This window comes from Pseudophryne corroboree (assembly GCF_028390025.1).
Source record: "Pseudophryne corroboree isolate aPseCor3 chromosome 2 unlocalized genomic scaffold, aPseCor3.hap2 SUPER_2_unloc_5, whole genome shotgun sequence".
Taxonomy (NCBI): domain Eukaryota; kingdom Metazoa; phylum Chordata; class Amphibia; order Anura; family Myobatrachidae; genus Pseudophryne; species Pseudophryne corroboree.
In genome coordinates, this window is record NW_026967492.1 from 3,526 (window position 1) to 75,614 (window position 72,089).

Below are 72,089 nucleotides of genomic sequence, written 5' to 3' on the forward strand. Positions count from 1 at the left end.
CCCTCTCCCTCTCATTCCAATCCCCCCTCTGTCTTTCCAACTGAATCCCCTCTCCCTCTCACTTCCAATCTCCCTCTATCTCTCCATATGAGCCCCCCTCTCACTTCCAATCCCCCCTCTGTCTTTCCATCTGAAGCCCCCTCTCCCTCTCACTTCCAATCTCCCTCTATCTCTCCATATGAGCCCCCCTCTCCCTCTCACTTCAATCCCCTCTGTCTTTCCATCTGAAGCCCCCTCTCCCTCTCACTTCCAATCTCCCTCTATCTCTCCATATGAGCCCCCCTCTCCCTCTCACTTCCAATCCCCCTCTGTCTTTCCATCTGAAGCCCCCTCTCCCTCTCACTTCCAATCTCCCTCTATCTCTCCATATGAGCCCCCCTCTCCCTCTCACTTCCAATCCCCATCTGTCTTTCCATCTGAAGCCCCCTCTCCCTCTCACTTCCAATCTCCCTCTATCTCTCCATATGAGCCCCCTCTCCCTCACTTCCAATCCCCTTCTGTCTTTCCATCTGAAGCCCCCTCTCCCTCTCACTTCCAATCTCCCTCTATCTCTCCATATGAGCCCCCCTCTCCCTCTCACTTCCAATCCCCATCTGTCTTTCCATCTGAAGCCCCCTCTCCCTCTCACTTCCAATCTCCCTCTATCTCTCCATATGAGCCCCCCTCTCCCTCTCACTTCCAATCCCCCTCTGTCTTTCCATCTGAAGCCCCCTCTCCCTCTCACTTCAACCCCTCTGTCTCTCCATCTGAAGCCCCCTCTCCCTCTCACTTCCAATCCCCCTCTGTCTCTCCATCTGAAGCCCCCTCTCCCTCTCAATTTCCAATCCCCTCTGTCTTTCCATCTGAAGCCCCCTCTCCCTCTCACTTCCAATCTCCCTCTATCTCTCCATATGAGCCCCCCTCTCCCTCTCACTTCCAATCCCCCTCTGTCTTTCCATCTGAAGCCCCTCTCCCTCTCACTTCCAATCTCCCTCTATCTCTCCATATGAGCCCCCCTCTCCCTCTCACTTCCAATCCCCCTCTGTCTTTCCATCTGAAGCCCCCTCTCCCTCTCACTTCCAATCTCCCTCTATCTCTCCATATGAGCCCCCCTCTCCCTCTCACTTCCAATCCCCCTCTGTCTTTCCATCTGAAGCCCCCTCTCCCTCTCACTTCCAATCTCCCTCTATCTCTCCATATGAGCCCCCCTCTCCCTCTCACTTCCAATCCCCCTCTGTCTTTCCATCTGAAGCCCCCTCTCCCTCTCACTTCCAATCTCCCTCTATCTCTCCATATGAGCCCCCCTCTCCCTCTCACTTCCAATCCCCCTCTGTCTTTCCATCTGAAGCCCCCTCTCCCTCTCACTTCCAATCTCCCTCTATCTCTCCATATGAGCCCCCCTCTCCCTCTCACTTCAATCCCCCTCTGTCTTTCCATCTGAAGCCCCCTCTCCCTCTCACTTCCAATCTCCCTCTATCTCTCCATATGAGCCCCCCTCTCCCTCTCACTTCCAATCCCCCTCTGTCTTTCCATCTGAAGCCCCCTCTCCCTCTCACTTCCAATCTCCCTCTATCTCTCCATATGAGCCCCCCTCTCCCTCTCACTTCCAATCCCCCTCTGTCTTTCCATCTGAAGCCCCCTCTCCCTCTCACTTCCAATCCCACTCTGTCTTTCCATCTGAAGCCCCCTCTCCCTCTCACTTCCAATCCCCCCTCTGTCTTTCAATCTGAAGCCCCCTCTCCCTCTCACTTCCAATCCCCCTCTGTCTTTCCATCTGAAGCCCCCTCTCCCTCTCACTTCCAATCCCCCTCTGTCTTTCCATCTGAAGCCCCCTCTCCCTCTCACTTCCAATCCCCCTCTGTCTCTCCATCTGAAGCCCCCTCTCCCTCTCACTTCCAATCCCCCTCTGTCTTTCCATCTGAAGCCTCCTCTCCCTCTCATTTCCAATCCCCCTCTGTCTTTCCATCTGAAGCCCCCTCTCCCTCTCACTTCAATCTCCCTCTATCTCTCCATATGAGCCCCCCCTCTCCCTCTCACTTCCAATCCCCCTCTGTCTTTCCATCTGAAGCCCCCCCTCCCTCTCACTTCCAATCTCCCTCTATCTCTCCATATGAGCCCCCCCTCTCCCTCTCACTTCCAATCCCCCTCTGTCTTTCCATCTGAAGCCCCCTCTCCCTCTCACTTCAATCTCCCTCTATCTCTCCATATGAGCCCCCCCTCTCCCTCTCACTTCCAATCCCCCTCTGTCTTTCCATCTGAAGCCCCCTCTCCCTCTCACTTCCAATCTCCCTCTATCTCTCCATATGAGCCCCCCTCTCCTCTCACTTCCAATCCCCTCTGTCTTTCCATCTGAAGCCCCCTCTCCCTTTCACTTCCAATCTCCCTCTATCTCTCCATATGAGCCCCCCTCTCCCTCTCACTTCCAATCCCCCTCTGTCTTTCCATCTGAAGCCCCCTCTCCCTCTCACTTCCAATCCCCCTCTGTCTCTCCATCTGAAGCCCCCTCTCCCTCTCACTTCCAATCCCCCTCTGTCTCTCCATCTGAAGCCCCCTCTCCCTCTCATTTCCAATCCCCCTCTGTCTTTCCATCTGAAGCCCCCTCTCCCTCTCACTTCCAATCTCCCTCTGTCTTTCCATCTGAAGCCCCCTCTCCCTCTCACTTCCAATCTCCCTCTATCTCTCCATATGAGCCCCCCCTCTCCCTCTCACTTCCAATCCCCCTCTGTCTTTCCATCTGAAGCCCCCTCTCCCTCTCACTTCCAATCTCCCTCTATCTCTCCATATGAGCCCCCCTCTCCCTCTCACTTCCAATCCCCCTCTGTCTTTCATCTGAAGCCCCCTCTCCCTCTCACTTCCAATCTCCCTCTATCTCTCCATATGAGCCCCCCTCTCCCTCTCACTTCCAATCCCCCTCTGTCTTTCCATCTGAAGCCCCCTCTCCCTCTCACTTCCAATCCCCCTCTGTCTTTCCATCTGAAGCCCCCTCTCCCTCTCACTTCCAATCCCCTTCTGTCTTTCCATCTGAAGCCCCCTCTCACTTCCAGTCTCTCCTCTATCTCTCCATATGAGCCCCCCTCTCCCCTCACTTCCAATCCCCCCTCTGTCTTTCCACCTGAAGCCCCCTCTCCCTCTCACTTCCAATCCCCCTCTGTCTTTCCATCTGAAGCCCCCTCTCCCTCTCACTTCCAATCTCCCTCTATCTCTCCATATGAGCCCCCCTCTCCCTCTCACTTCCAATCCCCCTCTGTCTTTCCATCTGAAGCCCCCTCTCCCTCTCACTTCCAATCCCCCTCTGTCTCTCCATCTGAAGCCCCCTCTCCCTCTCACTTCCAATCCCCCTCTGTCTTTCCATCTGAAGCCCCCTCTCCCTCTCATTTCCAATCCCCCCTCTATCTCTCCATATGAGCCCCCCTCTCCCTCTCACTTCCAATCCCCCTCTGTCTTTCCATCTGAAGCCCCCTCTCCCTCTCATTTCCAATCCCCCTCTGTCTCTCCATCTGAAGCCCCCTCTCCCTCTCACTTCCAATCCCCCTCTGTCTTTCCATCTGAAGCCCCCTCTCCCTCTCACTTCCAATCTCCCTCTATCTCTCCATATGAGCCCCCCTCTCACTTCCAATCCCCCTCTGTCTTTCCATCTGAAGCCCCCTCTCCCTCTCACTTCCAATCTCCCTCTATCTCTCCATATGAGCCCCCCTCTCCCTCTCACTTCCAATCCCCCTCTGTCTTTCCATCTGAAGCCCCCTCTCCCTCTCACTTCCATCTCCCTCTATCTCTCCATATGAGCCCCCTCTCCCTCTCACTTCCAATCCCCCTCTGTCTTTCCATCTGAAGCCCCCTCTCCCTCTCACTTCCAATCTCCCTCTATCTCTCCATATGAGCCCCCCTCTCCTCTCACTTCCAATCCCCCTCTGTCTTTCCATCTGAAGCCCCCTCTCCCTCTCACTTCCAATCTCCCTCTATCTCTCCATATGAGCCCCCTCTCCCTCTCACTTCCAATCCCCCTCTGTCTTTCATCTGAAGCCCCCTCTCTCCCTGCTCACTTTCAATCCCCCTCTGTCTCTCCATCTGAAGCCCCCCTCTCCCTCTCACTTCCAATCCCCCTCTGTCTCTCCATCTGAAGCCCCCTCTCCCTCTCATTTCCAATACCCCCTCTGTCTTTCCATCTGAAGCCCCCTCTCCCTCTCACTTCCAATCTCACTCTATCTCTCCATATGAGCCCCCCTCTCCCTCTCACTTCCAATCCCCCTCTGTCTTTCCATCTGAAGCCCCCTCTCCCTCTCACTTCCAATCTCCCTCTATCTCTCCATATGAGCCCCCCTCTCCCTCTCACTTCCAATCCCCCTCTGTCTCTCCATATGAAGCCCCCTCTCACTTCCAATCCCCCTCTGTCTTTCCATCTGAAGCCCCCTCTCACTTCCAATCCCCATGTTTCTGCTTCTGAAGCCCCCTCTCCCTCTCACTTCCAATCTCCCTCTGTCTTTCCATCTGAAAGCCCCCTCTCCCTCACACTTCCAATCTCCCTCTGTCTTTCATCTGAAGCCCCCTCTCCCTCTCACTTCCAATCCCCCTCTGTCTCTGCTACTGAACCCCCCTCTCCCTCTCACTTACTATCCCCCTCTGCCTCTCCATATGAACCCCCCTCTCCCTCACACTTCCAATCCCCCTCTGTCTTTCCATCTGAAGCCCCCTCTCCCTCACACTTCCAATCTCCCTCTGACTCTCCTTCTGAAGCCCCCTCTCACTTCCAATCTCCCTCTGTCTCTCCTTCTGAAGCCCCCTCTCCCTCTCACTTCCCAATCTCTCTCTGTCTCTCCATATGAAGCCCCTTCTCCCTCTCACTTCCAATCCCCCCTCTGTCTCTCCATCTGAACCCCACTCTACCTCACACTTCCAATCCCCCTCTGTCTTTCCATCTGAAGCCCCCTCTCCCTCTCACTTCCAATCCCCCTCTGTCTCTGCTTCTGAACCCCCCTCTCCCTCTCACTTACTATCCCCCATCTGCCTCTCCATATGAACCCCCCTCTCCCTCTCACTTCCAATCCCCCTCTGTCTCTGCTTCTGAAGCCCCCTCTCCAGGGCCGGTGCAAGGTCTCTCGGCACCCTAGGCAAAACTTCTGCCTACTGCCCCTTCCCCTTACCTGCCCTTCAGGAGAAAAGGCATACTGCTGCTGACCCCACCCCGTCTGTTGCATGCTGCTCCCTTCTCCCCATCTCCGCAGTCCGTGTGGTCTCCTGCTGCCCCCCCCCCCCAACCACCACTCCACTATTTTAAATATCTTCTGTTCTATTCCCACCACCATCTGTGTGCATGCAGCTGCTTATCTCCGCCCCCCCCAATCCCCCCAGTCCACCCCCCCCCCCCCCCCCGACTGCTGCTCTCCCCCCTCTTTTTTTTATTAAATGCAGAAAGTGCACTGTGCAGCCACCTTACCTGCAGGCTGCGATGCATAGTTGGGACTGAGTAGTCTGTGAAAGAGCCTGGAATGAAGAGCAGCGCCGCATGTTACCACCAGCCAGGACTCCAGGAGCTGTCAAAGTTACTGCCTGTGCTATGAGATGTAGGACCACACTAACTTTTTCATTCGGATGTAGCAAGCCGCCCCTTCACATCCCGGCGCCCCTAGGCAGCTGCCTAAAGCTGCCTAGTGGAAGCTCCGGCCCTGCCCCTCTCCCTCTCACTTCCAATCCCCCTGTCTTTCCATCTGAAGCCCCCTCTCCCTCTCACTTCCAATCCCCCTTTGTCTCTCCTTCTGAATACCCCTCTCCCTCTCACTTACTATCCCCCTCTGTCTTTCCATCTGAAGCCCCCTCTCCCTCTCACTTCCAATCCCCCTTTGTCTCTCCTTCTGAACCCCCCCTCTCCCTCTCACTTCCAATCCCCCTCTGTCTTTCCATCTGAAGCCCCCTCTCCCTCTCACTTCCAATCCCCCTCTGTCTTTCCATCTGAAGCCCCCTCTCCCTCTCACTTCCAATCCCCCCTCTGTCTTTCAATCTGAAGCCCCCTCTCCCTCTCACTTCCATCCCCCTCTGTCTTTCCATCTGAAGGCCCCTCTCCTCTTCACTTCCAATCCCCCTCTGTCTTTCCATCTGATACCCCCTCTCCCTCTCACTTCCAATCCCCCTCTGTCTCTCCATCTGAAGCCCCCTCTCCCTCTCACTTCCAATACCCCCTCTGTCTTTCATCTGAAGCCCCCTCTCCCTCTCATTTCCAATCCCCCTGTATCTCTCCATATGAGCCCCCCTCTCACTTCCAATCCCCCTCTGTCTTTCCATCTGAAGCCCCCTCTCCCTCTCATTTCCAATCCCCCTCTGTCTCTCCATCTGAAGCCCCCCTCTCCCTCTCACTTCCAATCCCCCTCTGTCTTTCCATCTGAAGCCCCCTCTCCCTCTCACTTCCAATCCCCCTCTGTCTTTCCATCTGAAGCCCCCTCTCCCTCTCATTTCCAATCCCCCTCTATCTCTCCATATGAGCCCCCCTCTCCCTCTCACTTCCAATCCCCCTCTGCCTTTCCATCTGAAGCCCCCTGCTCCCTCTCATTTCCAATCCCCTCTGTCTCTCCATCTGAAGCCCCCTCTCCCTCTCACTTCCAATCCCCCTCTGTCTCTCCATCTGAAGCCCCCTCTCCCTCTCATTTCCAATCCCCCTCTGTCTTTCCATCTGAAGCCCCCTCTCCCTCTCACTTCCAATCTCCCTCTATCTCTCCATATGAGCCCCCTCTCACTTCAATCCCCCTCTGTCTTTCCATCTGAAGCCCCCTCTCCCTCTCACTTCCATCTCCCTCTATCTCTCCATATGAGCCCCCCTCTCCTCTCACTTCCAATCCCCCTCTGTCTTTCCATCTGAAGCCCCCTCTCCCTCTCACTTCCAATCTCCTCTATCTCTCCATATGAGCCCCCCTCTCCCTCTCACTTCCAATCCCCCTCTGTCTTTCCATCTGAAGCCCCCTCTCCCTCTCACTTCAATCTCCCTCTATCTCTCCATATGAGCCCCCCTCTCCCTCTCACTTCCAATCCCCATCTGTCTTTCCATCTGAAGCCCCCTCTCCCTCTCACTTCCAATCTCCCTCTATCTCTCCATATGAGCCCCCCTCTCCCTCTCACTTCCAATCCCCCTCTGTCTTTCCATCTGAAGCCCCCTCTCCCTCTCCCTTCCAATCTCCCTCTATCTCTCCATATGAGCCCCCCTCTCCCTCTCACTTCCAATCCCCATCTGTCTTTCCATCTGAAGCCCCTCTCCCTCTCACTTCCAATCTCCCTCTATCTCTCCATATGAGCCCCCCTCTCCCTCTCACTTCCAATCCCCCTCTGTCTTTCCATCTAAAGCCCCCTCTCCCTCTCACTTTCAATCCCCCTCTGTCTCTCCATCTGAAGCCCCCTCTCCCTCTCACTTCCAATCCCCCTCTGTCTCTCCATCTGAAGCCCCCTCTCCTCTCATTTCCAATCCCCCTCTGTCTTTCCATCTGAAGCCCCCTCTCCCTCTCACTTCCAATCTCCCTCTATCTCTCCATATGAGCCCCCCTCTCCCTCTCACTTCCAATCCCCCTCTGTCTTTCCATCTGAAGCCCCCTCTCCCTCTCACTTCCAATCTCCCTCTATCTCTCCATATGAGCCCCCTCTCCCTCTCACTTCCAATCCCCCTCTGTCTTTCCATCTGAAGCCCCCTCTCCCTCTCACTTCCAATCTCCCTCTATCTCTCCATATGAGCCCCCCTCTCCCTCTCACTTCCAATCCCCCTCTGTCTTTCCATCTGAAGCCCCCTCTCCCTCTCACTTCCAATCTCCCTCTATCTCTCCATATGAGCCCCCCTCTCCCTCTCACTTCCAATCCCCCTCTGTTTTTCCATCTGAAGCCCCCTCTCCCTCTCACTTCCAATCTCCCTCTATCTCTCCAAATGAGCCCCCCTCTCCCTCTCACTTCCAATCCCCCTCTGTCTTTCCATCTGAAGCCCCCTCTCCCTCTCACTTCCAATCTCCCTCTATCTCTCCATATGAGCCCCCCTCTCCCTCTCACTTCCAATCCCCCTCTGTCTTTCCAAAAAAAAAAAAACAAAGAACCTAGGCGCTAATTTTTATGGGAAAATTAAATATATTTATATATATATATAAATATATACACATGCAAATATGCACATGTATATCCAGTTTAATCGTATCTCTTTAGTTCCCGTTCGCTGCTGCAAACAAACTTCTGTATGTTTGTAATTGTATATAAGAAATAGGAAAAAGATACAGCAGCGCCTGGGATCAACAGAGCATACAATATAGCACAATTAGTCAATTAATTACACATGCAAATATAAGTCACCGAGTGTCAAATCAATCCAACCCAATCAATAATGCACATAAAATGTTTTAATATAACACAATAGAATTGTATTTAAAATATACTGTGCACAGTATTAAATTGGAAAGATGCTTTGAAAAAGCCAAAAGAGAGAACATATAAAACATAAACATAAAAATGTGTCCACTATTGAACACAGTAGTATAGCATGTATAATATCACAGACCTGTCTCAGTTAGAAAATGTGATCATTAAGAAACACTGTTGCGCAATTTAACTTGAAACAATGACTATGAGAACAGTGTATAGTCCTCAACAATGTATAGTAATAAGTAAGTTCGGACAGATATCTCAGTTCATCAAGTCCATATATATAAATAATAATAATGAGTAATGTTCTTGTTAAATGATGTTCATGCAGAGGAAAAATAAATATGAATACTTGTTCTCTGAAACATATACGTGTGGCGTCCCACCGTATTGTTACCTGGTGAGTAATAAAAATGGAACCGATGGTCAGATTAACCACACCTCGTGTGGCTGCTGAATAGATAGAAAATATCGAGACCGCTGATCCCTGGTTAATTAACAAAGGGAAAGGTGCAAATACTGAACGCCAGACTGCGCTGGCCTGAGAGATCACCTTATGACGTTCTCACCGGAGATTCCGTCCCATAGATAGTGCTGATGATGGCCGCCAGACCGCGCTGGCCCGAAGGATCGCCTCACACCGCTCTCACCGGCGGACCCGTCCTGAGGCGAGGAGGAGTCAAGCTGGAATTAGACACCTCACGTCGACCCACCGGGTCAGATGGAAACGATGAGGCCGATGTGCTGCAGCGGAGATCGGCTTGCTGTGTCTCATAAGCACCGATCTGAGCTTACGTATCGGTTCAGACCTCTGGATGTCAGACAAGAGGTTTTGCATGTATCAGGTGTCCCAGGTGGGAACAATGAGGAGGAGTCCTAACGCGTTTCGTCACGCCCACGTGACTTTCTCAAAGGTATTTCCAATCCCCCTCTGTCTTTCCATCTGAAGCCCCCTCTCCCTCTCACTTCCAATCTCCCTCTATCTCTCCATATGAGCCCCCCTCTCCCTCTCACTTCCAATCCCCCTCTGTCTTTCCATCTGAAGCCCCCTCTCCCTTTCACTTCCAATCCCCCTCTGTCTCTCCATCTGAAGCCCCCTCTCCCTCTCACTTCCAATCCCCCTCTGTCTCTCCATCTGAAGCCCCCTCTCCCTCTCATTTCCAATCCCCCTCTGTCTTTCCATCTGAAGCCCCCTCTCCCTCTCACTTCCAATCTCCCTCTATCTCTCCATATGAGCCCCCCTCTCCCTCTCACTTCCAATCCCCCTCTGTCTTTCCATCTGAAGCCCCCTCTCCCTCTCACTTCCAATCTCCCTCTATCTCTCCATATGAGCCCCCCTCTCCCTCTCACTTCCAATCCCCCTCTGTCTTTCCATCTGAAGCCCCCTCTCCCTCTCACTTCCAATCCCACTCTGTCTTTCCATCTGAAGCCCCCTCTCCCTCTCACTTCCAATCCCCCCTCTGTCTTTCAATCTGAAGCCCCCTCTCCCTCTCACTTCCAATCCCCCTCTGTCTTTCCATCTGAAGCCCCCTCTCCCTCTCACTTCCAATCCCCCTCTGTCTTTCCATCTGAAGCCCCCTCTCCCTCTCACTTCCAATCCCCCTCTGTCTCTCCATCTGAAGCCCCCTCTCCCTCTCACTTCCAATCCCCCTCTGTCTTTCCATCTGAAGCCTCCTCTCCCTCTCATTTCCAATCCCCCTCTGTCTTTCCATCTGAAGCCCCCTCTCCCTCTCACTTCCAATCTCCCTCTATCTCTCCATATGAGCCCCCCTCTCCCTCTCACTTCCAATCCCCCTCTGTCTTTCCATCTGAAGCCCCCCCTCCCTCTCACTTCCAATCTCCCTCTATCTCTCCATATGAGCCCCCCTCTCCCTCTCACTTCCAATCCCCCTCTGTCTTTCCATCTGAAGCCCCCTCTCCCTCTCACTTCCAATCTCCCTCTATCTCTCCATATGAGCCCCCCTCTCCCTCTCACTTCCAATCCCCCTCTGTCTTTCCATCTGAAGCCCCCTCTCCCTCTCACTTCCAATCTCCCTCTATCTCTCCATATGAGCCCCCCTCTCCCTCTCACTTCCAATCCCCCTCTGTCTTTCCATCTGAAGCCCCCTCTCCCTTTCACTTCCAATCTCCCTCTATCTCTCCATATGAGCCCCCCTCTCCCTCTCACTTCCAATCCCCCTCTGTCTTTCCATCTGAAGCCCCCTCTCCCTCTCACTTCCAATCCCCCTCTGTCTCTCCATCTGAAGCCCCCTCTCCCTCTCACTTCCAATCCCCCTCTGTCTCTCCATCTGAAGCCCCCTCTCCCTCTCATTTCCAATCCCCCTCTGTCTTTCCATCTGAAGCCCCCTCTCCCTCTCACTTCCAATCTCCCTCTGTCTTTCCATCTGAAGCCCCCTCTCCCTCTCACTTCCAATCTCCCTCTATCTCTCCATATGAGCCCCCCTCTCCCTCTCACTTCCAATCCCCCTCTGTCTTTCCATCTGAAGCCCCCTCTCCCTCTCACTTCCAATCTCCCTCTATCTCTCCATATGAGCCCCCCTCTCCCTCTCACTTCCAATCCCCCTCTGTCTTTCCATCTGAAGCCCCCTCTCCCTCTCACTTCCAATCTCCCTCTATCTCTCCATATGAGCCCCCCTCTCCCTCTCACTTCCAATCCCCCTCTGTCTTTCCATCTGAAGCCCCCTCTCCCTCTCACTTCCAATCCCACTCTGTCTTTCCATCTGAAGCCCCCTCTCCCTCTCACTTCCAATCCCCCCTCTGTCTTTCAATCTGAAGCCCCCTCTCCCTCTCACTTCCAATCCCCCTCTGTCTTTCCATCTGAAGCCCCCTCTCCCTCTCACTTCCAATCCCCCTCTGTCTTTCCATCTGAAGCCCCCTCTCCCTCTCACTTCCAATCCCCCTCTGTCTCTCCATCTGAAGCCCCCTCTCCCTCTCACTTCCAATCCCCCTCTGTCTTTCCATCTGAAGCCTCCTCTCCCTCTCATTTCCAATCCCCCTCTGTCTTTCCATCTGAAGCCCCCTCTCCCTCTCACTTCCAATCTCCCTCTATCTCTCCATATGAGCCCCCCTCTCCCTCTCACTTCCAATCCCCCTCTGTCTTTCCATCTGAAGCCCCCCCTCCCTCTCACTTCCAATCTCCCTCTATCTCTCCATATGAGCCCCCCTCTCCCTCTCACTTCCAATCCCCCTCTGTCTTTCCATCTGAAGCCCCCTCTCCCTCTCACTTCCAATCTCCCTCTATCTCTCCATATGAGCCCCCCTCTCCCTCTCACTTCCAATCCCCCTCTGTCTTTCCATCTGAAGCCCCCTCTCCCTCTCACTTCCAATCTCCCTCTATCTCTCCATATGAGCCCCCCTCTCCCTCTCACTTCCAATCCCCCTCTGTCTTTCCATCTGAAGCCCCCTCTCCCTTTCACTTCCAATCTCCCTCTATCTCTCCATATGAGCCCCCCTCTCCCTCTCACTTCCAATCCCCCTCTGTCTTTCCATCTGAAGCCCCCTCTCCCTCTCACTTCCAATCCCCCTCTGTCTCTCCATCTGAAGCCCCCTCTCCCTCTCACTTCCAATCCCCCTCTGTCTCTCCATCTGAAGCCCCCTCTCCCTCTCATTTCCAATCCCCCTCTGTCTTTCCATCTGAAGCCCCCTCTCCCTCTCACTTCCAATCTCCCTCTGTCTTTCCATCTGAAGCCCCCTCTCCCTCTCACTTCCAATCTCCCTCTATCTCTCCATATGAGCCCCCCTCTCCCTCTCACTTCCAATCCCCCTCTGTCTTTCCATCTGAAGCCCCCTCTCCCTCTCACTTCCAATCTCCCTCTATCTCTCCATATGAGCCCCCCTCTCCCTCTCACTTCCAATCCCCCTCTGTCTTTCCATCTGAAGCCCCCTCTCCCTCTCACTTCCAATCTCCCTCTATCTCTCCATATGAGCCCCCCTCTCCCTCTCACTTCCAATCTCCCTCTGTCTTTCCATCTGAAGCCCCCTCTCCCTCTCACTTCCAATCCCCCTCTGTCTTTCCATCTGAAGCCCCCTCTCCCTCTCACTTCCAATCTCCCTCTATCTCTCCATATGAGCCCCCCTCTCCCTCTCACTTCCAATCCCCCTCTGTCTTTCCATCTGAAGCCCCCTCTCCCTCTCACTTCCAATCCCCCTCTGTCTTTCCATCTGAAGCCCCCTCTCCCTCTCACTTCCAATCCCCCTCTGTCTTTCCATCTGAAGCCCCCTCTCCCTCTCACTTCCAATCCCCCTCTGTCTTTCCATCTGAAGCCCCCTCTCCCTCTCACTTCCAATCTCCCTCTATCTCTCCATATGAGCCCCCCTCTCCCTCTCACTTCCAATCCCCCTATGTCTTTCCATCTGAACCCCCCTCTCCCTCTCACTTCCAATCCCCCTCTGTCTTTCCATCTGAAGCCCCCTCTCCCTCTCACTTCCAATCCCCCTCTGTCTTTCCATCTGAAGCCCCCTCTCCCTCTCACTTCCAATCTCCCTCTATCTCTCCATATGAGCCCCCCTCTCCCTCTCACTTCCAATCCCCCTCTGTCTTTCCATCTGAAGCCCCCTCTCCCTCTCACTTCCAATCTCCCTCTATCTCTCCATATGAGCCCCCCTCTCCCTCTCACTTCCAATCCCCCTCTGTCTTTCCATCTGAAGCCCCCTCTCCCTCTCACTTCCAATCCCCCTCTGTCTTTCCATCTGAAGCCCCCTCTCCCTCTCACTTCCAATCCCCCTCTGTCTTTCCATCTGAAGCCCCCTCTCCCTCTCACTTCCAATCTCCCTCTATCTCTCCATATGAGCCCCCCTCTCCCTCTCACTTCCAATCCCCCTGTCTTTCCATCTGAAGCCCCCTCTCCCTCTCACTTCCAATCCCCCTCTGTCTTTCCATCTGAAGCCCCCTCTCCCTCTCACTTCCAATCCCCCTTTGTCTCTCCATATGAGCCCCCCTCTCCCTCTCACTTCCAATCCCCCTCTGTCTTTCCATCTGAAGCCCCCTCTCCCTCTCACTTCCAGTCCCCCTCTGTCTTTCCATCTGAAGCCCCTCTCCCTTCCAATCCCCCTTTGTCTCTCCATATGAGCCCCCCTCTCCCTCTCACTTCCAATCCCCCTCTGTCTCTGCTTCTGAAACATCCTCTCACTTTCGTACACAAACACACTTCCACATTAATAATTGTGAGGGCACAGCTTCGGGGGATGACGCTGCTGAGCCAACATCCCAAAGCCAACAAAGTAAGTGTTTAGTAATGGTTTGGAATTTGGAAAGTAGGTGATGTGTGTGTTTTTGTGTGTTTTGTTTGAACCTATAAAAGGGGCAAAATCTGTGGCAAACAATGGCAGCCAGTCAGAAATTATACATGCTTCCCATTCACAAACCAAAACAAACATAGTGGGTGCAAGGGTAAATGTAACCATGGCCAAGGAAGTGATTTTGTCAAAAGGACATCGTGCAATTACCAGCATATGGGCCTAATGTTCAAAACTTAATAAAAATGGCTAAAGTTATACTGAATGTGATGTGTTTCCATTTATTTACAAACTAAAAATGCTTTTTTCTCACCTTTGTCTTATAGATGCTCCTGTGCAGAAAGATACCCTCATTCGGGATTGTTTGGGCAATATTGAGGGATATCTGAGGGGGGGTAGGGGGTAATTCCAAGTTGATCGCAGCCTCAAGTTTGTTAGCAATTGGGCAAAACCATGTGCACTGCAGGGGAGGCAGATATAACATGTGCAGAGAGAGTTAGATTTGGGTGTGGTGTATTCAATCTGCAATCTAATTTGCAGTGTAAAAATAAAGCAGCCAGTATTTACCCTGCACAGAAACAAAATAAAACACCCAAATCCAACTCTTTCTGCACATGTTATATCTGCCTCCCCTGCAGTGCACATGGTTTTGCCCAACTGCTAAACAAAATCCTGCTGCGATCAACTTGGAATTACCCCCGGGGTAATTGCAGGAAGTGATCGTTCTGCAGAATTTGTTTTGAATACCCCAAGTTATATATATATATATATATATATATATATATATATATATATGTGTATATATATATATATATATATATATATATATTAGTATGATCCCTTAGTGCGCTCTTAGTGTACACTACTGAAGTATTTATTTACTTTATGTCAGTTAGTTTCTAAATGAACTAACATAGATACTGTTATATTTCCAAATAAGGGGGCAAGCTTCAACACAGAGCGGATCCTTTGCCGACAGGGATCAAATGTAAATAAAACAAGAGAAAGTATCTCTGTGGAGCGCACTTATTTTATAAACTGATATAAATTAATTTTTGACGGATATTTTATAAAGAGAGGATGACCTTACACATATAAACACCCATATTAAAATCACATCTATCTTTCTCTAACGTCCTAGTGGATGCTGGGGACTCCGTAAGGACCATGGGGAATAGACGGGCTCCGCAGGAGACTGGGCACTCTAAGAAAGAATTAGTACTACTGGTGTGCACTGGCTCCTCCCTCTATGCCCCTCCTCCAGACCTCAGTTAGAATCTGTGCCCGGAAGGAGCTGGGTGCATTTTAGTGAGCTCTCCTGAGCTTGCTATTAAGAAAGTATTTTAGTTAGGTTTTTTATTTTCAGTGAGCTTCTGCTGGCAACAGACTCTCTGCTACGTGGGACTGAGGGGAGAGAAGCAGCCCTACTAACTGCGGCTAGGTTGCACTTCTTAGGCTACTGGACACCATTAGCTCCAGAGGGTTCAAACACAGGAACTTAACCTTGGTCGTCCGTTCCCGGAGCCGCGCCGCCGTCCCCCTCGCAGAGCCAGAAGACAGAAGCTGGCGGATGAAGCAAGAGTCAAAATCGGCGGTAGAAGACTCCTGTCTTCACATGAGGTAGCGCACAGCACTGCAGCTGTGCGCCATTGCGCCCACACTAACCCACACACTCCGGTCACTGTAGGGTGCAGGGGGGGGGGCGCCCTGGGCAGCAATTGAGTACCTCCTGGCAGAAGCAGCATATATACAGCTGGGCACTGTATATATGCATGAGCCCCCGCCATTTTTTACACCAAATCGTGGGACAGAAGCCTGCCGCTGAGGGGGCGGGGCTTCTTCATCAGCACTCACCAGCGCCATTTTCTTTCCACAGCTCCGCTGAGAGGAAGCTCCCCAGGCTCTCCCCTGCAGACTCACGGTAGAAAGAGGGTAAAAAGAGAGGGGGGGGCACATAAATTTAGCGCAATAATCATATATATAATCATATATACAGCAGCTACTGGGTAAACACTAAGTTACTGTGTGATTCCTGGGTCATATAGCGCTGGGGTGTGTGCTGGCATACTCTCTCTCTGTCTCTCCAAAAGGCCTTGTGGGGGTCCTGTCCTCATATAGAGCATCCCCTGTGTGTGTGGTGTGTCGGTACACTTGTGTCGACATGTTTGACGAGGAGGGCTATGTGGAGGCAGAGCAGGTGCAGATGAATGAGGTGTCCCCGCCGACGGCGCCGACACCTGATTGGATGGATATGTGGAAGGTGTTAAACGATAATGTAAACTCCTTGCATAAAAGGTTGGCTAAAGCTGAAGCCTTGGGACAGTCGGGGTCTCAGCCCATGCCTGATCCTACAGCGCAGAGGCCCTCAGGGTCTCAGAAGCGCCCACTATCCCATATTGTTGACACAGATATCGACACGGATTCTGACTCCAGTGTCGATGGCGATGATGCAAAATTGCAGCCTAAAATGGCTAAAGCCATCCGCTACATGATTGTAGCTATGAAGGATGTATTGCACATATCAGAGGTAAACCCTGTCCCTGACAAGAGGGTTTATATGTTTGGGGAGAAAAAGCAAGAAGTGACTTTTCCCCCTTCACATGAGTTAAATGAGTTATGTGAAAAAGCTGGGATTCTCCTGAGTGCTGATTTCCAAAAGGTTACTTATGGCGTACCCCTTCCCGCCAACGGACAGGATGCGCTGGGAATCCTCCCCTAGGGTAGACAAAGCTCTGACACGCTTATCTAAGAAGGTGGCCCTGCCGTCACAGGATACGGCCTCCCTAAAGGATCCTGCGGATAGGAAGCAGGAAGGTATCCTGAAGTCTGTTTATACACATTCAGGTACTCTACTGAGGCCGGCAATTGCGTCGGCCTGGATGTGTAGTGCTGTAGCAGCATGTACAGATACACTGTCTGAGGAGATAGATACCCTGGACAGGGAGACTATTTTACTGACCCTGGGGCATATAAAAGACGCTGTCCTATATATGAGGGATGTCCAGAGGGACATTTGCCTACTGGGCTCTAGAATAAATGCAATGTCGATTTCTGCCAGAAGGGTCCTGTGGACTCGCCAATGGACAGGCGATGCCGACTCTAAAAAGCACATGGAGGTTTTACCTTACAAGGGTGAGGAATTGTTTGGGGACGGTCTCTCGGACCTAGTTTCCACAGCTACGGCTGGGATGTCAAATTTTTTGCCATATATTCCCTCACAGCCTAAGAAAGCGCCGTATTACCAAATGCAGTCCTTTCGATCACAAAAAGGAAAGAAAGTCAGAGGTACTTCCTTTCTTGCCAGAGGCAGGGGTAGAGGAAAGAAGCTGCACCATACAGCTAGTTCCCAGGAACAGAAGTCCTCCCCGGCTGCCACTAAATCCACCGCATGACGCTGGGGCTCCACAGGTGGAGCCGGGAGCGGTGGGGGCGCGTCTCCGAAAATTCAACCACCAGTGGGTTCGCTCACAGGTGGATCCCTGGGCTATACAGATTGTGTCTCAGGGATACAAGCTGGAATTCGAAGTGATGCCCCCTCACCATTACCTAAAATCAGCCCTGCCTGCTTCCCCCATAGAAAGGGAAGTAGTGTTAGCGGCAATTCACAAATTATATCTCCAGCAGGTGGTGGTACAGGTTCCCCTCCCTCAACAGGGAAGGGGTTACTATTCAACAATGTTTGTGGTTCCGAAACCGGACGGTTCTCGGTCAGACCCATATTGAATTTAAAATCCCTGAACATTTACCTGAAAAGGTTCAAGTTCAAGATGGAATCGCTCAGAACGGTCATTGCAAGCCTGGAAGAGGGGGATTTTATGGTGTCTCTGGACATAAAGGATGCTTACCTGCATGTCTCCATTCATCCACCTCATCAGGAGTACCTAAGATTTGTGGTACAGGACTGTCATTACCAATTCCAGACGTTGCCGTTTGGTCTCTCCACGGCACCGAGAATATTTACCAAGGTAATGGCGGAAATGATGGTGCGCCTTCGAAAGCAGGGTGTCACAGTTATCCCATACTTGGACGATCTCCTCATGAAGGCGAGGTCCAGAGAGCAGTTGCTGATCAGCGTAGCACACTCTCAGGAAGTGTTGCAACAGCACGGCTGGATTTTGAATATTCCAAAGTCGCAGCTGATCCCTACGACTCGTCTGCCCTACCTGGGCATGATTCTGGACACGGACCAGAAAAAGGTGTTTCTCCCGGCGGAGAAGGCTCAGGAGCTCGTGACTCTGGTCAGAGAACTCTTAAAACCAAAACAGGTGTCGGTGCATCACTGCACGCGAGTCCTGGGAAAGATGGTGGCGTCATACGAAGCCATTCCCTTCGGCAGGTTCCATGCGAGGACCTTTCAGTGGGATCTGTTGGACAAGTGGTCCGGATCGCATCTTCAGATGCATCGGCTGATCACCCTATCCCCCAGGGCCAGGGTGTCTCTTCTGTGGTGGCTGCAGAGTGCTCACCTTCTCGAGGGCCACAGGTTCGGCATACAGGACTCGGTCCTGGTGACCACGGATGCAAGCCTCCGAGGATGGGGAGCAGTCACTCTTGGAAGAAACTTCCAAGGGCTATGGTCAAGTCAGGAGGCTTGTCTGCACATCAATATCCTGGAACTAAGGGCCATATACAACGCCCTGAGTCAAGCGGAGCCTCTGCTTCGCAACCAACCGGTGCTGATTCAGTCAGACAACATCACTGCAGTGGCTCATGTAAACCGCCAGGGCGGCACAAGAAGCAGGGTAGTGATGGTGGAAGCCACCAGGATTCTTCGTTGGGCGGAGAATCGCGTGCAAGCACTGTCAGCAGTGTTCATTCCGGGAGTGGACAACTGGGAAGCAGACTTCCTCAGCAGGCACGACCTCCACCCGGGAGAGTGGGGACTTCATCAAGAAGTCTTTACACAGATTACAAATCGATGGGAACTGCCACAGGTGGACATGATGGCATCCCGCTTCAACAAAAAGCTACAAAGGTATTGCGCCAGGTCAAGAGACCCTCAGGCGATAGCTGTGGACGCACTAGTAACACCGTGGGTGTTCCAGTCGGTCTATGTGTTTCCTCCTCTTCCTCTCATACCCAAGGTGCTGAGAATCGTAAGAAAAAGAGGAGTGAGAACAATACTCATTGTTCCGGATTGGCCAAGAAGGACTTGGTACCCGGAACTGCAAGAAATGCTCACAGAGGACCCATGGCCTCTGCCTCTCAGACAGGATCTGTTGCAGCAGGGGCCCTGTCTGTTCCAAGACTTACCGCGGCTGCGTTTGACGGCATGGCGGTTGAACGCCGGATCCTAGCGGAGAAATGCATTCCGGATGAAGTTATTCCTACGCTGACAAAAAACAAAGAAAAGTGGTGCGCTAATGTGTATTCATATACCTTTAAATTCAAAAGGTTTAGGTGTCTGCTTATACTCAAAACTGAAATAAATAACCATAGAATCTGCTTTATAAATAAAACAATTAATCTTTACTTCAATTAATAAACAATATATTACACAAAAAAATTATAAAATCAAGGAATTAGTTTGTATACCACACACTCAAATGGGGAGCATCAAATAACCTCTAGTGCTGTATGATTAGTAGCAACAATGTATCTCTTTAGACACTAAACAGACCATATGCAATCTGCTAAATAATGTGTCAAGGTTGTAACAATTCACTGACAGTTCTGCAAGGAAAAAAGTCTCTCCTATCCTCCTGCTCCTGGCGTCCCAGTGCAGAGGGATGCTGCTATACAATAATTACCCGAGCTTACGGGAATGTCTAATAGTGCAGTCACCCGGGGAGATGTATGTTCCTGTGATTGTCAGTATAATTATCCACCGCCCGCACTATAGTGCAAACTCAGTTCTGGCAGGCGGGTATAAGATTGATTGCTCCCAATTACCGCTTTCCGATGTGGCCGCTGGACTTGGCACAGTCTCGGTCCTGGCTTGCGGGTAAGCGGAGCTCCAATTTGCGCTTGCACCGAGGCCGTTGCAGATGGTGCTCGTGTGATGCTTCCGTCAGTGTGTGGCAACACACGGGGATAGGACGTCATATTATTTATTTATTATTATTTATTTATTAACAGTTTCTTATATAGCGCAGCAAATTCCGTTGCGCTTTACAATTTAAAATAACAATAACAAACTGGGTGATAATAGTCATAGAGGTAGGAAGGCCCTGCTCGCAAGCTTACAATCTATAGGGAAATAGGCATATGTACACAAGGAAAGGTGCTATCTATTGCATAGAATGAACAGACATGTGAGGATATGTGTGGACTGTACAGAGTGGATGTAATTTGATAGGAAGGTTTATGAAAGTTATGTGGGCGGTGTGTTGCCACACACTGACGGAAGCATCACACGAGCACCATCTGCAACGGCCTCGGTGCAAGCGCAAATTGGAGCTCCGCTTACCCGCAAGCCAGGACCGAGACTGTGCCAAGTCCAGCGGCCACATCGGAAAGCGGTAATTGGGAGCAATCAATCTTATACCCGCCTGCCAGAACTGAGTTTGCACTATAGTGCGGGCGGTGGATAATTATACTGACAATCACAGGAACATACATCTCCCCGGGTGACTGCACTATTAGACATTCCCGTAAGCTCGGGTAATTATTGTATAGCAGCATCCCTCTGCACTGGGACGCCAGGAGCAGGAGGATAGGAGAGACTTTTTTCCTTGCAGAACTGTCAGTGAATTGTTACAACCTTGACACATTATTTAGCAGATTGCATATGGTCTGTTTAGTGTCTAAAGAGATACATTGTTGCTACTAATCATACAGCACTAGAGGTTATTTGATGCTCCCCATTTGAGTGTGTGGTATACAAACTAATTCCTTGATTTTATAATTTTTATGTGTAATATATTGTTTATTAATTGAAGTAAAGATTAATTGTTTTATTTATAAAGCAGATTCTATGGTTATTTATTTCAGTTTTGAGTATAAGCAGACACCTAAACCTTTTGAATTTAAAGGTATATGAATACACATTAGCGCACCACTTTTCTTTGTTTTTTGTCTTGAATTGTTTGAGGATCTAGCTAATCCTTTAGTGTGTGCAGCAAGTGGTTAATTAATCGCTATTGTTGATTAATTTGCGCCGGGATTTTGGAGTGTATTTATCTCCTACGCTGATAAAGGCTAGGAAGGACGTGACAGCAAAACATTATCACCGTATATGGCGAAAATATGTTGCTTGGTGTGAGGCCAGGAAAGCCCCTACAGAGGAATTCCAGCTGGGCCGGTTCCTGCACTTCCTACAGTCAGGAGTGACTATGGGCTTAAAATTAAGGTCCATAAAGGTCCAGATTTCGGCCCTATCCATTTCCTTTCAAAAGGAACTGGCTTCGCTTCCTGAAGTTCAGACGTTTGTAAAGGTAGTGCTGCATATTCAGCCCCCTTTTGTGCCACCAGTGGCACCTTGGGATCTTAACGTGGTGTTGAGTTTCCTGAAATCTCACTGGTTTGAGCCACTTAAGACGGTGGAACTAAAGTATCTCACATGGAAAGTGGTCATGCTATTGGCCTTAGCTTCAGCTAGGCGTGTGTCAGAATTGGCGGCTTTGTCATGTAAAAGCCCCTATCTGGTTTTCCATATGGACAGGGCAGAATTACGGACTCGTCCGCAATTTCTGCCGAAGGTGGTGTCATCTTTTCATTTGAACCAACCTATTGTGGTGCCTGCGGCTACTCGTGACTTGGAGGACTCCAAGTTGCTTGATGTAGTCAGGGTTTTGAAGATTTATGTAGCCAGGACGGCTGGAGTCAGGAAAACTGACTCGCTGTTTATCCTGTATGCATCCAACAAGCTGGGTGCTCCTGCTTCAAAGCAGACTATTGCTCGCTGTATCTGTAACACGATTCAGCAGGCTCATTCTGCGGCTGGTTTGCCGCATCCAAAATCAGTTAAGGCCCATTCCACAAGGAAAGTGGGCTCTTCTTGGGCGGCTGCCCGAGGGGTCTCGGCTTTACAACTTTGCCGAGCAGCTACTTGGTCGGGTTCAAACACCTTTGCAAAGTTCTATAAGTTTGATACCCTGGCTGAGGAGGACCTTGTGTTTGCCCATTCGGTGCTGCAGAGTCATCCGCACTCTCCCGCCTGTTTGGGAGCTTTGGTATAATCCCCATGGTCCTTACGGAGTCCCCAGCATTCACTAGGACGTTAGAGAAAATAAGATTTTACTCACCGGTAAATCTATTTCTCGTAGTTCGTAGTGGATGCTGGGCGCCCGTCCCAAGTGCGGACTTTCTGCAATACGTGTATATAGTTATTGCTTAATAAAAGGGTTATGTTATGTTGGCATCTGTTGTTTGATGCTCTGTTGTTGTTCATACTGTTAACTGGGTATGTTATCACGAGTTATATGGTGTGATTGGTGTGGCTGGTACGAGTCTTACCCTGGATTCCAAAATCCTTTCCTTGTAATGTCAGCTCTTCCGGGCACAGTTTCCTTAACTGAGGTCTGGAGGAGGGGCATAAAGGGAGGAGCCAGTGCACACCAGTAGTACTAATTCTTTCTTAGAGTGCCCAGTCTCCTGCGGAGCCCGTCTATTCCCCATGGTCCTTACGGAGTCCCCAGCATCCACTACGGACTACGAGAAATAGATTTACCGGTGAGTAAAATCTTATTTTTTATTATAAGATTTAAATTTAAAATGAATTGATAATGAAACTTTCTTTTACATTAAAGATACAATTGTATGTTTCAGCATTATTCATGTAAGAAATATATATAAAACAATATAAAAGAGCTTTCACCCAACGCGTTTCGTCTATATCGACTTCTTCAGGGGTGTTTTTTGGGGTGTAATCAAAAAAATAAAAAGTAAAAAACATGTATAAATAAAAAGGAACATTGATAAAGAGAGGAATATGCATATCACAATATGGTCATATTATCCATATTTGAACAAACTGATATTGTATATAACAATAATGATTTTATGAGTTATAAAGGGAACTGCTCTCATATACTTTCTTGTACATTATTTAGATTTTACTTATTTATAACATCACACACATCCTATTATAATAATGGTTGTCTGCTGAATCACTCCGTAATCAGTTGACCCATCAGTATAATGGTACTTACTTCTAAATAACAGCTCTCTATTTAATTTGGAATAGCTGTATCATTCATAAACGGTAATGAGTTATAATTGGACCAAATTGTGCCTAAGTTGAAAAAAAGAGACCAAATCTTAATGTAACCCAATTTAATTTATATATTAGCTTAATTATATACATTTGTTTTGATATACTTACTGAAAAAGAATTTTTTAAACTAGGTTGGAAAACTTGAGGAAGAAGATTCCCAAACTATGATGGCATTTGATGGGGTTCCTTATTATAGGCCACCCTACATGATAATATGAATATATAAATACATATTTAGGGTTTCATTTTTTTAACATTTTTTTTTTATAATATATTTTTCTCTGACGTCCTAAGTGGATGCTGGGGACTCCGTAAGGACCATGGGGAATAGCGGCTCCGCAGGAGACAGGACACAAAAGTAAAAGCTTTAGGATCAGGTGGTGTGCACTGGCTCCTCCCCCTATGACCCTCCTCCAAGCCTCAGTTAGGTTTTTGTGCCCGGCCGAGAAGGGTGCAATCTAGGTGGCTCTCCTAAAGAGCTGCTTAGAGTAAAAGTTTTGTTAGGTTTTTTATTTTCAGTGAGTCCTGCTGGCAACAGGCTCACTGCTACGAGGGACTTAGGGGAGAAGAAGTGAACTCACCTGCGTGCAGGATGGATTTGCTTCTTAGGCTACTGGACACTAGCTCCAGAGGGACGATCACAGGTACCGCCTGGATGGGTCACCGGAGCCGCCGACCCCCTTGCAGATGCTGAAGAGAGAAGAGGTCCAGAAATCGGCGGCTGAAGACTTCCCAGTCTTCTTAAGGTAGCGCACAGCACGGCAGCTGTGCGCCATTGCTCTCAGCACACTTCACACCAACGGTCACTGAGGGTGCAGGGCGCTGGGGGGGGCGCCCTGGGCAGCAATGAAAGTACCTATGCTGGCTAAAAATACATCACATATAGCCTCTGGGGCTATATGGATGTATTTAACCCCTGCCAGGTTGTCAGAAAAACGGGAGAAGAAGCCCACCGAAAAGGGGGCGGGGCCTATTCTCCTCAGCACACAGCGCCATTTTCCTACACAGCTCCGCTGCTAGGAAGGCTCCCAGGCTCTCCCCTGCACTGCACTACAGAAACAGGGTTAAAACAGAGAGGGGGGGCATTTTGTGTGGCGATATTATAATATATTAAGATGCTATAAGGGAAAACACTTATATAAGGTTGTCCCTGTATAATTATAGCGTTTTGGTGTGTGCTGGCAAACTCTCCCTCTGTCTCCCCACAGGGCTAGTGGGTTCCTGTCCTCTATCGGAGCATTCCCTGTGTGTGTGCTGTGTGTCGGTACGTGTGTGTCGACATGTATGAGGACGATGTTGGTGAGGAGGCGGAGCAATTGCCTGTAATGGTGATGTCACTCTCTAGGGAGTCGACACCGGAATGGATGGCTTATTTAGGGAATTACGTGATAATGTCAACACGCTGCAAGGTCGGTTGACCACATGAGACGGCCGGCAAACCAATTAGTACCTGTCCAGGCGTCTCAAACACCGTCAGGGGCTTTAAAACGCCCATTACCTCAGTCGGTCGACACAGACACGGACACTGACTCCAGTGTCGACGGTGAAGAAACAAACGTATTTTCCATTAGGGCCACACGTTACATGTTAAGGGCAATGAAGGAGGTGTTACATATTTCTGATACTACAAGTACCACAAAAAAGGGTATTATGTGGGGTGTGAAAAAACTACCTGTAGTTTTTCCTGAATCAGATAAATTAAATGAAGTGTGTGATGATGCGTGGGTTTCCCCCGATAGAAAATTATTGGCGTTATACCCTTTCCCGCCAGAAGTTAGGGCGCGTTGGGAAACACCCCCTAGGGTGGATAAGGCGCTCACACGCTTATCAAAACAAGTGGCGTTACCGTCTCCAGATACGGCCGCCCTCAAGGAGCCAGCTGATAGGAGGCTGGAAAATATCCTAAAAAGTATATACACACATACTGGTGTTATACTGCGACCAGCGATCGCCTCAGCCTGGATGTGCAGCGCTGGGGTGGCTTGGTCGGATTCCCTGACTGAAATTATTGATACCCTTGACAGGGACAGTATTTTATTGACTATAGAGCATTTAAAAGATGCATTTCTATATATGCGAGATGCACAGACGGATATTTGCACTCTGGCATCAAGAGTAAGTGCGATGTCCATGTCTGCCAGAAGATGTTTATGGACACGACAGTGGTCAGGTGATGCAGATTCCAAATGGCACATGGAAGTATTGCCGTATAAAGGGGAGGAGTTATTTGGGGTCGGTCCATCGGACCTGGTGGCCACGGCAACAGCTGGAAAATCCACCTTTTTTACCCCAAGTCACATCTCAGCAGAAAAAGACACCGTCTTTTCAGCCTCAGTCCTTTCGTCCCCATAAGGGCAAGCGGGCAAAAGGCCAGTCATATCTGCCCAGGGGTAGAGGAAAGGGAAGAAGACTGCAGCAGGCAGCTCCTTCCCAGGAACAGAAGCCCTCCACCGCTTCTGCCAAGTCCTCAGCATGACGCTGGGGCCGTACAAGCGGACTCAGGTGCGGTGGGGGGTCGTCTCAAGAGTTTCAGCGCGCAGTGGGCTCACTCGCAAGTGGACCCCTGGATCCTACAAGTAGTATCCCAGGGGTACAGATTGGAAGTTCGAGACGTCTCCCCCTCGCAGGTTCCTGAAGTCTGCTTTACCAACGTCTCCCTCCGACAGGGAGGCAGTATTGGAAACAATTCACAAGCTGTATTCCCAGCAGGTGATTATCAAAGTACCCCTCCTACAACAAGGAAAGGGGTATTATTCCACACTATTTGTGGTACTGAAGCCAGACGGCTCGGTGAGACCTATTCTAAATCTGAAATCTTTGAACACTTACATACAAAGGTTCAAATCAAGATGGAGTCACTCAGAGCAGTGATAGCGAACCAGGAAGAAGGGGACTATATGGTGTCCCTGGACATCAAGGATGCTTACCTCCATGTCCAAATTTGCCCTTCTCACCAAGGGTACCTCAGGTTCGTGGTACAGAACTGTCACTATCAGTTTCAGACGCTGCCGTTTGGATTGTCCACGGCACCCCGGGTCTTTACCAAGGTAATGGCCGAAATGATGATTCTTCTTCAAAGAAAAGGCGTCTTAATTATCCCTTACTTGGACGATCTCCTGATAAGGGCAAGGTCCAGAGAACAGTTGGAGGTCGGAGTAGCACTATCTCAAGTAGTTCTACGACAGCACGGGTGGATTCTAAATATTCCAAAATCGCAGCTGATTCCGACGACACGTCTGCTGTTCCTAGGGATGATTCTGGACACAGTCCAGAAAAAGGTGTTTCTCCCGGAGGAGAAAGCCAGGGAGTTATCCGAGCTAGTTAGGAACCTCCTAGAACCAGGCCAAGTGTCAGTGCATCAATGCACAAGAGTCCTGGGAAAAATGGTGGCTTCTTACGAAGCGATTCCATTCGGCAGATTTCACGCAAGAATTTTTCAGTGGGATCTGCTGGACGAATGGTCCGGATCGCATCTTCAGATGCATCAGCGGATAATCCTGTCTCCAAGGACAAGGGTGTCTCTTCTGTGGTGGCTGCAGAGTGCTCATCTACTAGAGGGCAGCAGATTCGGCATTCAGGACTGGGTCCTGGTGACCACGGATGCCAGCCTGAGAGGCTGGGGAGCAGTCACACAGGGAAGAAATTTCCAAGGAGTGTGGTCAAGTCTGGAGACTTCTCTCCACATAAATATACTGGAGCTAAGGGCAATTTACAATGCTCTGAGCCTAGGAAGACCTCTGCTTCAAAGTCAACCGGTGCTGATCCAGTCGGACAACATCACGGCAGTCGCCCACGTAAACAGACAGGGCGGCACAAGAAGCAGGAGGGCAATGGCAGCAAGGATTCTTCGCTGGGCGAAAAATCATGTGATAACACTGTCAGCGGTGTTCATTCCGGGAGTGGACAACTGGGAAGCAGACTTCCTCAGCAGGCACGACCTCCACCCGGGAGAGTGGGGACTTCATCTGGAAGTCTTCCACATGATTGTGAACCGTTGGGAAAGACCAAAGGTGGACATGATGGCGTCCCGTCTGAACAAAAAACTGGACAGGTATTGCGCCAGGTCAAGAGACCCTCAGGCAATAGCAGGGACGCTCTGGTAACACCGTGGGTGTACCAGTCGGTGTATGTGTTCCCTCCTCTGCCTCTCATACCCAAGGTACTGAGAATTATAAGACGGAGAGGAGTAAGAACTATACTCGTGGCTCCGGATTGGCCAAGAAGGACTTGGTACCCGGAACTTCAAGAGATACTAAGAAGGGACTTGCTTCAGCAAGGATCATGTCTGTTCCAAGTCTTACCGCGGCTGCGTTTGACGGCATGGCGGTTGAACGCCGGATCCTAAGGGAAAAAGGCATTCCGGAAGAGGTCATCCCTACCCTGGTCAGAGCCAGGAAGGAGGTGACCGCACAACATTATCACCACATTTGGCGAAAATATGTTGCATGGTGTGAGGCCAGGAAGGCCCCACGGAGGAATTTCAACTCGGTCGATTCCTGCATTTCCTGCAAACAGGAGTGTCTATGGGCCTCAAATTGGGGTCCATTAAGGTTCAAATTTCGGCCCTGTCGATTTTCTTCCAGAAAGAATTGGCTTCAGTTCCTGAAGTCCAGAAGTTTGTCAGGGGAGTACTGCATATACAACCCCCTTTTGTGCCTCCAGTGGCACTGTGGGATCTCAACGTAGTTCTGGGATTCCTCAAATCACATTGGTTTAAACCGCTCAAATCTGTGGATTTGAAATATCTCACATGGAAAGTGACCATGCTGTTGGCCCTGGCCTCGGCCAGGCGAGTGTCAGAATTGGCGGCTTTTGTCTCACAAAAGCCCATATCTGATTGTCCATTCGGACAGGGCAGAGCTGCGGACTCGTCCCCAGTTTCTCCCTAAGGTGGTGTCAGCGTTTCACCTGAACCAGCTTATTGTGGTACCTGCGGCTACTAGGGACTTGGAGGACTCCAAGTTGCTAGATGTTGTCAGGGCCCTGAAAATATATGTTTCCAGGACGGCTGGAGTCAGGAAAACTGACTTGCTGTTATCCTGTATGCACCCAACAAACTGGGTGCTCTTGCTTCTAAGCAGACGATTGTTAGTTGGATGTGTAGTACAATTCAGCTTGCACATTCTGTGGCAGGCCTGCCACAGCCAAAATATGTAAATGCCCATTCCACAAGGAAGGTGGGCTCATCTTGGGCGGCTGCCCGAGGGTCTCGGCTTTACAACTTTGCCGAGCTGCTACTTGGTCAGGGGCAAACACGTTTGCAAAATTCTACAAATTTGATACCCTGGCTGAGGAGGACCTGGAGTTCTCTCATTCGGTGCTGCAGAGTCATCCGCACTCTCCCGCCCGTTTGGGAGCTTTGGTATAATCCCCATGGTCCTTACGGAGTCCCCAGCATCCACTTAGGACGTCAGAGAAAATAAGAATTTACTTACCGATAATTCTATTTCTCATAGTCCGTAGTGGATGCTGGGCGCCCATCCCAAGTGCGGATTGTCTGCAATACTTGTACATAGTTATTGTTAACTAAAACGGGTTATTATTGTTGTGAGCCATCTTTTCAGAGGCTCCGCTGTTATCATGCTGTTAACTGGGTTCAGATCACAGGTTGTACGGTGTGATTGGTGTGGCTGGTATGAGTCTTACCCGGGGATTCAAAATCCTTCCTTATTGTGTACGCTCGTCCGGGCACAGTATCCTAACTGAGGCTTGGAGGAGGGTCATAGGGGGAGGAGCCAGTGCACACCACCTGATCCTAAAGCTTTTACTTTTGTGCCCTGTCTCCTGCGGAGCCGCTATTCCCCATGGTCCTTACGGAGTCCCCAGCATCCACTACGGACTACGAGAAATAGAATTATCGGTAAGTAAATTCTTATTATCTAATAAAAGATTCCACAATACTTACTAGTGAATTATATTCTTCTCCAAAATGTAGATATATTGTTTATTTATCTTGCCTCATTAGGTTGATGTTTCTAACGAGAACAGAGCGATAATTAATTATCTCCTACTATTCTTAATTCATAAAGGCTGAAATCTTTTTTTAATTAATTTTAATTTATAAAGCATAGCTTACCCGCAATTTTTCAAAATATCTGTGAAGCACAAAAGGAAGGATCCACTTATGAGCTTAGGGTAAATAAGCACATTACGGCAGACAGCGTCCCCCTTTTTACACATTACGGCAGACAGCGTCCCCTTTTTACACATTACGGCAGACAACGTCCCCTTTTTACACATTACGGCAGACAGCGACCCCATTTTTTTTACACATTACGGCAGACAGCATCCCCTTTTTACACATTACGGCAGACAACGTCCCCTTTTTACACATTACGGCAGACAGCATCCCCTTTTACACATTACGGCAGACAGCGTCCCCTTTTTACACATTACGGCAGACAGCGTCCCCTTTTTACACATTACGGCAGACAGCGTCCCCTTTTTACACATTACGGCAGACAGCGTCCCCCTTTTTACACATTACGGCAGACAACGTCCCCTTTTTACACATTACGGCAGACAGCGTCCCCTTTTTACACATTACGGCAGACAGTGTCCCCTTTTTACACATTACGGCAGACAGCGTCCCCATTTTTTTTACACATTACGGCAGACAGCATCCCCTTTTTACACATTACGGCAGACAACGTCCCCTTTTTACACATTACGGCAGACAGCATCCCCCTTTTACACATTACGGCAGACAGCGTCCCCTTTTTACACATTACGGCAGACAGCGTGCCTTTTTACACATTACGGCAGACAGCGTCCCCCTTTTTACACATTACGGCAGACAACGTCCCCTTTTTACACATTACGGCAGACAGCGTCCCCTTTTTACACATTACGGCAGACAACGTCCCCTTTTTACACATTACGGCAGACAGCGTCCCCTTTTTACACATTACGGCAGACAACGTCCCCTTTTTACACATTACGGCAGACAGCGTCCCCATTTTTTTTACACATTACGGCAGACAGCATCCCCTTTTTACACATTACGGCAGACAACGTCCCCTTTTTACACATTACGGCAGACAGCATCCCCCTTTTACACATTACGGCAGACAGCGTCCCCTTTTTACACATTACGGCAGACAGCGTGCCTTTTTACACATTACGGCAGACAGCGTCCCCTTTTTACACATTACGGCAGACAGCGTCCCCCTTTTTACACATTACGGCAGACAGCGTCCCCTTTTTACACATTACGGCAGACAACGTTCCCTTTTTACACATTACGGCAGACAGCGTCCCCTTTTTACACATTACGGCAGACAACGTCCCCTTTTTACACATTACGGCAGACAGCGTCCCCTTTTTACACATTACGGCAGCAGAGTCCCCATTTTTTACACATTACAGTAGCAGAGTTCCAGTGTTCCTGTGGAACTACAAGTACCAGCATCCATTTTAGCTTTCCTACGAGTCACATTCGGTGTACAAGTTCTCCTGGTTCCTGTGTTCCTGTTTTCAGTGGTTTCCTTGTTGTCATTCTTCAGTCTTCAGTTTGCAATGAACTCCAGCCACAGTTTGCCACAACAACTTGCAGTAAGAGACTTTCTTCAGGTGTTCTTCCATTACTCAGCCTGTGCACCTGATTACCAGCATCTAGCATTGTGCATTGCATTCAGCACTTAACAACCTGCTGTGTTAGAACTGTCTCCTGCTAGGGCCTTGCTTGGCTTAAAGACGTGTGCTTCTACAGAGACTGTGTGCTTTGATTGCTATTTGTTATATATCGGAGTTTCGTTTGCTGCATCTGATTTCATTATTGCCTTATCATTTATATCAAGTTACAAGTTCATCTTCATTGCTCATTTGTTACCAGTGACTTTTGAAATATTCATTTATCGGATTAAGTTATTATTCATTGTTCCTGTCATCCGTTATCCCTGTGTGATAATAAATATCAAGCGCACATGCGCGGAACTTTTCGTCAGTCTCCCCGTTTCCTCTATCACTCCTACACTGACCCACTAGTGCCTCCTCCGGGAACAGACAAAGTTACAGAATCCTGACACTTACTTTATTGTATGTCATGTGTTTTTCTGACAGATATTTTGCATGTGTAGTTTGGACTTGGTGTGTCTCTGAATTGTCCTGCAATAATGTTTTCCTTTTGGCTGTTTTTTAATTTAAAATTGTGACTATGTTTTATATTTAAATGATCAATGTGCAATGTTTTAAAAACACTGGTTGTCATGTTAGAGGCTGGAGTACTGGAAAGTGGTTTGGAAACCACTTACATGTGTAGTGTCATTATTAGATAATGTTAATTATTTAATTAAATTAACACTTTTTTTTTTTTTGCTTGTATTTGTACCGTGACACCACACTGCAGTGTAATTTTTGTAAAAAATTGCTGCATTTTGTTTTGGCTCATATAGTGGTAATATATTGCATCTGTAATATTTATCCTTTCAATACAAAATGAAGATGTGTGTGTTTTTATTGTTTTTTTTTCTTTAACTTGTGGCCTATGTCGGTGTCCTGTACATGTTTTCCTGTGTTGATGTTGCCATAGTGCATATGTGTTTTGGTCAATGTTTTTAGTTTTTAGTTTTTTTATTTTTGTATTTCCGGTCCTTGTTTTTTATAAATAAAAACCAAGCATTTCTTAAAGAATACATGTTTATAAGCATAATGGGTGGATGTATACACAATAGCATGATAAAATTTTTCTTTTCTTTTATACAGTGTTAGAAAAAAGCAGTACTACTCGTCGGGTAGTAACTCCTATCACAGCTGATGATGATGACGCTGCAGAAGCAGGTAAATTGCCCATTGTAGTATAGGGTATGCTTGTAAAGGAATGGCCATAACAAAATTGCACTTTCATTAAAAGGTCCATCAAAAGAAGTATGGAGCAGCAGAAGTGGCACTTCTGAAAGACATCACCACAAAAAACCTGTGGCCGAAAAGAAAGCAAGGTCGTATATCCCGGCCCAAACACAGCAGGCTACCCCGCCACGAAGATTATCGTCCGTATGTTCTGTCCCCCCACTCCAAATTTTGGACACACCTCCAAGACGTCATCCACACTCCCCTCATCTTGATTGTGAGTATCAAACTGAAAAAAATTTGAAAATTTCAGAACGTAATCAAAATATTTCATAACCGCATTAAGTCAAAACACATCAAAAACTTAAATACTTACCGCAGTAAGTAAAAGCTGAAATGGAATCCAAGCTAAATGTCCTTGTCCACATCCAGTAAAGATATGTATGTCCACTTGAGCCATACAGTATGACATTGTGTGTAAGATGCTGCAACAAAAACATGTTGGTTTTATTGCAAAAAGTAAGGTTGTTTTTCCACATTTCACATGTGTGTTTGAGGTAACATTGCAAAATACATATAAAAACATTACTATGTTTGTTTGAACAAAGCTATAAGGTAACACATTATGTATTCCAATGTGTTTTTATGGTGGAGTATGTGTGAGCTACAATAAAACTAAAGTGTTTGCTTTCACAATTAAGTAACCAGACACATTTGCCACAAACAGGCATATATATGTATTTAAGCTATGAGTGATGATGTTGCTAGGCAGAATAGTTGTAAGCAACAGTGAATCACATGTGTTCCATGTGTAGTGATTTGTTTACATTTCTCAAACATATGGATAGCTAACGGAGATTTGTTTAACATTTCAGCTTCTAGTCCTGGGAACAGCATCCCTCTGCAACAACAGCAACACAGTGACATGGAGGAGACAAACATCTTAGAAATGCAGCCATTAATGCAAGGAATGAGCCCCCCAGCACCTGTGAGTACACCACCACAGCAAAGCACACCACCACAACAACACAGCCCAACAACACCAGGAATACAAGGCCCTGATCAGGTGTTTTGGACCATTTGGGCTAGACAGCAGGCCACTAATGAAGATTGCCTGCGTAAGCAGACACAAATGTTTGCAAGCCTACCATCTCACCTCAGAAGAATATTAAGAAATCTGAGTAGACAAAATGAACAAACAACCAGAATAGGCAATACCATGGAACTCATGCGTACAGACATTACACAGGTCATGGGCAACTTACAGCGCATAATGGAAGAACAGCACAGACAACAGCAAAGTTATATGAGCATTTTTCAAAACAATCAAAAGATTAATGAAAGTTTATTCTGAATAGTAGACAATCAAAATGCTGCTACATATGAACTCAATGCCACCCTCACTAACCTGAATTAAACACTCAGATGCATGCACCAACAGCAAACAAGCAGCAGTTCTGGTACGACTACTCCAAATATCACGCCAGTCTCATCACCACCAAGACGCTCCACCAGAGCACGACAACATGACAGTGCTAAAGGCAAAGGGCAGGACAAGCAGCCACCAAAAAAACCGTGAAAAAAATACAAGTTAGATATTTGTGATAAGTAACTCAAAATAGTTAGTAAGTGTATTTTTGGCTAAAAATATATAACACTTAGCTCCTTGACACTGTTTTCAACATCATTAATTATAAGTGCTACAAACAAAAACAAAAAAATTGTACGCACATATATTCTTTACCATTTTTTTTTTTGGTATTGGAGGAGGGAAATGTTGATGGAGCCACACATATATGTTAGCAGGAAGTAAACTGACCACTTGATTTTTTTCTAATCATTACTCTTTCTAGATTCCAATCATTCTCTTTTCCTGCAGACACAATAATTGCCAGCCAGGCAGAATGTCTTTAGCAGGAAGTAAACGGACCACTTGATTTTTTTTCTAATCATTACTCTTTCTAGATTCCAATCATTCTCTTTTCCTGCAGACAATCCAAATTACAATGTTATTGATACATATTTTAGCTTTCTTCTCTATACAACATTACAAGAAGAACACAATTGAGTTGCGTAAAAAGCTTGTAATATGTTGGCTTTGTTTTGTTTTAAAAACATTGTTAAAATGAATGTCAGTATTGTTGGGACATGTTTGTGTGTGTTAAAAATTAGTAAGAATGTTTTTACACATGATGCTGAAACAAACAAATATGTACTTTTACAACAAAAATCAAAGAATGTGTATAATAATGTATATGTGTGGCAAACTGTGTATTTACTTACACATCATCAAGTTTACAGAAACAAACATTAGGAAATCAATTATTCCAGATTACAGTAAGTTTGTGTGTCTTAAATATGATGGTGCATCACACATAGGGACACATGTATTCCTCAAGGCTAACATATTATATGTTGAGGAGTGGTTTTTGGGAACACAGGTTCTCAAACTCGGCCCTCAGGATCCCACACAGTGCATGTTTTGCAGGTCTCCTCACAGAATCACAAGTGACATAATTAGCTCCACCTGTGAACCTTTTAACATACGTCTGTGAGTAATTCATACACCTGTGCTTCTACTGGGTTACGTGAAAAACATGCACTGTGTGTGGTCCTGAGGGCCGAGTTTGTGAACCTGTGCATTAGGACATTACACACAATGATAAAGTGAAATACTAAATGGATGATGAGGGCTTGTAAGAAATTAGCACTGCAAGTTTACGATCACTTACCCAGACTTAATGCATGCCACTCATAATCTGTTGTTTTGAGAATAAAAATACACACAATACACATGCAACATTTGTTTTTCATAAAGCGAGGGTATGTTTGTATGTGTCAAGGAGACAGACAAAGTATAAAAAGGCAAACATCTATTTATGATTACACAACAAATGAAATAAGCAAACCAAGCTTACCTTAGAAATAGCGATTGATGATCTCTTGCCTAACCTGCCTCCCTACATCTCTACTCCAAGTATCACCAGATGTCTCTAATTCCTCTGCTTGCTGGCTGCTTTCTTCCTCCTCCTCAACATGTGGCAGATGTTGTTGCAAACACATGTTATGAAGAAAGCAGCAGCAGAACACAATTTGAGTCACCTTGGAGGGACTATACAACAAAAGGCCACCAGACTTATCCAGACACCGAAACCTAGATTTCAGCACACCAAAACATCTTTCTATCACATTCCGCGTGGACTTATGTGCATGATTGTAATTGTGTTCAGCAGGGGTATCAGGTCAGGACAATGGAGTTAGAAGCCAAGAGAAACAGCCATATCCTCCATCACCTAAAAGACAGATATAGTAACGTGATTCATGTTAAGGTACAGCAACACATAAGTAACACACTGTGGGGCAGATGTATTAACCTGTAGGAGGCATAAGGAAGTGAAAAACCAGTGATATGTGCAAGATAATAAAGGCAGCAGACAATCTGTTCCTAAATGTTCATTTACATATTGGAGCTGATTGGCTGGTGCCTTTATCACCTTGCACAGATCACTGGTTTCTCACTTCATTATGCCTTCTACAGGTTAATACATCTGCACCTGTATTTAGACAAAGTATACGCAGGCCTACACATATCAAATTACATACCCAGCAGCCATCCATCTGGCATTTGTCCGTCCTCAAACTTATCAAAGAGGGATGACTGACTGAGGATGAAGGAGTCATGGCAGCCCCCAGGGTAACCAGCAACAACACTCATTATTTTGAGATTTGCATCACAAACCACCTGCACATTTGTGGATTGTTCGAAATGGCGGTTTGTATATATGTGCTGCCTGCCCCTAGGTGGTCTCAGCTGAATGTGTGTGCAATCTATGGCTCCAAGCACATTGGGCATGCCAGCCAGCTCATAGAAATCTACCCTGACGGCATGCCACTGAGACTCCTGGGTAGAGAAGCAGATTGAGGCCTCGATGTGGGGCTGCAAAACAGCCAACACCTGTGTGTATATTTTAAAGAACAATAAACATGAGATTTTAGGACAGAAATGGCCACCGAGAAATTAAAACAAACACAAAACAGAAGAGGTCGTTAGGTATACATCACCTGTGTTAAGATTCTGGAAAATGAGGGCTGTGAGATTCCTATGACATCCCCAGACACAGCCTAAAAGCTGCCAGTAGCCAGAAAGTGCAACACAGCCAGGAGTTTGTGCAGGCCTGAGACAGGGCGAGAGCGTGCTGTCTCAGGGTCTAGGCCCAGTTTGACAAGGTCATACAGACGGAAAATGTTGTTATGATTTAGACGGAACATCTGTATGACCTTATCATCGGACAATGCGTTCAAGTTTAAACGCCCCCTAAAAAAACGAGGCCTGCGCAGCCTCTGCGGAACCTGTACAACCTGCTGACCATGTTCAGTTTCTTGGCCCTGGTTACTTACAGGCTGATGTCTGAGTCTGAGGAATCCCACAGCACACAAAAGATCACTGGCCCACAGTCCTGCTGCCATTTCTGAGTGTAGGTGTATTGAAATGGGCCTAACACCCTTTTATAGGCATCCTAATTCAGGTGTGAGTGATTTTTTATTTGCAACACATGTAAAAACTAGAGATGAGCGGGTTCGGTTCCTCGGAAACCGAACCCGCCCGAACTTCATGTTTTTTTACACGGGTCCGAGCGACTCGGATCTTCCCGCCTTGCTCGGTTAACCCGAGCGCGCCCGAACGTCATCATCCAGCTGTCGGATTCTCGCGAGGCTCGGATTCTATCGCGAGACTCGGATTCTATATAAGGAGCCGCGCGTCGCCGCCATTTTCACACGTGCATTGAGAGTCATAGGAAGAGGACGTGGCTGGCGTCCTCTCCGTTTAGAGAAGAGAGAGACACAGTATTTTGGGGAGCATTATTAGGAGGAGTACTACTATACTGTATACTACTATACTACTTGCTGAAGTGATATTTATAGATTAGATAATAGATAGTGTGACTGTAAGTGTATTATCTGACTTGTGGGGGAGACACTGACAGTGGGGAGCAGTTAGAGTCTGAGAGCAGGACTCAGGAGTACATATAACGTACAGTGCACACTTTTGCTGCCAGATTCAGTGCCACACTGCCATTGTTGTGACCACACTGACCACCAGTATAATAATATATTTAGTGATTGTCTGCTTAGGCCTCGGAGTACTAGTTGCAAGTTGCAACGTGACCTGAAGTGACCACCAGTTTAATAATCAATCACCACCAGTTTAATATATATATATATATATATATATAATTGTATATAATATATATATATATATAATATTGTATACCACCTACCCGTGGTTTTTTTTTTTTCATTCTTCTTTATACATACTACTATAGTAGCTTACTGTAGCAGTCTGCGGTGCTGTGCTGACCTGACAGTGTCCAGCAGGTCCGTCATCAGTCATTACATAATAAATATATATAGTACCTGTCCGGCTGCAGTACTAGTGATATTATATTGATTTCATCTCATTATCAATAATTTATCATCCAGTCTAGACTCTATATTAGCAGCAGACACAGTACGTTAGTCGACGGCTGTAGCTACCTCTGTGTCGGCACTCGGCAGTCCATCCATAATTGTATACCAGCTACCCGTGGTTTTTTTTTTCTTTCTTCTTTGTACATACTACTATAGAGTATAGTAGCTTACTGTAGCAGTCTGCGGTGCTGCTGAGCTGACAGTGTCCAGCAGGTCCGTCATCAGTCATCATTACCTAATAAATATATTATCTACCTGTCCGGCTGCAGTACTAGTGATATTATATATACATACATATATATATTGATTTCATCTCATTATCAATCATCCAGTCTATATTAGCAGCAGACACAGTACGTTAGTCCACGGCTGTAGCTACCTCTGTGTCGGCACTCGGCAGTCCATCCATAATTGTATACCACCTACCCGTGGTTTTTTTTTTTTCTTTCTTCTTTGTACATACTACTATAGTATAGTAGCTTACTGTAGCAGTCTGCGGTGCTGCTGAGCTGAGAGTGTCCAGCAGGTCCGTCATCAGTCATCATTACCTAATAAATATATTATCTACCTGTCCGGCTGCAGTACTAGTGATATTATATATACATACATATATATATATTGATTTCATCTCATTATCAATCATCCAGTCTATATTAGCAGCAGACACAGTACGTTAGTCCACGGCTGTAGCTACCTCTGTGTCGGCACTCGGCAGTCCATCCATAATTGTATACCACCTACCCGTGGTTTTGTTTTTCTTTCTTCTTTGTACATACTACTATAGTATAGTAGCTTACTGTAGCAGTCTGCGGTGCTGCTGAGCTGACAGTGTCCAGCAGGTCCGTCATCAGTCATCATTACCTAATAAATATATTATCTACCTGTCCGGCTGCAGTACTAGTGATATTATATATACATACATATATATATATTGATTTCATCTCATTATCAATCATCCAGTCTATATTAGCAGCAGACACAGTACGTTAGTCCACGGCTGTAGCTACCTCTGTGTCGGCACTCGGCAGTCCATCCATAATTGTATACCACCTACCCGGTGTTTTTTTTTTTTTCTTTCTTCTTTGTACATACTACTATAGTATAGTAGCTTACTGTAGCAGTCTGCGGTGCTGCTGAGCTGACAGTGTCCAGCAGGTCTGTCATCAGTCATCATTACCTAATAAATATATTATCTACCTGTCCGGCTGCAGTACTAGTGATATTATATATACATACATATATATATATTGATTTCATCTCATTATCATCCAGTCTATATTAGCAGCAGACACAGTACGGTAGTCCACGGCTGTAGCTACCTCTGTGTCGGCACTCGGCAGTCCATCCATAAGTATACTAGTATCCATCCATCTCCATTGTTTACCTGAGGTGCCTTTTAGTTGTGCCTATTAAAATATGGAGAACAAAAATGTTGAGGTTCCAAAATTAGGGAAAGATCAAGATCCACTTCCACCTCGTGCTGAAGCTGCTGCCACTAGTCATGGCCGAGACGATGAAATGCCAGCAACGTCGTCTGCCAAGGCCGATGCCCAATGTCATAGTACAGAGCATGTCAAATCCAAAATACCAAATATCAGTAAAAAAAGGACTCCAAAACCTAAAATAAAATTGTCGGAGGAGAAGCGTAAACTTGCCAATATGCCATTTACCACACGGAGTGGCAAGGAACGGCTGAGGCCCTGGCCTATGTTCATGGCTAGTGGTTCAGCTTCACATGAGGATGGAAGCACTCAGCCTCTCGCTAGAAAACTGAAAAGACTCAAGCTGGCAAAAGCACCGCAAAGAACTGTGCGTTCTTCGAAATCCCAAATCCACAAGGAGAGTCCAATTGTGTCGGTTGCGATGCCTGACCTTCCCAACACTGGACGTGAAGAGCATGCGCCTTCCACCATTTGCACGCCCCCTGCAAGTGCTGGAAGGAGCACCCGCAGTCCAGTTCCTGATAGTCAGATTGAAGATGTCAGTGTTGAAGTACACCAGGATGAGGAGGATATGGGTGTTGCTGGCGCTGGGGAGGAAATTGACCAGGAGGATTCTGATGGTGAGGTGGTTTGTTTAAGTCAGGCACCCGGGGAGACACCTGTTGTCCGTGGGAGGAATAGGGCCATTGACATGCCTGGTCAAAATACAAAAAAAATCAGCTCTTCGGTGTGGAAGTATTTCACCAGAAATGCGGACAACATTTGTCAAGCCGTGTGTTGCCTTTGTCAAGCTGTAATAAGTAGGGGTAAGGACGTTAACCACCTCGGAACATCCTCCCTTATACGTCACCTGCAGCGCATTCATAATAAGTCAGTGACAAGTTCAAAAACTTTGGGTGACAGCGGAAGCAGTCCACTGACCAGTAAATCCCTTCCTCTTGTAACCAAGCTCACGCAAACCACCCCACCAACTCCCTCAGTGTCAATTTCCTCCTTACCCAGGAATGCCAATAGTCCTGCAGGCCATGTCACTGGCAATTCTGACGAGTCCTCTCCTGCCTGGGATTCCTCCGATGCATCCTTGAGTGTAATGCCTACTGCTGCTGGCGCTGCTGTTGTTGCTGCTGGGAGTCGATCGTCATCCCAGAGGGGAAGTCGTAAGCCCACTTGTACTACTTCCAGTAAGCAATTGACTGTCCAACAGTCCTTTGCGAGGAAGATGAAATATCACAGCAGTCATCCTGCTGCAAAGCGGATAACTGAGGCCTTGACAACTATGTTGGTGTTAGACGTGCGTCCGGTATCCGCCGTTAGTTCACAGGGAACTAGACAATTTATTGAGGCAGTGTGCCCCCGTTACCAAATACCATCTAGGTTCCACTTCTCTAGGCAGGCGATACCGAGAATGTACACGGACGTCAGAAAAAGACTCACCAGTGTCCTAAAAACTGCAGTTGTACCCAATGTCCACTTAACCACGGACATGTGGACAAGTGGAGCAGGGCAGGGTCAGGACTATATGACTGTGACAGCCCACTGGGTAGATGTATGGACTCCCGCCGCAAGAACAGCAGCGGCGGCACCAGTAGCAGCATCTCGCAAACGCCAACTCTTTCCTAGGCAGGCTACGCTTTGTATCACCGCTTTCCAGAATACGCACACAGCTGAAAACCTCTTACGGCAACTGAGGAAGATCATCGCGGAATGGCTTACCCCAATTGGACTCTCCTGTGGATTTGTGGCATCGGACAACGCCAGCAATATTGTGTGTGCATTAAATATGGGCAAATTCCAGCACGTCCCATGTTTTGCACATACCTTGAATTTGGTGGTGCAGAATTTTTTAAAAAACGACAGGGGCATGCAAGAGATGCTGTCGGTGGCCAGAAGAATTGCGGGACACTTTCGGCGTACAGGCACCACGTACAGAAGACTGGAGCACCACCAAAAACTACTGAACCTGCCCTGCCATCATCTGAAGCAAGAAGTGGTAACGAGGTGGAATTCAACCCTCTATATGCTTCAGAGGTTGGAGGAGCAGCAAAAGGCCATTCAAGCCTATACAATTGAGCACGATATAGGAGGTGGAATGCACCTGTCTCAAGTGCAGTGGAGAATGATTTCAACGTTGTGCAAGGTTCTGATGCCCTTTGAACTTGCCACACGTGAAGTCAGTTCAGACACTGCCAGCCTGAGTCAGGTCATTCCCCTCATCAGGCTTTTGCAGAAGAAGCTGGAGACATTGAAGGAGGAGCTAACACGGAGCGATTCCGCTAGGCATGTGGGACTTGTGGATGGAGCCCTTAATTCGCTTAACAAGGATTCACGGGTGGTCAATCTGTTGAAATCAGAGCACTACATTTTGGCCACCGTGCTCGATCCTAGATTTAAAGCCTACCTTGGATCTCTCTTTCCGGCAGACACAAGTCTGCTGGGGTTGAAAGACCTGCTGGTGAGAAAATTGTCAAGTCAAGCGGAACGCGACCTGTCAACATCTCCTCCTTCACATTCTCCCGCAACTGGGGGTGCGAGGAAAAGGCTCAGAATTCCGAGCCCACCCGTTGGCGGTGATGCAGGGCAGTCTGGAGCGACTGCTGATGCTGACATCTGGTCCGGACTGAAGGACCTGACAACGATTACGGACATGTCGTCTACTGTCACTGCATATGATTCTCTCCCCATTGAAAGAATGGTGGAGGATTATATGAGTGACCGCATCCAAGTAGGCACGTCACACAGTCCGTACTTATACTGGCAGGAAAAAGAGGCAATTTGGAGGCCCTTGCACAAACTGGCTTTATTCTACCTAAGTTGCCCTCCCACAAGTGTGTACTCCGAAAGAGTGTTTAGTGCCGCCGCTCACCTTGTCAGCAATCGGCGTACGAGGTTACATCCAGAAAATGTGGAGAAGATGATGTTCATTAAAATGAATTATAATCAATTCCTCCGTGGAGACATTGACCAGCAGCAATTGCCTCCACAAAGTACACAGGGAGCTGAGATGGTGGATTCCAGTGGGGACGAATTGATAATCTGTGAGGAGGGGGATGTACACGGTGATATATCGGAGGATGATGATGAGGTGGACATCTTGCCTCTGTAGAGCCAGTTTGTGCAAGGAGAGATTAATTGCTTCTTTTTTGGTGGGGGTCCAAACCAACCCGTCATTTCAGTCACAGTCGTGTGGCAGACCCTGTCACTGAAATGATGGGTTGGTTAAAGTGTGCATGTCCTGTTTATACAACATAAGGGTGGGTGGGAGGGCCCAAGGACAATTCCATCTTGCACCTCTTTTTTTCTTTAATTTTTCTTTGCGTCATGTGCTGTTTGTGGAATGTTTTTTGGAAGGGCCATCCTGCGTGACACTGCAGTGCCACTCCTAGATGGGCCCGGTGTTTGTGTCGGCCACTAGGGTCGCTTATCTTACTCACACAGCTACCTCATTGCGCCTCTTTTTTTCTTTGCGTCATGTGCTGTTTGGGGAGGGTTTTTTGGAAGGGCCATCCTGCGTGACACTGCAGTGCAACTCCTAGATGGGCACGGTGTTTGTGTCGGCCACTAGGGTCGCTTATCTTACTCACACAGCTACCTCATTGCGCCTCTTTTTTTCTTTGCGTCATGTGCTGTTTGGGGAGGGTTTTTTGGAAGGGCCATCCTGTGTGACACTGCAGTGCCACTCCTAGATGGGCCCGGTGTTTGTGTCGGCCACTAGGGTCGCTTATCTTACTCACACAGCTACCTCATTGCGCCTCTTTTTTTCTTTGCGTCATGTGCTGTTTGGGGAGGGTTTTTTGGAAGGGCCATCCTGCGTGACACTGCAGTGCCACTCCTAGATAGGCCCGGTGTTTGTGTCGGCCACTAGGGTCGCTTATCTTACTCACACAGCTACCTCATTGCGCCTCTTTTTTTCTTTGCGTCATGTGCTGTTTGGGGAGGGTTTTTTGGAAGGGCCATCCTGCGTGACACTGCAGTGCCACTCCTAGATGGGCCCGGTGTTTGTGTCGGCCACTAGGGTCGCTTATCTTACTCACACAGCTACCTCATTGCGCCTCTTTTTTTCTTTGCGTCATGTGCTGTTTGGGGAGGGTTTTTTGGAAGGGCCATCCTGCGTGACACTGCAGTGCCACTCCTAGATGGGCCCGGTGTTTGTGTCGGCCACTAGGGTCGCTTATCTTACTCACACAGCTACCTCATTGCGCCTCTTTTTTTCTTTGCGTCATGTGCTGTTTGGGGAGGGTTTTTTGGAAGGGCCATCCTGCGTGACACTGCAGTGCCACTCCTAGATGGGCCCGGTGTTTGTGTCGGCCACTAGGGTCGCTTATCTTACTCACACAGCTACCTTATTGCGCCTCTTTTTTTCTTTGCGTCATGTGCTGTTTGGGGAGGGTTTTTTGGAAGGGCCATCCTGCGTGACACTGCAGTGCCACTCCTAGATGGGCACGGTGTTTGTGTCGGCCACTAGGGTCGCTTAGCTTAGTCATCCAGCGACCTAGGTGCAAATTTTAGGACTAAAAATAATATTGTGAGGTGTGAGGTATTCAGAATAGACTGAAAATGAGTGGAAATTATGGTTTTTGAGGTTAATAATACTTTGGGATCAAAATGACCCCCAAATTCTATGATTTAAGCTGTTTTTTAGTGTTTTTTAAAAAAAAACACCCGAATCCAAAACACACCCGAATCCGACAAAAAAAATTCGGTGAGGTTTTGCCAAAACGCGGTCGAACCCAAAACACGGCCGCGGAACCGAACCCAAAACCAAAACACAAAACCCGAAAAATTTCAAGTGCACATCTCTAGTAAAAATGACTGAAAAAAGCAGGTCTATTTTTTTGCCGCTTTTTTTAACGAATCGCAAAAAAATACGACCGCATTTGAGCACTCAGAGACTAACACCCAAATACGAATGAATAGTGAATTCCCGTATTCTATGTAATAACAGCCGCGTTTGACCGATGGTCTATTCATTCGTATTTGTGAACGTTGTCATTAAAACCATTACGAATAGTCCAAACACTGCCGAGACTTGTGCTTAGTGAATTCCCGGATTGGGACTTAGAAAAAAAAACACAAATCGGACAAACTCGATTTTTTTGTAAATATTGGCCATGGTATCAAATAAGTGATCCCAGTGCACCATATGGAATGCTTTTTCTGCGTCTAGTGATAATATCGCCACAGGTATTGCAGACATGGCGCACTGGGATACATCTATAGCTGCCAACACCTTTCTGATGTTCACCACTGAGGACCTGCCCATGATAAATCCCGTCTGATCAGGATGGATGATGGAGGGTAAGGCCAGTTTAAGCCGTTCTGCAAGTATTTTTGTAGTCAAGATTAAGCAAAGAAGTAGGTCTATACGACCCAGGATCAGACAAATTCATCCCCGGTTTAGGTGAGATATTTAATACCGCCAAATTGAAGTAGAGAGGTATGTCTCCGGTAGACAAAATATTATTACATACTCGAGTCAGTATAGGTGTCAATTTAAGAGCTAGCAATTTATAGTAATCCAATGTGAGGCCATCTGGGCCAGGGGCCTTACCAGTGTTAAGGTGTGAAATATACGTTATGGTAAGAACTTACCGTTGATAACGTGATTTCTCTTATGTCCACAGGTATCCACAGGATAACATTGGGATATTGTCAAGCGACAGCGAAAATGGCACCAACACGGTCACGAGCTTTCTGGTCTCCCAGGATGCATTGGGGCCTCCCCTATATAGTCCCGCCCACTGACTCAGTCAGATCAGTTTTTTGCTTGGTGCGGCAGGAAGCCGCATGGTCACAGGGCTGCTGTGAGAGCAGCCTCAAGCTTTTATTATTTTATTTTTATAGACTTACTGTTTTGGTTTTTGAGCGACTTCTCTTAACAGCGTCTTAAACGCATACTAGAAAGAGTCGCTCCAACAACTCCCCACCGGGTCGCAACAATGCTTACCTTCGCGGTACAGTGCTGTCTCGACGGGCGTCTGTGTCGGATGTTCTAGCAGGTCCAGCAGACGTTACCAGGCTGTGGCCGGAGCATGGGGAGACGGTGAGTCTATGGACTTCCTCTTACTAGAGGGGTCAGGACACAGCTACACTGATTTGGTGGAGACTACAAACAGTGTGTTGATGCGCCGAACATCCCGGTGTGACAGCGCTACGCTCCGGGGATCATAGGCGCCAGGACTAGGTGAGGCCGCGATCCTGGGAGTTTAAGTCAACAGGGGGTTTCAGACGCTCTCCTGGCCGTCCCTCCTCCGAGTTCATGGTCAGTTCCCGCGTGTCTCTCGTTTCATGAACTAGATGACCTCACTTCCGGCTCAGACGCTACCACGAGGGTACTCGGTCGCAGCTTAGACGCTGCGATTGTGTACACTGGATATAAACCCGCCAGACCGAGTCGCAGGCCTTTAGCGTCTGCATGCACGTGGAGTCGCTCAGCGTCCGTGTCCGTTATCAATTATCAAGAGCGGCAGTGTACACCAGTAGCGTCTGAATCCACTCAGCGTCTTACGAGCGTATTTGCTTGGATATGGAAGTGTGGTGAGTCTCCCTGTATCCCGCTCCCTGGAGGCAGGGTATACAGTACTAGAAATTCTCTCTACTTCTTAGTGTGCATTGTTAATTTTTAGTACCTATTGCATATGAGATCTGTATATTACTGTGTTTTCTGCATGTTATGTTGAAAAAGAACCAGTTAAACAGAAGTACAATGGCCCTCATTCCGAGTCGTTCGCTCGGTAATTTTCTTCGCATCGCAGCGTTTTTCTGCTTAGTACGCATGCGCAATGTTCGCACTGCGACTGCGCCAAGTAATTTTGCTATGAAGATAGTTTTTTTACTCACGGCTTTTTCTTCGCTCCGGCGAACGTAATGTGATTGACAGGAAATGGGTGTTACTGGGCGGAAACACAGCGTTTTATGGGCGTGTGGATGAAAACGCTACCGTTTCCGGAAAAAACGCAGGAGTGGCTGGAGAAACGGAGGAGTGCCTGGGCGAACGCTGGGTGTGTTTGTGACGTCAAACCAGGAACGACAAGCACTGAACTGATCGCAGATGCCGAGTAAGTCTGAAGCTACTCTGAAACTGCTCAGTAGTTTGTAATCGCAATATTGCGAATACATCGTTCGCAATTTTAAGAAGCTAAGATTCACTCCCAGTAGGCGGCGGCTTAGCGTGTGTAACTCTGCTAAAATCGCCTTGCGAGCGAACAACTCGGAATGAGGGCCAATGTTCCTACTTATGTATAAGTTATTATGGAGGTTGTATTCTCATATGGCAATGTCTAATGCTTTAACATGTGACTGACTGCTAGTATGCGTGCTGACTTTTCTGTGTAATGTCAGTCCTGTTCTGACCCTCAAATCAGGTGCACTGTGGTCAGATTGATCTCACCTCTATATACTGACATATAGGGTGATTTTCAGTCACAATCAGGTCGGCTACCCCAGGTCAGCACACAGGTGAAAATTAATAAGGGTTAATAAGAAGCACAAAAGTGCTATGTAAGTGGTGTGATTAAAATAATACAAAAATATATACAAAGTGATAGGGAAAATCATAAGTGTTAATAAAGTGTTAGGGTGTGCCGACCTGAAGCAGCCCAGCCATACCGACACAGGGGCCACCGCACCCCACGTCCACCCCATAAATAATTACACATATGTCTGGGTCTAAATTCCCAGTGTAAGGCCACATGATAATGGCTCCTACAATATATGAGAGCCAGCTTACCTGAAGACACCCCTGGCTTCTCCAATGGCACTCTGGAGTTAGCAATCCCTCCTAATGCTGACCCATCCATGCCTCTCTAAATACAATACACATATGATGGTGAGCTGCTCAATCAGATTGTGATGTCACTCAGGTGCTAAAAGGGTGGGGTAATTCTGTGGAAGAAAAAATTTGTGTTCCCTAATGCACACTGAGTGAAAAATAATAATACTACATAATAATCAGATAATACGGAGATCTTAGTTGCGTATATCTGCCGACCTGTGCCGACGTGATGGGGTCCTGCACCCAGGACCCATACCTAGTATTAGGGACCCCCAGTGATGGAGAAGCCTTGTCGATTGGCCTGGGGGCTTAACCCTATATCTGCAGATATACGCAACTAAGATCTCCGTATTATCTGATTATTATGTAGTATTATTATTTTTCACTCAGTGTGCATTAGGGAACACAAATTGTTTTCTACCATCCACAGCAGTAAGACATACAGAGGATGAAAGTCTCTTAATGAGGTCAGCAGTAATGAAGTTTCCGGACGTTCCAGAATCCAGAAGAGCAATAAGATTCCTGAAGCGTTGGGACACTTGCGGATGATGGAGAGGAGTTCATCACTCCTAGCCGGCCCTCTCCTTGACTGGCTAGGATCTGGATCTGATGATTAGGACAAGTGTTAATAACATGGGATGGTGCAGCACAGTACAGACACAGGTGTTCAGATAGACGTCTTCTATGCTCTGCAGGCGACAGATGTGAACGGTTTATCTGCATGGGCTCTTCCTTAGGAGGAGATGGCTGGCGTGGAGAAACAACTGCAGGTATTTTAGGAAGCATAGACCTCCCACGCTCAGCCGCCCTTTTGCGGAATCGCAGATCAACCTTCATGCAGAGGGATATGAGCTCATCCAATGTATGAGGTAAGTCTCTGGGAGCTAGCTCATCTTTGATCCATTCGGATAACCCGTGCCAGAAAGCTGCATAGTGAGCGTCGTCATTCTAGGACAGTTCAGACACTAGAATTTGGAATTGCACCAAGTATTGATCCCTGGCACAGCCGAAGAAGAAGGTCGGTAGAGGCAGAAGACAATCGCCAGGCTCGTCAAAGATGTGTCTAAAGGCCACCACAAAGTTCATGTATGAAGATAATAACACATCAGATTTCTCCCACAAAGGTGATGCCCAATACAGGGTGGAGCCGCAGAGGAGGGAGATAATGTAGGCTACCTTGGTATGCTCCATAGGAAAGTTACCAGGCTGTAGTTCGAAATGTATTTCACATTGGTTTAAGAACCCCCGACAGGCTTTAGGGCAACCATCGAATTTAGCTGGCGTCGGCAAATGGAATTGAGGTGCAGAAACGTGAATGGTGGGTGGGGATTCACCTTGGGTACTCCTGGAGATACACTGGATGCCCAAGAACCACAGAGGGTTGCTTGAATTCCATCCAGCCTGGTAGAGAGGTCTTGGAGACAGCGAATCACTTGTCCCTGTGCAGCCTATTCATGTTCTAGGCGGGCTGCCAGTTGTTGTACAGGGTTGGACACTTGGGCCTGTTCTCCGGGTGGATTCATTTGGTCAGTGCTAACTGTCATGCCTGAGGGTTGAGGCTGACCTGGGGAAGCCTCAGGCGTAGGGGCTGACGTGTATGTGAACCTGGGTGGCAGTATGGGATTCCTGGAAATGTAGGGTACCCTTAGCACAGACACCCAAAGGCATGACCAAAACGACATAGAAGTAAAAGTTCAAGTTCTTTATTGTGCACACAGTTCAGATAATCACAACGGCAGTTTATGAAAGACTCAATACTCAGCAGTTAGGATTCACAGTGTTAACATAGCAGCACAGTTCCTCAACTAAGGTAGTAACAAGTATGCTGTTTGGTATAGTATGACATCAATATGGCACAGTCTTGGAAGAAACTGAGATGCTATAGTCCATAGAGGTAAACAGCTAACCACTGTACTGAAGAGTTGAACCGATACTGACCAGAAGGTGACACACTGGAAGGAGCCAATGGCAGAGCAACGAGGTAGGCTGTGAGCTGGAGGACTTCCGAGGATGCTGAGTGGAACTGGCACAGATGGTGTGAACTCAATGGGAACACACCAATGGTAACAGAGGTCGATGTAGAGATACCGATGGTAACTGAAGACGATGTGGGAACACCGCTGGTAACCGGAGACGATGTGGAAACACCACTGGTAACTGGAGGCGTTGTTGGAACACCACTGCTAAACGGAGGCGATATAGGAACACCGCTGGAGTCAGGTGGCACCGCAGGATGAAAACCGGTGCAGGTCTCTTTAAGTGGAGCAATGTCACAGGAGCTGGAATACCTGAAGACAGCAAGCAGGAACAACCACAAAATGCAGACATCCAACACTGGGTTAGACAACTAAAGCACTGACAACAGGAAGCCTTGGTTCAGGACACTTATACCTGCTGGGAAGCAGGGATTGGCTGGGCATTCAGGAAGGATACAGTGTGCAGCGGATTGGCTGTGGAAAGTCACGTGATTAACCAAAACATGGATGCACCCATGATTGGATCTGGAGGGAAAAGTCTGTTTGTAAACAGCATGCTGAGGCTTCAGCAATGGCGATGACGGCTGCGGCCGTGGAGAGCAGGAAACACTGTCCGCTAGGACAGGGGGGGCATGCTGGGTAGCTGACATGTCAGCGTCACTGGGATTGATGAGGAGAGGCTGTGGAGATGCCGCGCAGCACGCTGCACACAAACAGTGCAGATGTAGTCCAGGCTTGGAGCGCAGGGACAGCCTGAGAAGTCACTTGGATGGTACGTAAATGTGTGCTTAGTTACCCGGATTGTGACACCAGGGAGTGCAGAGGAACACAGATCAGGCTGTGGAATACATGACGGCCGTGTGCACATGTGCCTGCATCTCAAACTGAAAACAAGCCTTTGAGACATTGCAATGCACATGTGCAAGCCAGATGGTATTGGTTTAAAGAAAGTATACCAGGACTTGTAAAGATACACTCTGAGGAAACCGCTGACAGGTTGTGGAGGCAGGGAAACGTGTTATTGCCATTTGTCACACCAGCTGGGAGGTTGTGAAGGCAGGGAAACGAGTTATTGCCATTTGTCACACCCGCTGATAGGTTGTGGAGGCAGCGAAACGCTTTACTGACATTTGTCACACCAGCTGGGAGGTTGTTGAGGCAGGGAAATGCATTATTGACATTTGTCACACCCGCTGACAGGTTGTGGAGGCAGGGAAACGCGTTATTGCTATTTGTCACACCAGCTGGGAGGTTGTGTAGGCAGGGAAACGTGTTCTTGCTCTTTGTCACACCAGCTGGGAGGTTGTGGAGGCAGGGAAACGCGTTATTGCCATTTGTCACACCAGCTGGGAGGTTGTGGAGGCAGGGAAAGGTGTTATTGCCATTTGTCACTCCAGCTGGGAGGTTGTGGAGGCAGGGAAACGCGTTATTGCCATTTGTCACACCAGCTGGGAGGTTGTGGAGGCAGGGAAACGCGTTATTGCCATTTGTCACACCAGCTGGGAGGTTGTGGAGGCAGGGAAAGGCGTTATTGCCTTTGTCACACCAGCTGGGAGGTTGTGGAGGCAGGGAAATGCATTATTGATTTTACTGCAAATCGTGAAAGACCCTTATTCAATTAGCCGCAATAATTTAATGACGATAATTTTACTGTGAATTAATCACCTACTCTGAGCAGGTGCAAAGTTGGGTAAGCTCTCTATTTTAAGGTAAAATGTCAGGATTTGGTTCAGAACCCCCTGGAACTCCCCTCCCTCCCCTAATGACTATGTATGTGACGTTTTTTATTATTTTAGCTGGCCAATAATAACATGTAATTTTTGGGGTGAAAAAGTGCAAAGTGATGGAATTTGGGGATCAAGGTATGGGACAGGCATATTGGGGTGCTTTATGAGTGGGACAAATGTTTTAGGCTTGCAGATGGCAGCAGTCCGTTTTTCCCCACTTTTTTTTCTGTCTCCTAAAATAGCCCAAATATATACTTATACCAATTTTTATGTACCCCGAATTTAATCAGAGCACTTATTTTGCGGAAAGAAAATAGCTTTTATAATGCTTTTCACATTTTTTAAATGTATATAAAAGCCGTTTGACTCATTTTAAGTACCCCAAATCAATTTAATATGACCTCTAATACGCTTCTCTATTGTTATCCTATGTTAGTTTGTCATTTTTGGGGGTACAGGCTGATTTCCCCATTTTCACCTACATTTTTCATGGCAAGAATTTTCACTAAAATCCTATTTTCGCAATTTTTTAATTCGCACATATTCAATTCCAAAATTGCGAAAACGGGACTCTTACCGTGAAAAGTGTAGGTGAAAATGGGGAAATCAGCCTGTACCCCCATAAATGCCAAACTAATACAGGATAACAGTTTAAAGGTGTATTAATGGGGTACACACATAGCGATTTTTGCTTAATTTCTGAGCAATCTGACTGCAATCACTCCGTATGTTTACCCAAAAGCGATAGAGAGATGCGCGGCCCCGAACATCACGGTCGCTGGATCTAGATTGGCCTGAGCAGGACATATGGAGGATGGCGGCAGCACAGAACAGGACATACAGAGGATGGGGGTAGCACAGAACAGGACATACGTAGGATGGGGGCAGCACAGAACAGGACATACGGAGGATGGGGTAGCACAGAACAGGACATACGGAGGATGGGAGTAGCACAGAACAGGACATACGGAGGATGGGGGCAGCACAGAACAGGACATACAGAGGATGGGGGTAGCACAGAACAGGACATACAGAGGATGGGGGCAGCACAGAACAGGACATACAGAGGATGGGGGTAGCACAGAACAGGACATACAGAGGATGGGGGTAGCACAGAACAGGACATACAGAGGATGGGGGTAGCACAGAACAGGACATACAGAGGATGGGGGTAGCACAGAACAGGACATACGGAGGATGGGGTAGCACAGAACAGGACATACGGAGGATGGGGGTAGCACAGAACAGGACATACGGAGGATGGGGGTAGCACAGAACAGGACATACGGAGGATGGGGGCAGCACAGAACAGGACATACAGAGGATGAGGGCAGCACAGAACAGGACATACAGAGGATGAGGGCAGCACAGAACAGGACATACGGAGGATGTAGGTAGCACAGAACAGGACATACAGAGGATGAGGGCAGCACAGAACAGGACATACGGAGGATGGGGGCAGCACAGAACAGGACATATGGAGGATGGGGGTAGCACAGAACAGGACATATGGAGGATGGGGGTAGCACAGAACAGGACATATGGAGGATGGGGGTAGCACAGAACAGGACATACAGAGGATGGGGGTAGCACAGAACAGGACATACAGAGGATGGGGGTAGCACAGAACAGGACTTACAGAGGATGGGGGTAGCACAGAACAGGACATACGGAGGATGGGGGTAGCACAGAACAGGACATATGGAGGATGGGGGTAGCACAGAACAGGACATACAGAGGATGGGGGTAGCACAGAACAGGACATACAGAGGATGGGGGTAGCACAGAACAGGACATACAGAGGATGGGGGTAGCACAGAACAGGACATACGTAGGATGGGGGAAGCACAGAACAGGACATACGGAGGATGGGGATAGCACAGAACAGGACATACAGAGGATGGGAGTAGCACAGAACAGGACATACGGAGGATGGGGGTAGCACAGAACAGGACATATGGAGGATGGGGGCAGCACAGAACAGGACATACGGAGGATGGGAGTAGCACAGAGCAGGACATATGGAGCATGGGGGCAGCACAGAACAGGACATACAGAGGATGGGAGTAGCACAGAACAGGACATACAGAGGATGGGGGTAGCACAGAACAGGACATACAGAGGATGGGGGTAGCACAGAACAGGACATACGTAGGATGGGGGCAGCACAGAACAGGACATACGGAGGATGGGGGTAGCACAGAACAGGACATACGGAGGATGGGGGTAGCACAGAACAGGACATACGGAGGATGGGGGCAGCACAGAACAGGGCATACAGAGGATGGGGGTAGCACAGAACAGGACATACGTAGGATGGGGTAGCACAGAACAGGACATATGGAGGATGGGGGCAGCACAGAACAGGACATACGGAGGATGGGGGTAGCACAGAACAGGACATACGTAGGTTGGGGGCAGCACAGAACAGGACATATGGAGGATGGGAGGTAACAGAACAGGACATACAGAGGATGGGAGTAGCACAGAACAGGATATAGGGAGGATGGGGGTAGCACAGAACAGGACATATAGAGGATGGGGGTAGTACAGAACAGGACATATGGAGGATGGGGGTAGCACAGCACAGGACATACAGAGGATGGGGGTAGCACAGAACAGGACATACAGAGGATGGGGGTAGCACAGAACAGGACATACGGAGGATGGGGGTAGCACAGAACAGGACATACGGAGGATGGCGGCAGCACAGAACAGGACATACGGAGGATGGGGGTAGCACAGAACAGGACATACGTTGGATGGGGGTAGCACAGAACAGGACATATGGAGGATGGGGGCAGCACAGAACAGGACATACGTAGGATGGGGGTAGCACAGAACAGGACATACAGAGGATGGGGGTAGCACACAACAGGACATACGTAGGATGGGGACAGCACAGAACAGGACATATGGAGGATGGGGGCAGCACAGAACAGGACATACGTAGGATGGCGGCAGCACAGAACAGGACATACGGAGGATGGGGACAGCACAGAACAGGACATACGTAGGATGGCGGCAGCACAGAACAGGACATATGGAGGATGGCGGCAGCACAGAACAGGACATATGGAGGATGTGGGTAGCACAGAACAGGACATACGGAGGATGGGAGTAGCACAGAACAGGACATATGGAGGATGGGGACAGCACAGAACAGGACATACGTAGGATGGGGGTAGCACAGAACAGGACATACAGAGGATGGGAGTAGCACAGAACAGGACATACGGAGGATGGGGGTAGCACAGAACAGGACATACGGAGGATGGGAGTAGCACAGAACAGGACATACGAAGGATGGGGACAGCACAGAACAGGACATACGGAGGATGGGCGTAGCACAGAACAGGACATATGGAGGATGGGGACAGCACAGAACAGGACATACGTAGAATGGGGGTAGCACAGAACAGGACATACAGAGGATGTGGGTAGCACAGAACAGGACATACGGAGGATGGGGGTAGCACAGAACAGGACATACGGAGGATGGGGGTAGCACAGAACAGGACATATGGAGGATGGGGGCAGCACAGAACAGGACATACGTAGGATGGGGGTAGCACAGAACAGGACATACAGAGGATGGGGGTAGCACACAACAGGACATACGTAGGATGGGGACAGCACAGAACAGGACATATGGAGGATGGGGGCAGCACAGAACAGGACATACGTAGGATGGCGGCAGCACAGAACAGGACATACGGAGGATGGGGACAGCACAGAACAGGACATACGTAGGATGGCGGCAGTACAGAACAGGACATATGGAGGATGGCGGCAGCACAGAACAGGACATATGGAGGATGTGGGTAGCACAGAACAGGACATACGGAGGATGGGAGTAGCACAGAACAGGACATATGGAGGATGGGGACAGCACAGAACAGGACATACGTAGGATGGGGGTAGCACAGAACAGGACATACAGAGGATGGGAGTAGCACAGAAAAGGACATACGGAGGATGGGGGTAGCACAGAACAGGACATACGGAGGATGGGAGTAGCACAGAACAGGACATACAGAGGATGGGGACAGCACAGAACAGGACATACGGAGGATGGGCGTAGCACAGAACAGGACATATGGAGGATGGGGACAGCACAGAACAGGACATACGTAGAATGGGGGTAGCACAGAACAGGACATACAGAGGATGTGGGTAGCACAGAACAGGACATACGGAGGATGGGGGTAGCACAGAACAGGACATACGGAGGATGGGAGTAGCACAGAACAGGACATACAGAGGATGGGGACAGCACAGAACAGGACATACAGAGGATGGGAGTAGCACAGAACAGGACATACGGAGGATGGGGGTAGCACAGAACAGGACATACGGAGGATGGGGGTAGCACAGAACAGGACATATGGAGGATGGCGGCAGCACAGAACAGGACATATGGAGGATGGGGACAGCACAGAACAGGACATACGTAGGATGGCGGCAGCACAGAACAGGACATACGGAGGATGGGGACAGCACAGAACAGGACATACGTAGGATGGCGGCAGCACAGAACAGGACATATGGAGGATGGCGGCAGCACAGAACAGGACATATGGAGGATGGCGGCAGCACAGAACAGGACATACGAAGGATGGGGACAGCACAGAACAGGACATACGTAGGATGGCGGCAGCACAGAACAGGACATATGGAGGATGGCGGCAGCACAGAACAGGACATACAGAGGATGGGGGTAGCACAGAACAGGACATACGGAGGATGGGGACAGCACAGAACAGGACATACGTAGGATGGGGGTAGCACAGAACAGGACATATGGAGGATGGGGGTAGCACAGAACAGGACATATGGAGGATGGGGTAGCACAGAACAGGACATACGTAGGATGGGGGTAGCACAGAACAGGACATACGGAGGATGGGGGTAGCACAGAACAGGACATACGGAGGATGGGGGTAGCACAGAACAGGACATATGGAGGATGGCGGCAGCACAGAACAGGACATACGTAGGATGGCGGCAGCACAGAACTGGACATACAGAGGATGGGAGTAGCACAGAACAGGACATATGGAGGGTGGGGGTAGCACAGAACTGGACATACAGAGGATGTGGGTAGCACAGAACAGGACATACGGAGGATGGGGACAGCACAGAACAGGACATACAGAGGATGGGGGTAGCACAGAACAGGACATACGGAGGATGGGGGTAGCACAGAACAGGACATACGGAGGATGGGGGTAGCACAGAACAGGACATACGGAGGATGGGGGTAGCACAGAACAGGACATACAGAGGATGGGGTAGCACAGAACAGGACATACGGAGGATGGGGGTAGCACAGAACAGGACATACAGAGGATGGGGGTAGCACAGAACAGGACATACAGAGGATGGGGGTAGCACAGAACAGGACATATGGAGGATGGGGGTAGCACAGAACAGGACATATGGAGGATGGGAGTAGCACAGAACAGGACATACGGAGGATGGGGTAGCACAGAACAGGACATACGGAGGATGGGGGTAGCACAGAACAGGACATACGGAGGATGGGGGTAGCACAGGACAGGACATACGGAGGATGGGGGGTAGCACAGAACAAGGACATCTAGGTGCAATGCTCTGTGAATGGTACATGTAGGTGCGATACTCTGCGGATAGGACATGTATATGTGATACTCCCCCTCGGATGGGGCATGTAAGTGCGATGAGATAGGACATTTAGGTGTGATGCTCTGCAGTAGGGACAAGTAGGTGCGATACTCTTTGGATGGGGTATGTAAGTGCGATGCTCTGTGGATGGGACATGTAGGTGTGATGCTCTGCAGTAGGGACAAGTAGGTGCGATACTCTTTGGATGGGGTATGTAAGTGCGATGCTCTGTGGATGGGACATGTAGGTGCGATGCTCTGCAGTAGGGACAAGTAGGTGCGATACTCTTTGGATGGGGCATGTAGGTGCGATGCTCTGTGGATGGGACATGTAGGTGCGATGCTCTGTGGATGGGACATGTAGGTGCGATGCTCTGCAGTAGGGACATGTAGGTGCGATACTCTTTGGATGGGGCATGTAAGTGCGATGCTCTGTGGATGGGACATGTAAGTGCGATGATCTGTGGGTGGGACATGTAGGTGCGATGCTCTGCAGTAGGTACAAGTAGGTGCGATACTCTTTGGATGGGGCATGTAAGTGCGATGCTCTGTGGATGGGACATGTAGGTGCGATGCTCTGCAGTAGGGACATGTAGGTGCGATACTCTTTGGATGGGGCATGTAAGTGCGATGCTCTGTGGATGGGACATGTAGGTGCGATGCTCTGCAGTAGGTACAAGTAGGTGCGATACTCTTTGGATGGGGCATGTAAGTGCGATGCTCTGTGGATGGGACATGTAGGTGCGATGCTCTGCAGTAGGGACATGTAGGTGCGATGCTCTGTGGATGGGACATGTAGGTGCGATACTCTTTGGATGGGACATGTAGGTGCGATGCTCTGCAGTAGGGACATGTAGGTGCGATACTCTTTGGATGGGGCATGTAAGTGCGATGCTCTGTGGATGGGACATGTAGGTGCGATGCTCTGCAGTAGGGACATGTAGGTGCGATACTCTTTGGATGGGGCATGTAGGTGCGATGCTCTGTGGATGGGACATGTAGGTGCGATGCTCTGCAGTAGGGACATGTAGGTGCGATACTCTTTGGATGGGACATGTAAGTGCGATGCTCTGTGGATGGGACATGTAGGTGCGATGCTCTGCAGTAGGGACATGTAGGTGCGATACTCTTTGGATGGGGCATGTAGGTGCGATGCTCTGTGGCTGGGACATGTAGGTGCGATGCTCTGCAGTAGGGACATGTAGGTGCGATACTCTTTGGATGGGGCATGTAAGTGCGATGCTCTGTGGATGGGACATGTAGGTGTGATGCTCTGCAGTAGGGACATGTAGGTGCGATACTCTTTGGATGGGGCATGTAGGTGCGATGCTCTGTGGATGGGACATGTAGGTGCGATGCTCTGTGGATGGGACATGTAGGTGCGATGCTCTGCAGTAGGGACATGTAGGTGCGATACTCTTTGGATGGGGCATGTAAGTGCGATGCTCTGTGGATGGGACATGTAGGTGCGATGCTCTGCAGTAGGGACATGTAGGTGCGATACTCTTTGGATGGGGCATGTAAGTGCGATGCTCTGTGGTTGGGACATGTAGGTGCGATGCTCTGCAGTAGGTACAAGTAGGTGCGATACTCTTTGGATGGGGCATGTAAGTGCGATGCTCTGTGGATGGGACATGTAGGTGCGATGCTCTGCAGTAGGGACATGTAGGTGCGATGATCTGTGGCTGGGACATGTAGGTGTGATGCTCTGCAGTAGGTACAAGTAGGTGCGATACTCTTTGGATGGGGCATGTAAGTGCGATGCTCTGTGGATGGGACATGGAGGTGCGATGCTCTGCAGTAGGGACATGTAGGTGCGATACTCTTTGGATGGGGCATGTAGGTGCGATGCTCTGTGGATGGGACATGTAGGTGCGATGCTCTGCAGTAGGGACATGTAGGTGCGATACTCTTTGGATGGGACATGTAAGTGCGATGCTCTGTGGATGGGACATGTAGGTGCGATGCTCTGCAGTAGGGACATGTAGGTGCGATACTCTTTGGATGGGGCATGTAGGTGCGATACTCTGTGGCTGGGACATGTAGGTGCGATGCTCTGCAGTAGGGACATGTAGGTGCGATACTCTTTGGATGGGGCATGTAGGTGCGATACTCTTTGGATGGGGCATGTAGGTGCGATACTCTGTGGCTGGGACATGTAGGTGCGATGCTCTGCAGTAGGGACATGTAGGTGCGATACTCTTTGGATGGGGCATGTAAGTGCGATGCTCTGTGGATGGGACATGTAGGTGCGATGCTCTGCAGTAGGGACATGTAGGTGCGATACTCTTTGGATGGGGCATGTAAGTGCGATGCTCTGTGGTTGGGACATGTAGGTGCGATGCTCTGCAGTAGGTACAAGTAGGTGCGATACTCTTTGGATGGGGCATGTAAGTGCGATGCTCTGTGGATGGGACATGTAGGTGCGATGCTCTGCAGTAGGGACATGTAGGTGCGATGATCTGTGGCTGGGACATGTAGGTGTGATGCTCTGCAGTAGGTACAAGTAGGTGCGATACTCTTTGGATGGGGCATGTAAGTGCGATGCTCTGTGGATGGGACATGGAGGTGCGATGCTCTGCAGTAGGGACATGTAGGTGCGATACTCTTTGGATGGGGCATGTAGGTGCGATGCTCTGTGGATGGGACATGTAGGTGCGATGCTCTGCAGTAGGGACATGTAGGTGCGATACTCTTTGGATGGGACATGTAAGTGCGATGCTCTGTGGATGGGACATGTAGGTGCGATGCTCTGCAGTAGGGACATGTAGGTGCGATACTCTTTGGATGGGGCATGTAGGTGCGATACTCTGTGGCTGGGACATGTAGGTGCGATGCTCTGCAGTAGGGACATGTAGGTGCGATACTCTTTGGATGGGGCATGTAGGTGCGATACTCTTTGGATGGGGCATGTAGGTGCGATACTCTGTGGCTGGGACATGTAGGTGCGATGCTCTGCAGTAGGGACATGTAGGTGCGATACTCTTTGGATGGGGCATGTAGGTGCGATACTCTGTGGCTGGGACATGTAGGTGTGATGCTCTGCAGTAGGGACATGTAGGTGCGATACTCTGTGGCTGGGACATGTAGGTGTGATGCTCTGCAGTAGGGACATGTAGGTGCGATGCTCTGTGGATGGGACATGTAGGTGCGATGCTCTGTGGATGGGACAGGTAGGTGCGATGCTCTGTGGATGGGACATGTAGGTGCGATGCTCTGTGGATGGGACATGTAGGTGCAATGCTCTGTGGATGGGGCATGTAAGTGCGATGCTCTGTGGATGGGACATGTAGGTGCGATGCTCTGTGGATGGGACATGTAGGTGCGATGCTCTGTGGATGGGGCATGTAGGTGCGATACTCTGTGGATGGGACATGTAGGTGCGATGCTCTGTGGATGGGACATGTAGGTGCGATGCTCTGTGGATGGGACATGTAGGTGCGATGCTCTGTGGATGGGACATGTAGGTGCGATGCTCTGCAGTAGGGACAAGTAGGTGCGATACTCTTTGGATGGGGCATGTAGGTGCGATGCTCTGTGGATGGGACATGTAGGTGCGATGCTCTGTGGATGGGACATGTAGGTGCGATGCTCTGCAGTAGGGACATGTAGGTGCGATACTCTTTGGATGGGGCATGTAAGTGCGATGCTCTGTGGATGGGACATGTAAGTGCGATGATCTGTGGGTGGGACATGTAGGTGCGATGCTCTGCAGTAGGTACAAGTAGGTGCGATACTCTTTGGATGGGGCATGTAAGTGCGATGCTCTGTGGATGGGACATGTAGGTGCGATGCTCTGCAGTAGGGACATGTAGGTGCGATACTCTTTGGATGGGGCATGTAAGTGCGATGCTCTGTGGATGGGACATGTAGGTGCGATGCTCTGCAGTAGGTACAAGTAGGTGCGATACTCTTTGGATGGGGCATGTAAGTGCGATGCTCTGTGGATGGGACATGTAGGTGCGATGCTCTGCAGTAGGGACATGTAGGTGCGATGCTCTGTGGATGGGACATGTAGGTGCGATACTCTTTGGATGGGACATGTAGGTGCGATGCTCTGCAGTAGGGACATGTAGGTGCGATACTCTTTGGATGGGGCATGTAAGTGCGATGCTCTGTGGATGGGACATGTAGGTGCGATGCTCTGCAGTAGGGACATGTAGGTGCGATACTCTTTGGATGGGGCATGTAGGTGCGATGCTCTGTGGATGGGACATGTAGGTGCGATGCTCTGCAGTAGGGACATGTAGGTGCGATACTCTTTGGATGGGGCATGTAGGTGCGATACTCTGTGGATGGGACATGTAGGTGCGATGCTCTGCAGTAGGGACATGTAGGTGCGATACTCTTTGGATGGGACATGTAAGTGCGATGCTCTGTGGATGGGACATGTAGGTGCGATGCTCTGCAGTAGGGACATGTAGGTGCGATACTCTTTGGATGGGGCATGTAGGTGCGATACTCTGTGGCTGGGACATGTAGGTGCGATGCTCTGCAGTAGGGACATGTAGGTGCGATACTCTTTGGATGGGGCATGTAAGTGCGATGCTCTGTGGATGGGACATGTAGGTGTGATGCTCTGCAGTAGGGACATGTAGGTGCGATACTCTTTGGATGGGGCATGTAGGTGCGATGCTCTGTGGATGGGACATGTAGGTGCGATGCTCTGTGGATGGGACATGTAGGTGCGATGCTCTGCAGTAGGGACATGTAGGTGCGATACTCTTTGGATGGGGCATGTAAGTGCGATGCTCTGTGGATGGGACATGTAGGTGCGATGCTCTGCAGTAGGGACATGTAGGTGCGATACTCTTTGGATGGGGCATGTAAGTGCGATGCTCTGTGATTGGGACATGTAGGTGCGATGCTCTGCAGTAGGTACAAGTAGGTGCGATACTCTTTGGATGGGGCATGTAAGTGCGATGCTCTGTGGATGGGACATGTAGGTGCGATGCTCTGCAGTAGGGACATGTAGGTGCGATGATCTGTGGCTGGGACATGTAGGTGTGATGCTCTGCAGTAGGTACAAGTAGGTGCGATACTCTTTGGATGGGGCATGTAAGTGCGATGCTCTGTGGATGGGACATGTAGGTGCGATGCTCTGCAGTAGGGACATGTAGGTGCGATACTCTTTGGATGGGGCATGTAGGTGCGATGCTCTGTGGATGGGACATGTAGGTGCGATGCTCTGCAGTAGGGACATGTAGGTGCGATACTCTTTGGATGGGACATGTAAGTGCGATGCTCTGTGGATGGGACATGTAGGTGCGATGCTCTGCAGTAGGGACATGTAGGTGCGATACTCTTTGGATGGGGCATGTAGGTGCGATACTCTGTGGCTGGGACATGTAGGTGCGATGCTCTGCAGTAGGGACATGTAGGTGCGATACTCTTTGGATGGGGCATGTAGGTGCGATACTCTTTGGATGGGGCATGTAGGTGCGATACTCTGTGGCTGGGACATGTAGGTGCGATGCTCTGCAGTAGGGACATGTAGGTGCGATACTCTTTGGATGGGGCATGTAGGTGCGATACTCTGTGGCTGGGACATGTAGGTGTGATGCTCTGCAGTAGGGACATGTAGGTGCGATACTCTGTGGCTGGGACATGTAGGTGTGATGCTCTGCAGTAGGGACATGTAGGTGCGATGCTCTGTGGATGGGACATGTAGGTGCGATGCTCTGTGGATGGGACATGTAGGTGCGATGCTCTGTGGATGGGACATGTAGGTGCGATGCTCTGTGGATGGGACATGTAGGTGCGATGCTCTGTGGATGGGGCATGTAAGTGCGATGCTCTGTGGATGGGACATGTAGGTGCGATGCTCTGTGGATGGGACATGTAGGTGCGATGCTCTGTGGATGGGGCATGTAGGTGCGATACTCTGTGGATGGGACATGTAGGTGCGATGCTCTGTGGATGGGACATGTAGGTGCGATGCTCTGTGGATGGGACATGTAGGTGCGATGCTCTGTGGATGGGACATGTAGGTGCGATGCTCTGTGGATGGGACATGTAGGTGCGATGCTCTGTGGATGGGGCATGTAAGTGCGATGCTCTGTGGATGGGACATGTAGGTGCGATGCTCTGTGGATGGGACATGTACAGTAGGTGCGATGCTCTGTGGATGGGGCATGTAAGTGCGATGCTCTGTGGATGGGACATGTAGGTGCGATGCTCTGTGGATGGGGCATGTAAGTGCGATGCTCTGTGGATGGGACATGTAGGTGTGATGCTCTGCAGTAGGGACATGTAGGTGCGATACTCTGTGGATGGGACATGTAAGTGCGATGCTCTGTGGATGGGACATGTAGGTGCGATGCTCTGTGGATGGGACATGTAGGTGCGATACTCTTTGGATGGGGCATGTAGGTGCGATACTCTGTGGATGGGACATGTAAGTGCGATGCTCTGTGGATGGGACATGTAGGTGCGATGCTCTGTGGATGGGACATGTAGGTGCGATACTCTTTGGATGGGGCATGTAGGTGCGATGCTCTGTGGATGGGACATGTAGGTGCGATGCTCTGTGGATGGGACATGTAGGTGCGATGCTCTGTGGATGGGGCATGTAGGTGCGATGCTCTGCAGTAGGGACATGTAGGTGCGATGCTCTGTGGATGGGACATGTAGGTGCGATGCTCTGTGGATGGGGCATGTAGGTGCGATGCTCTGTGGATGGGACATGTAGGTGCGATGCTCTTTGGATGGGACATGTAGGTGCGATGCTCTGTGGATGGGGCATGTAGGTGCGATGCTCTGCAGTAGGGACATGTAGGTGCGATGCTCTGTGGATGGGACATGTAGGTGCGATGCTCTGTGGATGGGGCATGTAGGTGCGATGCTCTGTGGATGGGACATGTAGGTGCGATGCTCTGCAGTAGGGACATGTAGGTGCGATGCTCTGTGGATGGGACATGTAGGTGCGATGCTCTGCAGTAGGGACATGTAGGTGCGATGCTCTGTGGATGGGACATGTAGGTGCGATGCTCTGTGGATGGGGCATGTAGGTGCGATGCTCTGTGGATGGGACATGTAGGTGCGATGCTCTGTGGATGGGGCATGTAAGTGCGATGCTCTGTGGATGGGACATGTAGGTGCGATGCTCTGTGGATGGGACATGTAGGTGCGATACTCTTTGGATGGGGCATGTAGGTGTGATGCTCTGTGGATGGGACATGTAGGTGCGATGCTCTGTGGATGGGACATGTAGGTGCGATGCTCTGTGGATGGGACATGTAGGTGCGATGCTCTGTGGATGGGACATGTAGGTGCGATGCTCTGTGGATGGGACATGTAGGTGCGATGCTCTGTGGATGGGGCATGTAGGTGCGATGCTCTGTGGATGGGACATGTAGGTGCGATGCTCTGTGGATGGGGCATGTAAGTGCGATGCTCTGTGGATGGGACATGTAGGTGCGATGCTCTGCAGTAGGGACATGTAGGTGCGATACTCTTTGGATGGGGCATGTAAGTGCGATGCTCTGTGGATGGGACATGTAGGTGCGATGATCTGTGGCTGGGACATGTAGGTGCGATACTCTGCAGTAGGGACATGTAAGTGCGATGCTCTGTGGATGGGACCCGTGGGAGAAATGCTCTGCGGGAGGGAAGTTGCACATGAGAATGAATCTGTGATGATTGCCAGGATGATCTGTTCCCAGGCGCACCGAGCCGTCTCATTACCCAGCTCACTGACCCCAGACACAGTCTGTTATCCCTGCGCTAATACCAATGTCTGTAATATCATATACTACCCCACAGAGGGGCCCGTCACTGAGGTCATACAGGGGCCCCGTCACTGAGGTCATACAGGGGCCCCGTCACTGTCCCGACACTGAGGTCATACAGGGGCCCCGTCACTGAGGTCATACAGGGGCCCGTCACCAGTGGCGTAACTAGAAATTTTTCTCCCCCAAGCCAAAAAATTCTTTGGCCCCCCCCCCCCCGCCCGCCGCATAATTGGGAGCAAGAAAGGGATAAAGGCGCGCGCTGCAAAAAAAGGGGCGTGGTTTTGTTGGAATGGGCGTGGTTTCTCATAAAGGGGCGTGGCATTGCAGGAAAGGACTACCTTATACCCCAGTTTTGCAACCTGCACGCCCAGACGTTGGACACCACAGGAAAGAAAAATAATCCTGATTCATGCCCCTTACATTATTTGTCATTTTTCCTCCTTATAGTAATGCCCAGTATACATTATGCCACATACTGCAGTGGCCCTTACACATTATTCCACACACAATAATGCACATGACACAATATGCACACACCATAATGCCCACGACACATTATGCCACACACCGTAATGCCTGTGACACATTATGCCACACACCGTAATGCCTGTGACACATTATGCCACACACCGTAATGCCTGTGACACATTATGCCACACACCGTAATGCCTGTGACACATTATGCCACACACCGTAATGCCTGTGACACATTATGCCACACACCGTAATGCCTGTGACACATTATGCCACACACCATAATGCCCCCGACACATTATGCCACACACCATAATGCCCCCGACACATTATGCCACACACCGTAATGCCTGTGACACATTATTCCACACACAATAATGCACATGACACATTATGCCACACACCATAATGCCCCCGACACATTATGCCACACACCATAATGCCCCCGACACATTATGCCACACACCGTAATGCCTGTGACACATTATGCCACACACCGTAATGCCTGTGACACATTATGCCACACACCGTAATGCCTGTGACACATTATGACAGGAATCGCAATGCCCGTTATACATTATGCTATACACTGCAATGCCCTGATACATTATAGCACATACAATGCCTGTGACACATTATGACACACACCGCAATGATCCTGATACATTATGCCACACACTGCAATGCCCGATACATTATAGCACATACAATGCCTGTGACACATTATGCCACACACTGCAATGACCTTGAGACATTATACCACAATGCCCGTGATATAGTATACCATACACCGTAATGCCTGTGACACATACCGCAATGCCCTGCCCGTTATACCCTATGCCACACACCGCAATGCCCGTTATGTATTATGCCACACTGCAATGACCCTGAGACATTATACCACATACCACAATGCCCGTGATATAGTATACCACACACCGTAATGCCTGACACATTATGACACACACCGCAATGTCCGTGATACATTATGCCACACACTGCAATGACCCTGAGACATTATACCACATATCACAATGCCCGCTATATAGTATACCATACACCGTAATGCCTGTGACACATTATGACACACACCGCAATGTCCGTGATACATTATGCCACACACCGTAATGCCCATTACACATTAAGTCCTACAGTAAGGCTTCTAATTACTTTTCAATTACCTTCTCGTTGTCAGGGGTTTCATGCACTGGGTGTCATGCTCGTTGCCAGGTGTTTCATGCACTGGGTGTCATGCTCGTTGTCAGGTGTTTCATGCACTGGGTGTCATGCTCGTTGCTAGGAGGTAGTCCTTGTTGCTAGGGCTGTGCTCCCAGTGCCACATATGACCCCAGTGCCAGATATTCCCCCACGGTGCCAGGTACTCACATGCCCCCGGTGCCAAATATAGCCCCCCCCATGTGCCAGGTACACATATACCCCCCCCCCCCCAGTGCCACATATGCCCCCAGTGCCAGATATTCCCCCCCAGTGCCACATATGCCCCCAGTGCCAGATATTCCCCCCGTGCCAGATATGCCGCCAGTGCCATATATTCCCCCCCAGTGCCAGATATTCCCCCAGTGCCAGATATCCCCCCTAGTGCCAGACATCCCCCCCCAGTGCCAGACATCCCCCCCCCAGTGCCATATATGCCCCAGTGCCAGACATCCCCCCCCAGTGCCAGATATCCCCCCCAGTGCCAGACATCCCCCCCCCCAGTGCCATATATGCCCCAGTGCCAGACATCCCCCCCCAGTGCCATATATGCCCCAGTGCCAGACACCCCCCCCCCAGTGCCAGATATCCCCCCCAGTGCCAGACATCCCCTCCCCCCCGGTGCCAGATATCCCCCCCCCCCCAGTGCCATATATGCCCCAGTGCCAGATATCCCCCCCAGTGCCAGACATCCCCTCCCCCCCGGTGCCAGATATCCCCCCCCCCCAGTGCCATATATGCCCCAGTGCCAGATATCCCCCCTAGTGCCAGACATCTCCCCCCCAGTGCCATATATGCCCCAGTGCCAGACATCCCCCCCCCCAGTGCCAGATATCCCCCCCAGTGCCAGACATCCCCCCCCAGTGCCATATATGCCCCAGTGCCAGACATCCCCCCCCCCAGTGCCAGATATCCCCCCCCAGTGCCAGACATCCCCCCCCCCCCCCAGTGCCATATATGCCCCAGTGCCAGATATCCCCCCTAGTGCCAGACATCTCCCCCCCAGTGCCAGATATTCCTCCCAGTGCCGCCGTCGCCGCCGCCGCCGCTTATTGGAGGGACACGGAGGGCACAGATCGCCTCTCCTGTGTCCCTCCTGCTGCATCATCTCCGGCGGCCGCGGGTCTAATAGGGGGAAGTGCCGTCCGTGAGCCAATTAGAGCTCACGGACGGCACTTCCCCCTATTAGACCCGCGGCCGCCGGAGATGATGCAGGAGGGACACAGGAGAGGCACACGCTGTGCCGTCCGTGTCCCTCCAACAAGCGGCGGCGGGAAGGAGAAAGCAGACTGACATGCGGGCGCTCGTCCGCATGTCAGTCTGCTGTAATCAGTGGCGCCCCCGCAGCCCCTCGCCCCCAAGCCACCGCGAGGACTGCGGGGGCAGTAGTTACGCCACTGCCCGTCACTGAGGTCATACAGGGGCCCCATCACTGAGGTCATACAGGGGCCCGTCACTGAGGTCATACAGGGGCCCCGTCACTGAGGTCATACAGGGGCCCCGTCACTGAGGTCATACAGGGGCCCCATCACTGAGGTCATACAGGGTCACTGAGGTCATACAGGGGCCCAGTCACTGACGTCATACAGGGGCCCCGTCACTGAGGTCATACAGGGGCCCCATCACTGAGGTCATACAGGGGCCCCGTCACTGAGGTCATACAGGGGCCCCATCACTGAGGTCATGCATGGGCCCCATCACTGAGGTCATACAGGGGCCCCATCACTGAGGTCATACATGGGCCCCATCACTGAGGTCATACAGGGGCCCCGTCACTGAGGTCATACAGGGGCCCCGTCACTGAGGTCATACAGGGGCCCCGTCACTGAGGTCATACAGGGGCCCCATCACTGAGGTCATACAGGGTCACTGAGGTCATACAGGGGCCCCGTCACTGAGGTCATACAGGGTCACTGAGGTCATACAGGGGCCCCGTCACTGACGTCATACAGGGGCCCCGTCACTGAGGTCATACAGGGGCCCCGTCACTGAGGTCATACAGGGGCCCGTCACTGAGGTCATACAGGGGCCCCGTCACTGAGGTCATACAGGGGCCCCACGTCACTGAGGTCATACAGGGGCCCCGTCACTGAGGTCATACAGGGGCCCCGTCTCTGAGGTCATGCAGGGGCCCCGTCACTGAGGTCATACAGGGGCCCCGTCACTGATGTCATACAGGGGCCCCGTCACTGAGGTCATACAGGGGCCCCATCACTGAGGTCATACATGGGCCCCATCACTGAGGTCATACAGGGGCCCCATCACTGAGGTCATACATGGGCCCCATCACTGAGGTCATACAGGGGCCCCATCACTGAGGTCATACAGGGGCCCCATCACTGAGGTCATACATGGGCCCCATCACTGAGGTCATACAGGGGCCCCGTCACTGAGGTCATGCAGGGGCCCCGTCACTGAGGTCATGCAGGGGCCCCGTCACTGAGGTCATACAGGGGCCCCGTCACTGAGGTCATACAGGGGCCCCATCACTGAGGTCATACAGGGGCCCGTCACTGAGGTCATACAGGGGCCCCGTCACTGAGGTCATACAGGGGCCCCGTCACTGAGGTCATACAGGGGCCCCGTCACTGAGGTCATACAGGGGCCCCGTCACTGAGGTCATACAGGGTCACTGAGGTCATACAGGGGCCCCGTCACTGAGGTCATACAGGGGCCCCGTCACTGAGGTCATACAGGGGCCCCGTCACTGAGGTCATACAGGGGCCCCGTCACTGAGGTCATACAGGGTCACTGAGGTCATACAGGGGCCCCATCACTGAGGTCATACAGGGGCCCCGTCACTGAGGTCATACAGGGGCCCCATCACTGAGGTCATACAGGGGCCCCGTCACTGAGGTCATACAGGGTCACTGAGGTCATACAGGGGCCCCGTCACAGAGGTCATACAGGGGCCCCGTCACTGGCGTCATACAGGGGCCCCGTCACTGAGGTCATACAGGGGCCCCATCACTGAGGTCATACAGGGGCCCCGTCACTGAGGTCATACAGGGGCCCCATCACTGAGGTCATACAGGGGCCCCGTCACTGAGGTCATACAGGGGCCCCATCACTGAGGTCATACAGGGGCCCCATCACTGAGGTCATACAGGGGCCCCGTGGGGCTTATTACCTTCTCTATATGGGATCCTTCTCTGACTGCAATCTGTGCCTCCTCCGTTGTCACTCCAGATCCTCAGTCACCTGTGCCTCAGCCTCACTGTACCCCAGCTGCAGATCCTCAGTCACCTGTGCCTCAGCCTCACTGTACCCCAGCTGCAGATCCTCAGTCACCTGTGCCTCAGCCTCACTGCACCCCAGCTGCAGATCCTCAGTCACCTGTGCCTCAGCCTCACTGTACCCCAACTGCAGATCCTCAGTCACCTGTGCCTCAGCCTCACTGTACCCCAACTGCAGATCCTCAGTCACCTGTGCCTCAGCCTCACTGTACCCCAGCTGCAGATCCTCAGTCACCTGTGCCTCAGCCTCACTGCACCCCAGCTGCAGATCCTCAGTCACCTGTGCCTCACCCTTGCTGTACCCCAGCTGCAGATCCTCAGTCACCTGTGCCTCAGCCTCACTGTACCCCAGCTGCAGATCCTGTCACCTGTGCCTCAGCCTCGCTGCACCCCAGCTGCAGATCCTCAGTCACCTGTGCCTCAGCCTCGCTGCACCCCAGCTGCAGATCCTCAGTCACCTGTGCCTCAGCCTCGCTGCACCCCAGCTGCAGATCCTCAGTCACCTGTGCCTCAGCCTCACTGCACCCCAGCTGCAGATCCTCAGTCACCTGTGCCTCAGCCTCACTGCACCCCAGCTGCAGATCCTGTCACCTGTGCCTCAGCCTCACTGTACCCCAACTGCAGATCCTCAGTCACCTGTGCCTCAGCCTCACTGTACCCCAGCTGCAGATCCTCAGTCACCTGTGCCTCAGCCTCACTGCACCCCAGCTGCAGATCCTCAGTCACCTGTGCCTCACCCTTGCTGTACCCCAGCTGCAGATCCTCAGTCACCTGTGCCTCAGCCTCACTGCACCCCAGCTGCAGATCCTGTCACCTGTGCCTCAGCCTCGCTGCACCCCAGCTGCAGATCCTCAGTCACCTGTGCCTCAGCCTCACTGCACCCCAGCTGCAGATCCTCAGTCACCTGTGCCTCAGCCTCACTGCACCCCAGCTACAGATCCCCAGTCACCTGTGCCTCAGCCTCACTGTACCCCAGCTGCAGATCCTCAGTCACCTGTGCCTCAGCCTCACTGCACCCCAGCTGCAGATCCTGTCACCTGTGCCTCAGCCTCACTGTACCCCAGCTGCAGATCCTCAGTCACCTGTGCCTCAGCCTCGCTGTACCCCAGCTGCAGATCCTCAGTCACCTGTGCCTCAGCCTCGCTGCACCCCAGCTGCAGATCCTCAGTCACCTGTGCCTCACCCTTGCTGTACCCCAGCTGCAGATCCTCAGTCACCTGTGCCTCAGCCTCACTGCACCCCAGCTGCAGATCCTCAGTCACCTGTGCCTCAGCCTCACTGTACCCCAACTGCAGATCCTCAGTCACCTGTGCCTCAGCCTCACTGTACCCCAGCTGCAGATCCTCAGTCACCTGTGCCTCAGCCTCACTGTACCCCAGCTGCAGATCCTCAGTCACCCGTGCCTCAGCCTCGCTGCACCCCAGCTACAGACAGACGGGCCCATTTATCATTGAGTTTTGCAGCGTTTTTCAGGGTTAATAGTAAATATGAATCATCCCCTGAATGTATGTAGGAAGGAGCGCAGCAGATATCTCCGGTACCCATTCCCGCCGGCAGCGCAGCCCCCTAGTGTCAGTGGGGATGCAATGCTGCCAGATTTAGCTCCTGTGACTCCACTTACCCTGAGCGTGTGGCCGTGCCTGCACTCTGCTGCCCCCCCTGGTGGTGGCCGCCAGTCATCTGATACTGTTCTCAGCTGTGACCCCCGGTGCTGTAAAGTGAGATGCCAGCTTCACAGCATCACTGGGGGTCACAGCAGGAGCACAGCAATCACATGACCACAGGCAGAAGTGGATCTACACACAACATTTTCACAGTATTTTAGTTTCATCAGAATGTACCAAAGGGAAATTGGAGGAGAATTAGCAAAATTCTCCTCCAAACCCTTAAATTCACACTTGTAACAGTATATAAATAAAAATGTTAACAAATACTGGAGGGAGCCCTGTGATAATAATGTCATCTTGAGACAGCGTTATCAGGGCTTTCCTCTGGTTCCCCTGCACAGATTTCTCTGCTTGCTGGCAGTGAAGGTTGTGCTCAGATCTGGGCCCTGTTTTTGGACATCACATCATAATTGTAATACCCCATACATACAGGAGTGTGTGTTTGTTTTTTTGTTTTTGTTTTGCATATTTATATACAAACAAGGGGTCCCCTGGGTCATGGTCCCTCACAGAGGGGTTAATACCGTAGAGCCCATAAGAATAATATGGGCTGCATTTGTGTGTTCACTGACGACACAGGAGAGAGATTTGGCGCCACTGCCCCCCTTCCTCAGCAACACAAATACCGGGAAACTGGCCCCTTTACTGATTGGCCCTCCCGGGTTGCAGGGTAGAGGACCCCTAGGGTGGGCTGTTGCTGGGTCCCCGGGAACCAGTTATCGAGAAGGACGGGGGTGGACCGAGAACGCGGACCATTTAAATTATGGAGCCGCACAGCGGAGGAGGTCGTCAGCTGCCCTGGAAAGAAGAAGAGGATCTTACCTGCTGGACTGCGAGGAGAGTGGGGTCCGAGATGGAGGGACTGACCTGTGGAGCAGCCGCCTGGAGATGATGAGACCGGAGCCACCTGCGGACGGGATCTAAGACCAGAGAGGACCCCGGGTGCGGAGAACTGACTGCACCATTGCCGGGAGGATCGGGACCGGAGTCTGCCGTGCGGGAGCTGCCCAAGAAGAGAAGCTGCCTGGAGAAGAGGAGGATCCGGGCCGACAGCGCCACCCTGCGCAGAGTGAAGGAACCCGACGCGGAGAGAAGACAGCATCGCAGGCACCGTGAACGACAACCCCCACCCAAAGAGGACCCCAGGAAGGACCCCGAGTTGCTGAGTGGACGGCGCGGAGAAGACGGAGGGATCCGGACGGCAGTCTCCTCACAAGGGCGCATCCCCGGTGTGGTGCTCAGCATCCCGGGGTGGCACCGAAGATCCAGGAGCCGATCGGAGTGGCAGAAGCACCGCAGCAGGTGGTGAGACCCCGATAACCCTTCCGCTGCCATACTCTGCCCTGGTCTATGCCCTCCCGCTGCCAGAACTCTGCATCAGGGACATTGGGAGAAGGGGTAGGCTCCCCTCAATTGCAGGCGCCCCGCAAATTAGTTAATAGGGGAAGGCTCCCCTTCATCAGTGCCCCATGGTACAAGCTTAATTAAGGGGGTAGACTCCCCTTAATCCTCAGTGCCCCACACGTTAAGAAAAGGGGATAGGCCCCCTCACCCCAGTGCTCCATTTTAGTAGTATAAAGGGGTAGGTTCCTTTAGGTACTCTGCCCATATCGCACCCCCTTCTGCTGCAGACTCTGCTTTTGGGGACATTATTTAAGGGGTAAACTCCACTCGGGTTGTTGGTGCCCCAAGTTGGGAGAGTTAAGGTTAACGCAATTGTCTACTATTAAGAAATGCTGGTACTTATGGTTCATTTATGCAAGCTCCACCCAGCAGTGTGAGAGTTAATGTTAATGCATTTGACTGTTATTAAGAAATGCTGGTACTTATGGTTCATTTATGCAAGCTCCGCCCAGCAGTGTGAGAGTTAATGTTAATGATTTATCTGCTATTAATAAATGCTGTTACTTCTGGTTCATTTATGCAAGCTCCGCCCAGCAGTGTCATTCAAGCTATTATATCTGTGTACTGATTACTACGTGAAAGGCGGGATTTAATTGACGCATACAAAAAAAGGAAGGAAAAAATAAGATTTTACTCACCGGTAAATCTATTTCTCGTAGTCCGTAGTGGATGCTGGGGACTCCGTAAGGACCATGGGGAATAGATGGGCTCCGCAGGAGACTGGGCACTCTAAAGAAAGATTTAGTACTACCTGGTGTGCACTGGCTCCTCCCTCTATGCCCCTCCTCCAGACCTCAGT

At 49.9% G+C, this 72,089-nt stretch overlaps 1 protein-coding gene across 1 annotated transcript; it reads left to right on the forward strand.

Annotated features, from left to right (window-relative positions):
- The first annotated feature begins 13,536 nt into the window (after positions 1-13,536).
- On the forward strand, positions 13,537-34,324 carry LOC134983070 (uncharacterized). The gene is made up of 5 exons (XM_063948766.1): positions 13,537-13,572; positions 19,937-20,048; positions 31,448-31,522; positions 31,596-31,808; positions 32,407-34,324. Exons 1-5 carry the CDS (start codon positions 13,537-13,539, stop codon positions 32,883-32,885), a joined length of 915 nt encoding a protein of 304 aa, XP_063804836.1. The 3' UTR covers positions 32,886-34,324.
- Positions 34,325-72,089: the final 37,765 nt, after the last annotated feature.

What these genes read in the sequence shown, in the direction of transcription:
- LOC134983070 (XM_063948766.1), top strand. Translation starts at nt 13,537, where the DNA reads ATGACGCTGCTGAGCCAACATCCCAAAGCCAACAAA. An exon ending in TGATGACGCTGCAGAAGCAG is followed by an intron (nt 31,523 to 31,595) that starts GTAAATTGCCCA and finishes TTTCATTAAAAG; the next exon opens with GTCCATCAAAAGAAGTATGG. An exon ending in ACACTCCCCTCATCTTGATT is followed by an intron (nt 31,809 to 32,406) that starts GTGAGTATCAAA and finishes TTAACATTTCAG; the next exon opens with CTTCTAGTCCTGGGAACAGC.